The 72,089-nt window shown below is 45.7% G+C and overlaps 2 protein-coding genes across 6 annotated transcripts in view; one reads left to right on the top strand and one right to left on the bottom strand.

Moving 5' to 3' along the window:
- Positions 1–28,712: 28,712 nt before the first annotated feature.
- On the top strand, positions 28,713–47,679 carry NRBF2 (nuclear receptor binding factor 2). The gene is made up of 4 exons (XM_069979062.1): positions 28,713–28,966; positions 44,178–44,262; positions 45,118–45,158; positions 46,646–47,679. The coding sequence occupies exons 1-4, from the start codon at positions 28,937–28,939 to the stop codon at positions 47,387–47,389; spliced, it is 900 nt and encodes a 299-aa protein (XP_069835163.1). The 5' UTR covers positions 28,713–28,936; the 3' UTR covers positions 47,390–47,679.
- Positions 47,680–63,145: 15,466 nt separating this feature from the next.
- The window catches only part of JMJD1C (jumonji domain containing 1C), a 196,010-nt gene continuing 187,066 nt past the window's right edge, over positions 63,146–72,089 (bottom strand). The window contains exons 19-26 of one of the 5 annotated variants that reach the window (XM_069980281.1): positions 71,981–72,089; positions 71,783–71,873; positions 71,166–71,296; positions 69,631–69,753; positions 67,855–67,994; positions 66,553–66,729; positions 65,478–65,609; positions 63,146–64,109 (exon numbers count right to left, since the gene is read on the bottom strand). The exon at positions 71,981–72,089 is cut by the window's right edge and continues 60 nt beyond it. In XM_069980281.1, coding sequence (XP_069836382.1) covers positions 64,020–64,109; positions 65,478–65,609; positions 66,553–66,729; positions 67,855–67,994; positions 69,631–69,753; positions 71,166–71,296; positions 71,783–71,873; positions 71,981–72,089 — 993 coding nt within the window. In that variant the 3' untranslated portion in view covers positions 63,146–64,019. Of the gene's footprint in view, positions 64,110–65,477; positions 65,610–66,552; positions 66,730–67,854; positions 68,040–69,630; positions 69,754–71,165; positions 71,297–71,782; positions 71,874–71,980 lie in introns of all 5 variants that reach the window. The other 4 variants (XM_069980284.1, XM_069980279.1, XM_069980280.1 and 1 more) reach the window with 4 other exon arrangements.

Raw genomic sequence — 72,089 nt, 5'->3', positions numbered from 1 at the left:
GAACACTGTTGGAAGTGCTGTCTCCATTGCGACTGAGAGGAGCAAATGAGCGCGGACAGCACTCGATCGTTCCTCGTTCCCCGCCTGCTGCCGCCATTACAAGCAGCGGCAGCGAACGGGTGAGTACAGAGGGGCTGCCCAGGTGATCACTGGATTATCCAGGCAGCCCATAGCAGATAGCAGCAGTCCGCTACCGCTGCCCCTATTCCATGAAGCGACGGCAGCAGATTGTTACTATATAAATCGTCTGTTTTTCAACAGCGTTCATGTCGGCTGATCGTTGCCTTCTATTACACAAATCGATTATAGGCCTTAATGGCCTTATCAGAATATGGCCGATAATCGCTTTGTGTAATAGGGACTTTACTTCAAGGATGAATTCATCACTGTATGGACCAGTAACTTTAAAATCTAAATCAACAGTAGAATTTGCAATTTATATTCATTTTAGTTATCATGCCGTAAAACAAAGCTGAACTTACCAGAAATCCAGGTCCAGTCACCTGAAGGCAGATTTTTAGTCTTGGGCTATGTTCACACTCTGTAAGAGACCGGCCGTTCCGTGACCCCGGCCGGGTCACGGAACAGCCAGTCTCTGCACAGATCATCCTGGCCGGTACTGCAGGCCGGATGATTTTTATGGAAGTAGTGTTCTGATGCGGGCGCATCAGCGCATGCCCGCATCAGAACACTCCACAGCACACAATGAAGCAAGCGACCGTAGCTGCTGGCTTCATTGTGTAAACTGACAGAGCTTTCTGTGGCCGGAGTTCAGTGAATTGCGGCTGCAGAAAACTGACATGTCAGTTATTTGCGGGTCCGCATGGGATCCCGGCCGGAGTGTATACGATGTCGGTATCCCATAGCAGATAAGGCAGTGTTCACAGGCGCATAAAGTACGGCCATTGTTGCCGATGGCAACAACGGCCGTACTTTTACGTAGTGTGAACATAGCCTTGGGCTAGTTAAAAAAATTAGACTAAGCGCATGAAGTCCTGGCCAATACAGAGAGTCACGGCTCAGTTTGTCTATCGATCACATGACTGCGAGCGCAGATGACCTTGGAAACACGGAACTTCCTGTTTTCTGACTCTTTAAAAAAAAAAGTCAAAATACAGGAAGTGCTGTGTTTTCCATGATAACTGGAAAAAAAATTAATGTATATTGCAAACATGCTTTATCTCACATCTACTGTTGATTTAGATTTAGAAAGTTATACTGACAAAGACACTTTAAGCAGGGGTAGGGAACCTTGGCTCTCCAGCTGTTGCATTATTACAACTCCCATCATTCCTGGAGAAACAAAGTTTTGGCATAATTGTAGTTTTGTCCCAGCTGGGGAGCCAAGGTTCCCTACCCCTACTTTAAACCATCACTTTTACTATCACCCCTTATGACCACTTATGTTACCGCAAATGCTATAACTTCAGTTCTAAATGTGTAAGCTAGAAGCCATAGTGGTTTTATTGATTGTTCTTTGAAAACAAGGCTGAGTTCACATGCAGTTTTTACCACTAATAAACTGCATGCATTTTTGCAACAAAACAAATAATTTCTAACAGGTAATCTTTAAAAAAAAAGTGGTTCACCTGTTAAAACTTTTATTCCGGCAACTTAGTATCTGATCGCTATAGGAGGGGGACTGTACGACTGCTAGGACCCTTCTCAAACTTCCCACGACTCTAGATTAGAGACCAGACTCTTTATGGAGGAACAGAACTCAGCTATATCCAGTGGTTCCATAAAGAATGAATGGAACCCAACCCACTGTTCCAGCCCCTATTTTTTAGATCATGGGGGTGGGGATCCCAGCAGTCGGATCCATGATTAGACCTGTGAATAAGGAATAAGTGTTATAATCGCTGAACTAGCACTTTTAAGACAATTTTGCAAAAACAATTTTTATTTCTAACCTTTAAAATGCAATAGAAATGCTCACAAACCACAGCATGTGAACCCAGAGTTAAGATGCAAGGTTCATTGGTTCATATCGAGTTGCTAGATTCTTTGTCTTTTACAACTGCCATAAAACTTTTTTAATTTAATATTTTAACAACTAAAACTGAAAATACTGACTGTAATGACCACAAATCCCAAAATGTGCTCCGCAATAACCAGAAACAGTGTGACTCCTGTAAGCCATGAGCCACCTACCTCGGTAGACCAAGCCCCATATTGCTTATTTTATTTTATTTATTGCAATTTTTTAAAATGTTTGCTTCCTTTAACCCGGGTAAATATAACATATTTAATCAGTTTGCGTTATATTTAGTTTGATCTCAATGGTATAATATTAAAAACAGGCTGAGAAAACTGCTAAAAACCCACAGTATTAGTTTGAGTTCCTAAGAAATAAATAGGATTTGTCGAATACATATTATTGTTATTTAGCAACATGCTGTAAAAGTATGTGAACCCAGCCTTGATTCTCCCAGGACATTTACAAATTGCAGGTTACAAAGTAGCTGGTGTTTCTTCCTTTTATAATATCTGCCTGTTGTTTAACCTCCTGTCCTCCTTTTACCTTCAGGGTATAAACCCACACACCGTATATGCAGCGTATTTACTGCTGCGATACGCAGCAAACTCGCAGCAAAATCGCAGCAGATTAGATCTAAATAACTGAACACAGCATCAAATCTGTACCAACAAATCTGCTGCGTATTTGTTGCATATCTGCTGCATATACGGTGTGTGGGTTTATACCCTTATTTTGTATATTGTCCTTTTTTGCAAATTAATTTCTTTACTTGTAGGTTACTGCCACCTAGTGATTATTTCACAGAATGAAAACATCTAAACAAAAATTAAGCTGTACTGCAGAGACACCTGGTGGATAATTTGTAAAATACAAGATGTTCCTTAATAGACAGTGAGAACTGTGAGAACTGAAACGTTTAGCTATATTGTATATTAGACAGTAATTCCCCAATATACTTCTACGGTATCTATGTGACATTGAATATTTGATTTTACTGACAGCAAGCAAAAATCCATTGCGAATTTGAAACTTAAATGGGTACTGTGAAGAATATTTTTTTTTAAATCAACTGATATAAGAAAGTTATACAGATTTGTATATTACTTCTAGTTTAAAAAAAAATTAATACTTATCATCTGCTATATGTCCTGCAGGAAGTGAAGTTTTCTTTCCAGTCTGACACAGTGCTCTCTGCTGCCACCTCTGTCCATGTCAGGAACTGTACAGAGCAGCTGCAAATCCCAATAGAAACCTCTCCTGTTCTGGACAGAGAGAGGTGGCGGCAGAGAACACTATGGGGGAGATTTATCAAACTGGTGTAAAGTAGAATTGTCTTCGTTGCCTCTAGCAACCAATCAGATTCCACCTTTCATTGCTCACAGATTCTTTGAAAAATAAAAGGTGGAATCTGATTGGTTGCTAGGGGCAACTAACACAATTCTACTTTATACCAGTTTGATAAATCTCTTCCTGTGTCTTTTTCAGGAGTTCATCTTTAAACTACTGTATATTACAAAGTTACATAACTTTTCAATGTATTTAGTGGATATTGAGATCATTCAATATATTTATCTTAGAGTTAGATTTTCTGGATAAGGATTGCTGTTATTAATCCCCCTTACCCTAGTTATCATTAGATAGCTTGTAAATGATATTTACAAGATTTCTGCTCTGCAGGCTTAATCTTTAATTTTTTTGTTGAACCTGAATTAGAAACCTAACTAGATTTGCATTTCCAGGAAAATACATAGTGCTTGAAAAGAGCGCCCCTTTCACAGTGACTTCCTTTTAAGAAAAACTTTAACCCTGGGAACCGTCCCTTTAAGAGCGACTTGGGTCCTGTCCCTTTAAGAGTGACATGGGTCCTGTCCCTTTAAGAGCGACTTGGGTCCCTTTAAGAGCGACTTGGGTCCGGTCCTTTTAAGAGCGACTTGGGTCCCTTTAAGAGCGACTTGGGTCCCATTCCTTTAGAAGCAACTTGGGTCCCGTCCCTTTAAGAGCCACATGGGTCCCACCACTTTAAGAGTGACTTGGGTCCCTTTAAGAGCAACTTGGCTCCCTTTAAGAGCGACTTGGGTCCCTTAAAGAGCGACTTGGGTCCTTTTAAGAGCTACTTGGGTCCCGTCCCTTTAAGAGTGACATGGGTGCCGTCCCTTTAAGAACAACATGGGTCCTGCCCCTTTAAGAGCGACATGGGTCCTGCCCCTTTAAGAGCGACATGGGTCCTTTTAAGAGCGACTTGGGTCCCTTTAAGAACGACTTGGGCCCCATCCCTTTGAGAGCGACATGGGTCCTGCCACTGTAAGAGCGACATGGGTCCTGCCCCTTTAAGAGCAACTTCGGTCCAGTCCCTTTAAGAGCGACATGGGTCCCGACCCTTTAAGAGTGACTTAGGCCCCTTTAAGAGCAACTTGGGTCCCTTTAAGAGCAACTTGGGTCCCTTTAAGAGCGACTTGGGTCCCTTTTTTTAATTTTTTTTATTAGGTATATGTAAATAAATAGTGTTTTGGGATTATTATTGAATGTGACAGCTTGTATATTATATTACTCTGCATGATGGGACTACATAGGTACTGACAGGTAGGATACAAGAATCAGCATGCACACTTATACTAGGCCATCGGCCATGCATGTGTAGCGATTCCTTATTATCATTATTCTTTGTGATGTACATGTATGGCTTGTTGTCATCCGTGATGTAATGACACTGTAATGGTATATTATATATGTTTGTCAGGCAGGATTATCTATATATTTTATATATATATATATAAAGGAAAGGGAGAAGAGAAGTAGAAGGAAGAAAAAAAACATTTTGAGAATCCTCCCCTAAGGCCCCCCGCTGCCCCCACTGAATTTTTAAATTATTATTTTTTTTTTTTTATTTATATATATATATATATATATATATTATGGCATATATTAGGGGGAGTTGTCATGTCTCTGACACCTGCATGTTGTCGTGTTCTACTGTAGCTGGTTCAACGTGGTGAGGAACACAGTTGGCAATTGTTAATTAGTGATCGATAGATATTGTAATGTGTGACTATTGATATCATTTTACATACTTTAGAACTGTAGCATCATGTATTATTAAGACGGGAGGGAATATGCGCTGAATAGAAGCTTGTTCATACCGTATTATGAATACGATCGTATGGACACCATCTTTTGGTGGTCCAGAAAGACTACATTACATAGCTATTTCAGTATAATTGACGGGTGCCATTTTCTTGGAGCTCAGGGATCTTATCCACCTACAATATATTATTTAGTATGCCATTCTATGCAACTCTGTATATAATGCAATTAAGTGTACTGTTCAGTGTCACAGCCATTGTATAACAGCTCTGTAGCAAGCTCTGTATGATTATTATACACGGCGACCATGTTTCTGTGGCCTATGTCTTGGATACATTCGGAAGCTACTTCTCCATAATGGGTCCAGTCCCTTTAGGAGCGACATGGGTCCCGCCCCTTTAAGAGCGACTTGGTTCCCGCCCCTTTAAGAGCAACTTGGGTCCCTTTTAAGAGCCACATGGGTCCTGTCTCTTTTAAGAGCCACATGGGTCCCGTCCCTTTAAGAGCGACTTAGGTCCCATCCCTTTAACCCTTAGAGGACCAGGCCAATTTCAATTTTTGCGTTTTCATTTTTTCCTCCTTGTGCTTAAAAGGCCATAGCACTTGCATTTTTTCACCTAGAAACCCACATGAGTCCTTATTTTTTGCGCCACATATGCGACTTTTTGATTGCTTTTTTATTACAATTTTTCTGGATTTGATGCGACCAAAAATGCGCAATTTTGCTTTTTGGGATTTTTTTTTGCGAATGCGCCGTTTACCGTGCAAGATCAGGAATGTGATAAATTAATAGTTCGGGCGATTACGCACGCGGCGATGCAAAACATGTTTATTTATTTATTTTTATTTATAACGTGGGAAAAGGGAGGTGATTTGAACTTTTATTAGGGGAGGTATTTTTTTATTAATACAACACTTTTTTTTTTCTTTTACAGTTTTACTAGAAGCCCCCCTGGGGTTAAGGTTATTCCCAGGTAGCCCGGATCCGCGGCTATTAGCGGGCACAGTCCGATCGCCATGCCTGCTAATCAAGTTTTCAGATGCAGCTGTCAAATTTGACAGTTGCATCTAAAAACTTACTGCAGCCTCATCCCTTGTGTCTAGTGGGGAGATCGCTCCCACACTTCTAGTGTAAGCACACTGATCTCTTATTGAGATCTATGCTGTATAGTTATACAGCATAGATCAATGAGATAGGCACTCGATTGCTTCCGGCTTCTGCAGCCGGAAGCAATCGAGTGCCGAGCAGGGATCAGCGCCATTACGGCACAGACCCCGGCCCGAGCTGGACGCGTGGATCGGTCCTCCGGGACAACGTCCCGCTCTGAACACCCGTAGGCGGCCTTGGAAGTACTTGTACGCCCAGGGTCGTCTAGGGGTTAAGAGCGACATTGGTCCTACCCCTTTAGGAGCGACTTCAGTCCGGTCCCTTTAAGAGCAACATGGGTCCCATCCCTTTAAGAGCGACATGGGTCCCTTTAAGAGCGACATAGGTCCCGTCCCCTTAAGAGCGACATGGGTCCCATCCCTTTAAGAGAGACTTGAGTCCCATCCCTTTAAGAGTGACTTGGGTCCCTTTAAGAGCGACTTGGGTCCTCTCAAAGAGTGACATGGGTCCCGTCCCTTTAAGAGCAAATTGGGTCCCATCCCTTTAAGAGAGACTTTGGTCCTGTCCCTTTAAGAGCGACTTGGGTCCCTTTAAGAGCGACTTGGGTCCCGTCCCTTTAAGAGCGACTTGGGTCCCATCCCTTTAAGACTGACTTGGGTCTCTTTAAGAGCGACTTGGGTCCCTTTAACTCCTTAAAGACCACGGGCGTATATTTACGCCCTACGGTCACCTTGGGGAGTTAAGAGCGGGGTTGCCGCGGTCCCAGGTGCGGCATGTAGCCCGGGTCCATGGCTATTAGCAGGCACGGTTCGGTCGCCGTGCCCGCTACTCAAGTTTTCAGATGCAGCTGTCAAATTTGACAGTTGCATCTGAAAACTTACTGCAGCCTCATCCCTGGTGTCTAGTGGGGGGATCGCTCCCCCCACGACATAGTCACGGAGGGGCGATCCTTGCTACCTTACCCGGCCAGGGTCTGCGCCGTAATGGCACTGATCCCAGCTCGGCACCGGATTGCTTTTGGCTGCAGCAGCCGAAAGCAATCCAGTGCCTATCTCATTGATCTATGCAGTATAACTATACTGCATAGATCGCAATGAGAGATCAGTGTGCATATACAGGCTGCCGCAGGGGGGAATAACCCTAACCCCAGGGGGGCTTCTAGTATAAGTGTTTAAAAAATAAAGTGTTATTATTAATAAAAAGCCCCTAATAAAAGTTTGAATCACCCCTGTTTCATATCTCCACGTGCGTAATCGCCCAACATATTAATTTATCACATTCCTGATCTTGCACGGTAAACGGCGTAGGCGCAAAAAAATCCCAAAGTGCAAAATTGGTTGCATCAAATCCAGAAAAATTGTAATAAAAAGGGATCAAAAAGTCACATATGCACAATCAAGGTACCGATAGAAAGTGGAGCAAAAACTGACACCTCACACAGCCCCATAGACCAAAGGATAAAAGCGCTATAAGCCTGGGAATGGAACGATTTTATGGAACATATATTTGTTAACAATGGTTTGAATTACATATTGTTGTATGTCACGGCCGCGGCGGCGTCCCGTGCTCCGGGCCGCCGCCGTGACCTCTCCATGCAGCCGCCGGGGTCCATGTGCAGGGAGCCGACGCTGCTACTAGTTCGGCCCCAGGGGGCGCCTTACCTCGCTTCGCTCCTGTCACCCACTGTGCTGGCCGGCGCGCGCGTCCCCGCCTCCTAGGGCGCGCGCGCGCCGGCAGTCACGGATTTAAAGGGGCAGTCCGCCCCTAATTGGTTGCTGCACATCACACTCTCCTATAAATTCCAGCCCTGCCCCACTACAGGTGTTGGAGCCTCTGCATGCTTCCCATAGCGTTTGGCCCAGCTCCCTGTTGTTCCTGACCTTAGTCCTTGTCCCTTGTTCCTGTCCACAGTCCTTGTCCCTAGTCCTTGCCCGCTGCCTTCCCATTGTTCCTGAGTCCTGTCCGCCAGCTCTCCTGCCTACTGCTCCTGCCACGCCTCGCCTGCCGTCACTAGCAACCAAGCCAGGGGTAGCGACCTGGGGGTCGCCTGCCGCAGCAAGTCCGTCGCACCTTGAGGCTCTGGTGAAAACCAGCGGCCTCTTAGACTCCACTCCCTGGTGAGGTTAGTGCTATCGCTAGTGACGGTCCAGTGGATCCACTACTCCAGGCGTTACAGTAGGCTCCAACCATGGATCCCGGCGAGGTGCCTGATATCCGCGACATAGCCCGAGTGGTCGCCCAAAAGGCTCAACAAATCCAGCAACAGTCGCAGCAGATCCAGATCCGCCTTACAGCAGCATACTATAGCCCAGCGCACACCACCTCCTGCTGCTTCTTCGACACTTCGACTGGCTCTCCCAAGCAAATACGGTGGTGACTCAAGTTGTGCAGAGGATTCCTGACTCAATGCACCATGCATATTGAACTTTTAAGTAGTCAGTTATCCACCGAGCGCTCTAAAGTGGCTTTCATCATCAGCCTATTGGAGGGTAGAGCTCTGGCTTGGGCCACGCCGCTGTGGGACCGAGATGACCCTGCGGCTGCCAATCTCCGAACCTTCCTGGCCGAGTTTCGCTCTGTCTTTGAGGAACCTGCCCGTGCGTCTTCGGCTGAGACTGCTCTACTCAATCTCTCACAAGGGAGTTCCTCCGTTGGCGACTACGCCATCCGGTTCCGCACCCTGGCAGCGGAATTAGACTGGAATGAGGCCACTCTAACAGCCACCTTCAAGAAGGGCCTGTCCAGTCGGGTGAGAGACGTGCTTTCCGCCCGAGACCTACCTACCTCCCTGAACGAACTCATCCTACTGGCCACCAGGGTCGATACTCCTTTTTCTGAGAGAGAGGAGAAGGTCTGGCATGAACGGCGACTAAGCCTGTCCCGTCGCCATCAACAGCTAGCGCCGGGCTTCCAGAATCCTGATGTTTCGGTGTCCCAGCCGACTCCGGAGATTCCTATGCAGGTGGAACGGGCTCAACTGACGCCTGATGAGAGAATTCGTTGTCTGGAGCTGAATCTCTGCCTCTACTTCGGTGGTCCGGATCACTTTCGGCTGAGATGTCCCCAACGTCCTCAAGCGTCCGGGAAACGCCAGCACCTAGGTCCGGTGGGAGAGGCATCCCTAAGTGTGAATGCCACCTCTCCAAGGTTGTCTGTGCCAGTCTCCATCCAGACACCCACGGGACAAAATCACCAGACTACTGCCTTTCTCGATTCTGGGTCAGCAGGCAGTTTTATTGCAGCTACATTGGTCCAAAGATGGCGGCTACCCGTGACCCAACTAGCCAGACTCCTGACTATCTCCTCGGTCACGGGCGAGATTCTTATCGACCATGTGCACTACCAGACCGCACCTCTAGTCCTCCAGGTAGGCACTTCACATCAGGAAAAGATCTCCTTCTACGTCCTGCCCCATTCTTCTTCCACCATCCTCCTGGGACTCCCTTGGCTGCGATTACATGCCCCTAAGCTGGACTGGAGAACCGGGAAGATTCTCAGTTGGGGTCAGGACTGTTCCAACCGGTGTCTGAGGTCACCTCAGCCCAAGTACTCTATGTTGTCACCCGACCCCGCCAAGCCTCTATCTGGCCTACCGGCGGAATACCAAGACTTGCCTGATGCCTTCTCTGCCACGGAGGCGGACTCTCTACCACCTCATCGGGCGTACGATTGTCCCATAGACCTCCTTCCTGGAACTTCTCCTCCACAAGGTCGGGTGTACCCTCTCTCCGTACCCGAGACTGAGGCCATGTCCTCTTACATCCGGGAGAACTTACAGAAGGGTTTCATCCGCAAATCCACATCCCCTCGCCACATAGGGATGGACTTCATCACTGATTTGCCTCCATCTGCAGGCAAGAAAGAGGGGGAGGCCAAAGGGGGGGGGGTACTGTCACGCCGCCGCGACCTCTCCATGCAGCCGCCGGGGTCCATGTGCAGGGATCCGGCGCTGCTACTAGTTCGGCCCCGGGGGGCGCCTTACCTCGCCCCGCTCCTGTCACCCTCTGTGCCGGCCGGCGCGCGTCCCCGCCTCCTAGGGCGCGCGCGCCGGCTGTCTCGGATTTAAAGGGGCAGTCAGCCCCTAATTGGTTGCTGCACATCACACTCTCCTATACTACAGGTAACACTACAGGTGTTGGAGCCTCTGCATGCTTCCCATAGCGTTTGGCCCAGCTCCCTGTTGTTCCTGACCTTAGTCCTTGTCCCTTGTTCCTGTCCGCATTCCTTGTCCCTAGTCCTTGCCCGCTGCCTTCCCATTGTTCCTGAGTCCTGTCCGCCACCTGCGATCACTCCTACAGACCTCTGCCTGCACTATCTCCTGCCTACTGCTCCTGCCACGCCTCGCCTGCCGTCACTAGCAACCAAGGCAGGGGTAGCGACCTGGGGGTCGCCTGCCGCAGCAAGTCCATCCCGCCTTGCGGCGGGCTCTGGTGAAAACCAGCGGCCCCTTAGACTCCGCTCCCTGGTGAGGTTAGTGCTATCGCTAGTGACGGTCCAGTGGATCCACTACTCCAGGCGTTACATTGTAATCGTAACAACTTGAGGAACATGTATAACAAATACCCCCCCAATAAAAAAAATGTGTTGTTTTTTTTTACAATTTCAGCATATATTGAATTTTTTTTTCTGCTTTTGCAGTGTTCTTTATGAAAAAATTCAGACTGTCATTGCAAAGTGCAATTAGTGGCTACCCCGTGCAGCAGGAATGTATATAAACGTTCCTGTAGTCAGTGACAGGACAAGGACCTGTCACTGACTGATCACATGTACCGACAGGCAGGGGTAAGCCCCTTACTGTACCTCGATCCTGTCGGATCTTTAATCTGTTCATAGAGTCTTCTCTCAGGCAGACTCTATGTACAGATTGCCGATAACACTGATGAATGCTATGCTATGGCATATATATATATAATCAGAGCATTGCATATATAAGTCCCCTAAATGTGTAAAAATAAAAATAAAAAAGTTTTGAAAAATATAAAAAAAAAAAAAGCCCCAATAAAGATTTATATTACAGACATGGAGAGAAAGGAGTGCTGCACCTCACACCTATGGCTTACACTAATGCCTCTTGAGTACATTTAAAAACCAATGCCAGGATGTTAGTATATAATTAGATCAAACCATATTGTCTCCTGTACCACGTGCAGGTCCCCTGGTTCACATGAGTCCCTAAACTAACTCAACACTGTGTCAATTAGCGACCGCTAACCCCGCAAAGCGAGCGCAAGCAGGGGAGGGAGGCCATAGAATGGCCCTGCAACCCCATTGTCACAGGACTAAACCCCAAGAGCCCCCCAAACCCAGCAGGCGCCGCCGGCGGAGAAAGGGGCCACCAAGCAACACAAGTGTGAACATGGTCTTACTACTCACCATTGCTTCAGCAGGTAGAATAGGAAAAATAGGAGGTACTTGTCAATTAGCAGGAAGCACCTGTGCACACATGGCAAGTACCTCCTATTCTTCCTATTGTACCTGCAGGAGTTATGGTGAGTAGTAAGACCGTGTTCACACTTGTGTTGCTTGATGGCAGCTTTCTCCGCCAGCGGCACCTGCTGGGTTCGGGGGGCTCTTGGGGTTTGGTCCTGTGACAGTGGGGTTGTAGGGCCATTCTATGGCCTCCCTTCCCTGCTTGCGCTTGCTTCGCTGGGTTTGCGGTCGCTGACTGACACAGTGTTAAGTTAGTGTAGGGACTCATGTAAACCAGGGGAATTGCACGTGGTACATGAGGCAATATGGTTTGATTAACCCCTTAAGGACCGGGCCTGAAATGGCCTTAAGGACCGGAGCAAATTTTATGAATATGACCAGTGTCACTTTATTCATTAATAACTTCGGGATGCTTTAACCTATCCGGCTGATTCTGAGATTGTTTTCTCGTGACATATTGTACTTCACATTTCTTGTAAATTGAAGTCGATACTTAGAACAAATCTTTATGAAAAAAACCAAAATAACATGAAAAATTGTGAAAAAATGCATTTTTCCAACTTTAAAACTTTTCTGCTTATACAGAAAATGGTTATGCCACATAAATTATATATTAAATAGCATTAGCAACATGTCTACTTTATGTTGGCGGCATTTATTAAACTATATTTCATTTTTTTTAGACAATAGAAAGCGTAAAACATAAGCAGCAAATTTCCAAATTTTCAGTAAAATTTCAAATTCAGATATTTTTAGGGACCTGTTCAGGTTTAAAGTGTATTTGAGAGGACTGTATGTTAGAAAGCCCCACAAAGCACCCAATTTCAGAAACTGCACCCCCCAAACTCTGCAAAAGCATATCCAGAAAGTTTTTTAACCCTTTAGGGGAGTCACAGAAATAAAAGCTAAGTGTGTAAGAAATTAGAAAATTTACATTTTCTGTGCAGAGATTTTATTGTAATCCAATATCTTTCATAATTGTAAACCTATTAACAGAGAAATGCACCCCAATAATTATTGCCCCATTTCTGCAGTTTATAGAAATACCCCATATGTGGCCCTATTGCGCTATTTGACGCAACCACAAGCCTCAGATATAAAGGAGCGTCTAGTGAATTTCAACGCCTTCGTTATATTTGGTCATTTCTGACTGTACCACTTCAGGTTGGCAGAGGCTCTGGGGTGCCAAAACATAAGAAACACCCCTAATGGGACACCATTCAGAAAACTACACCCCTCAAGGAATGTAACAAGGGGTGCGGTGAGCATCTGGACCCCACAGGTTCTTCACAGATTTTCAGAACAATGTGGCGTGAAAAAATAAAAATTATTTCTTTATACTGAAATGTTGTTCTAGCCTTCAATTTTTCATTTCCACAAAGGGATAAAAGGAAAAAAATGCACAAAACATGTAGCGCAGTTTCTCCCGAGTACGGAAATACCCCACATGTGGACATAAAGTGCCAAGCGGGCGCAGGACGAGCCTCCAAAGGGAAGGAGCGCCAATTGGCCTTTGGAAGCTGAATTTCACTGGAATGGATTTCAAGGGCCATGTCGCATTTACAAAGCAATCGTGCTGCCAAAACACTGGAAACTCCTCACATGTGACCCCATTCTGGAAACTACACCCCTCAAGGAATCTAACAAGGGGGGCAGTGAGCATATGGATCCCACTGGTGAGGGGCACAAATGTGGAACAATGTGACGTGAAAGTGAAAATTTTCATTTTTTTCACTTTCAAGGCACAAATGTGCCCATCATCAAGGGGTCCCTATCCTCACTGCACCCCTTGTTAGATTCCTTGAGGGGTGCAGTTTCCAGAATGGGGTCACTTGTGGGGGGTTTCCAGTGTTTTGGCAGCACAAGGGCTCTGTAAATGCGACATGGCGTTCATCATCCATTCTGGCCAAATCCAGCCTCAAAAACCAAATGGCGCTCCTTCCCTTCGGAGGCTTGCCCTGCGCCCCCACAATTGACCCCATTATGGAAACTACACCCCTCAAGGAATGTAACAAGGGGTGTAGTGAGCATATGGACCCCACTGGTGACGGGCACAAATGTGGAACAATGTGCTGTGAAAATGAAAAATTTATTTTTTTACACTAAAACGTTGATGTAACTTTGAATTTTTCATATTCACAAGGGGTTAAAAGAAAAAATGAACCCCTAATCATGTAGAGCACTTTCCCCCGATTACAGGAGTACCCCACATGGGGACACAAAGTGCAAAGCCGGAGCACAGAAAGCCTCCAAAGGGAAGGAGCGCAATTTGGATTTTGGAAGCTGGATTTGGCCAGAATGGAGGACGAAGGGCTCTCAGAGCCCCCGTGCTGTCAAAACAGAGGAAACCCCCCACAAGTGACCCCAACGAACTCAGGAATCTGTGGTTCGTACGGGGTGGGGTCACTTGGGGGGGCTTGTGGGGCAGCGCCTTGGGGGCTTGTCATCACTAAATGGTGATGACGATGAGGAAGAAGAGGAAACGAGGGATCTTCCTCTTCTCCCTCACTGGTTGTCTCAGTATCGGGGGCAATCCAGGCGAATGCCTCTTCAGCCGAGAACAACCTGTGGGCCATTTTTTTTTTTTCTGTAGGATGCCTTCACACACACCGGATCCGCACACTGCGGATCCAGCGTCAGTGCATCCCTATGATTGACATCCCGCTGGCCGGAGCATACTACCTCCTCCCCGCTCCAGCTTGCTCCGGGGCTCCCGGCGCAGCCAATCAGTGAGCTGCCCCACCGCAGCTACTGATTGGCTGAGCGCGACGTCCTGCTGAGAACCCCCGAAGCAAACCAGAGCGGGGAGGAGGTGCTGTATGCTCCGGCCATTGGGGGGTTAACTTACATACACGCAGCGGGATGTCATTCCTGCTGCGTGTATGTATTCTCATAGGGATGCACTGGCGCTGGATCTGCAGTGGATTTCGCTGCGAATCCGCAGCGTGAAATCCCCTGCGGATCCGGTGTGTGTGAAGGCGTCCTTAGAGGGGTGTGTAAGTGTTATGCTTTTACACGTGTAAGTGTTAGTGTTTTATGTACTTTTTTTTACATTTTATTCGTGTGTGTTTTTTAGGAGGGGAGGGTGGCAGCGGAGAGGGTAAGAGGAGAGGGTGGCAGGGGAGGGGAGAGGGGCGGCAGGACGGAGGGGAGAGGGGCGGCAGGACGGAGGGGAGAGGGGCGGCAGGACGGAGGGGAGAGCAAAGAGGGTAGGAGGAGAGGGTGGCAGCGAAGAGGGTGGCAGGATGGAGGGGAGAGGAGAGAGGGTAAGAGGAGAGGGTGGCAGGGGAGAGAGGGTAAGAAGGGAGGGTGGCAGGTCGGAGGGGAGAGGGTGGGAGGAAAGAGGGGGTGGCACGACGGAGGGGGGTGGGCTGGCACGACGGAGGGGGAGCTGGCACGACGGACGGGGGGCTGGCAGGACGGAGGGGGGGCAGCAGGACGGAGGGGGGGCTGACAGGACGGAGGGGGGCGGCAGGACGGAAGGGGGGCTGACAGGACGGAGGGGGGGGCACGACATAAGGGGGGCTGGCACGACAGAAGGGGGGCTGGCAGGACAGAGGGGGGCGCTGGCAGGACAGAGGGGGGCGCTGGCAGGACAGAGGGGGGCGCTGGCAGGACAGAGGTGGGCGCTGGCAGGACAGAGGGGGGCGCTGGCAGGACAGAGGGGGGCGCTGGCAGGACAGAGGGGGGCGCTGGCAGGACAGAGGTGGGCGCTGGCAGGACGGAGGGGGGGCGCTGGCAGGACGGAGGGGGGGCGCTGGCAGGACGGGGGGGGGGGGCGCGGGCAGGACAGGGGGGGGCGCTGGCAGGAAAGGGGGGGGGGCGCTGGCAGGACAGGGGGGGCGCTGGCAGGACAGGGGGGGGGCGCTGGCAGGACAGGGGGGGGGCGCTGGCAGGACAGGGGGGGGGGCGCTGGCAGGACAGGGGGGGGGGCGCTGGCAGGACAGGGGGGGGCGCTGGCAGGACAGGGGGGGGGCTGCCAGGACAGGGGGGGTGCTGGCAGGATAGGGGGGGGGTGCTGCCACGACAGGGGGGGGGCCTGCCAGGACAGAGGGGAGGGGGGGCTGCCAAGTCAGAGGGGAGGGGGGGCTGCCGGGACGGAGGGAGCGGGGGGGCTGGCAGGAGGAGGATGCCGGAGGTCGCCGCCGGAGGTATCCCAAGGGGGGAGGGAGCGGAAAGGACGGGGGAAGGAGGAGGAAGCACCCGGTGCGGTCCTGGAGTGTGCCGGGTGCCTCCTCCCCCCGAGTTGCCTCCTCCTCCAGTAACAGGGAGATAGATTATCATCTCCCTGTTACCGGAGGAGGAGGCAGCACGGGGGGAGGAGGCACCCGGCGCCCGGCAAACTCCAGGACCGCATCGGGCGCCGGGCACAGGACTCACCACCCCCATCATCACCTTCTCTGCTGCATATTCTTAGCAAGCAGAGAAGGTGATGATGGGGGTAGTAGTGTGGATCGCCTGTGACTGGCCGGCTGGCGGCAGCCGGCCAATCACGGGCGATCGGGGGCCGGCACCCAAGGGCAGATGATGCCCAGGGACAGCTGTGATTGGTGCTGTCTCGTACAGCACCAATTACAGCTCTGTGCCGGGGTCCGGTCCCGGAAATGCAGCAAATCGCTGTGATTGGCAGATGACAAGTCATCTGCCAATCACAGCGATCGTCGTCACGGGGGGCAGGGAAACTGCCCCCTACGTGACACATGAAGATGGCTGCTGATAGAATCAGCAGCCATCTTTACCGGAGCGCCGCGCGATTTCGCGCGGCGCCCATTTAAAGGGCCGACGTACCGGTACGTCATGGGTCCTTAAGTAACAGTGATCCATGACGTGCCGGTACGTCATGGGTCCTTAAGAGGTTAAATTACATACCAACATCCTCGCGTTGGCTTTTAAATGTAGCCGAGAGGCATTAGTGTCAGCCATGAGTGTGATGTGCAGCAGCTCCTTTCTCTTTTTGTCCGCAAAAAATTTATATTACCTCTTTCCCAGTATACAAATTAAGAAAAAACACAAACATAACAAATAAACATAGTACATATTGTAGCATGTGGGATTATCTGATCTATTAAACTATAACAGTATTGTTCCCATGGTAATATGTCAAGTGAATTTACTATTTTGCATGAACTGTTGTGATAAATTTTGTGTGATATGTACCATTCCTTCATTGTCTCCCTAATGCTGCCTTTACACGTAACGATTATCGTGCGAATTTGCGCAATAACGATCGAATTTGAACGATAATCGTACGTGTAAACGCAGCGAACGATCAAACGACGAACGAGAAATCATTCATTTTGATCTTACAACATGTTCTCAAATTGTCGTTTGTCGTTTGCAAAAAAAACGCAGATCGTTCCGTGTAAACAGTCGTTCGCCGATTTAACCAATGTGTGAGATAGGCTTAAGCGATCGCAAAACGATCGTAAAATGAATTTTCCGTATGATGTATCGTTCCGTCTAAACGCTGATCGTTATGAAAAAAAAAAATGTTACTCCAACATCGTTAATCGTACAATCGGGCCAATTATCGTTTCGTGTAAACGCAGCATAAGATTGATAAATCTTCCCTAATATCCTTGTCTATCTATTTGTAGTATGTGCTGTATTTGGTAATCACTACAGAAGTGAACCCAATGGGAACATACTGGACCACTGCCATGGGTCTGCCTGTTCCAACATTTACCTTGCTCCTGGCACCTCAGCACAGGTGACACTTCATTGTACCGGTCTGTGCTAGTTCTGGTGTATTGAAGGCAAGGCTAATTTACTCTATAGCCAACAAGATTCTGTGACAGGACAACTAGTAGGTGTAATGAAGTGACAGCACAACGCTGGTCTGCACAGAGACAACCACTCTAACAACTGGTAGAAGTCTATAGACTGCCCTCCCCACTTCTCATGTGAATGGTGAGTATGCAGTTTACTATTATAAGGGGAACTAAGAGGGCACCTCCATTGGTAGGGGGCTTCTCTATTGTAATGGGGCATGAAGATGGCACCTATTTTTGTAAGGGGCACAAAGAAGATTGCTGTATTGTGAGAGAGGTACAAAAATTATATACTGTGAGGAGTACAAAAGAGACAGCTATAACGTGAGGGGAAACAAAGGGAGCTTCTAAAATGTGAGGGGACACTAAGGAGGCACCTAAATTGTAGGAGGGCAGTATGGTTGCTGAACATCATTACTGTGTATGAGAGCTGAAATTGGGCACTATTACTGTTTAGGGCACAAAAGGATAATGGGATGCCATTCCTCTGTGGGTTAGTAAAGGAAGAACTATATGGGGAACATTTGCTTTTTTTTCAGTGGGCTCTATACATTATTTTTAGGGGCTCGGTATAAAGATGTGTGGCAAAAGGTGAAGCACCGAAGATGTGTGGGTGAAATCCGAAAAGACCAGATAGGAAAGGAAAGGTGAATCACTCCAATAGGGGAAGACGTCACCTGTGAGTCACTGGATATAAATGTTTATTCTGCCTCTTTCTGATCATTATTGTAATCACTGTAGAGACTGAAGAGTAATGATGGATAGTAGCATTCTTGTGGAACAACTCCCAGCATACCAGTGTTAAGGTCATAGTAGAAGGTTTAGCTTCACACGCAACAAAGTTACCCATGGATTAATCTGACTTTACAATTCATCTCTGTCCTGAGCTTATTTATGTTATAAGATTTGATCTAGTGCTGTATTTAGATTAGTTCTGGTGTTGTATTTATATTATGAGATTAGTTCTGGTGTTGTATATATATTATGAGATTAGTTCTGGTGTTGTATTTATATTATTATATTAGTTCTGGCGTTGTATATATATTATGAGATTAGTTCTGGTGCTCTATTTAAATAATAAGATTAGGTCTGGTACTGTATTTCCGTCATGAGATTAGTTCTGGTGCTGTATTTATATTGTAAGATTAGTTCTGGTGCTGTATTTATATTGTGAGATTAGGTCTGGTGTTGTATTAACTGTATGTTATGAGATTAGTTCTGGTGCTGTCTTTACATTATGAGATTAGTTCTGGTGCTGTACTTACGTTTTGAGATTAGTTCTGTTGCTGTATTTACCCCCTTCAGGACCTGACTAATTTTTTGGGGTAGCTTTTTTTTTCACCTACAGACCCACATGAGCCCTTTTTTTGCGCCACTAATTGTACTTTGCAATGTCAGGCTTAACTTTTGCATAAAGTACGCTGCAAAACCAGAAAAAAAAATTAAATGTGCAGTGAAATTGGGGGAAAAAAGCATTTTAAATTTGGTGAGTATTTGTATTTACGCTGTTTGCCCTAGGGTAGAACTGACTTTTTATGCATGTTCCTCATCCCTCATGCCATTCATGTTCCTCACTTTTTTAATAAATTAATGTTCCTTTAAAAATCGCTCTATTACCATGCTTATAGCGATTTTATCCTTTGGTGTATGGGGCTGTCTGAGGTGTCATTTTTTACGCCATGATCTGTACTTTCTATCGGTACCTTCATGGCGTATATGCGACTTTTTAATCGCTTTTTAGAACAATTTTTCAGGATTTGATGCGACCAAAAATGCGCAATTTAGCACTTTTGCAATAATACGCCCTCATGCGGGAAGGGATTATATTATGAGATTAGTTATGGTGCTGTATTCATATTATGAGATTAGTTATGGTGCTGTATTTATGTTATGAGATTAGGTTTGGTGCTGTATTTATATTATGAGATTAGTTCTGGTACTGTATTCCTGTCATGAGATTAGTTCTGGTGCTGTATTTATGTTATGAGATTAGTTCTGGTGCTGTATTTACTTTATCTTATGAGATCAGTTCTGGTGCTGTATTTATGTATTGAGATTAGTTCCGGTGCTCTATTTATGTTATGAGATTAGTTCTGGTGCTCTATTTATGTTATGAGATTAGTTCTGGTGCTCTATTTACTGCATTATCCTATGTGATCAGTTCTGGTGTTGTATATATGTTACAAGATATGTCCTGGTGCTGTACTTATGTTGTGAGATTAGTTCTGGTGCTGTATTTATGTTAAAGTGACTCTGTACCAACAATCTGACCCCCCCAAACCGCTTGTACCTTCGGATAGCTGCTTTTAATCTAGCAGCTCAATCCTGCAGTCCGTTCGGTAGTGATGCGACTATTGTCCTAAAAAAACAACTTTTAAACTGGCAGCCTCGTGCCCAACGGGCATGGCTTAGATTGTGTATGCATTAGGCTGGCAGACCTTAGTTCTGGTGCTCTATTTATGTTATGAGATTAGTTCTGGTGCTGTATTTATATTATGAGATTAGTTCTGGTGCTGTATTTACTGTATGTTATGAGATTAGTTCTGGTGCTGTATTTATGTTATGAGATTAGTTCTGGTGCTGTATTTATATTATGAGATTAGTTTTGGTGCTGTATTTATATTATGAGATTAGTTCTGGTGCTGTATTTACTGTATGTTATGAGATTAGTTCTGGTGCTGTATTTATGTTATGAGATTAGTTCTGGTGCTGTATTTATGTTATAAGATTAATTCTGGTTCTCTATTTATGTTATGAGATTAGTTCTGGTGCTGTATTTATATTATGAGATTAGTTCTGGTGCTGTATTTATTGTATGTTATGAGATCAGTTCTGGTGCTGTATTTATTGTATGTTATGAGATCAGTTCTGGTGCTGTATTTATATTATGATATTAGTTCTGGTGCTTTATTTACTGTATATTATGAGAAGTTCTGGTGCTGTCTTTACATTATGAGATTAGTTCTGTTGCTGTATTCATGTTATGAGATTAGTTCTGGTGCTGTATTTATGTTATGAGGTTAGTTCTGGTACTGTATTTGTATTATAAGATCAGTTCTGGTGCTGTATTTATTTTATCAGATTAATTTTGCTGTTTATATTATAAGATTAGGTCTCATGTACTAATCCCTTGGCACATTATGATGTAACTGTGCAGTATGTCATGGTAAGCAGTGATTTAGCCCACCATGCCATACAGGTTTGTCATTGCTATTCCATGGGTTCAGAGCCTACAGATTCAGTAATGAGAGCCAGCTGTCACAAACACAGCCACTCTCCCACCACAACTGCCAAGACCAGTGTTGGCACCTATGTTGCCAGTTCAACCTCATAGACGCCATGGTCCTTTCAAACTGCTGCATCTACAGTATAGTGTTGACAGGGGTAAGGGCTCCCCTATTGCCTATCAGCATCCCCTGCAATGTGTTTTTTGTGTTCTGATGGTTGCCATGATGGAGGCCAAATAATGGATCTGCCAGCTATGGAAGCCTATGAGGTTCAGCCACAGGCTGGGTCTTACAGGCTAACTGTCAGTATGTAACTGACAGTGCATAGTGCACTGACAGTGCACAGCCCCGCTGTGTACTACACTAATAATCCGAAGCTTGCAGCATCAAGTCCCCTAAGGGAAGAAAAAAGGAAAAGAAAAAAAAATTAAATGTTTTAGAAAAATAAAATAAAACAAGTGTATATATAAACAAGTGTATATATATATTTTTTTTAAATGCTCCTTTCTCATGTAAGACCTTTATTATTACAAATAAATAAATAAAAATCTCATACATACAGTAGGTAGGGGCTGGGTTTGATGCAACCTGTATTATAAAATTATAATAATTTCTAAACCCCTTGTTGAACACCAAAAAACACACACACCAGAAATACTAATTTTGGTCTCCTTACCTCAAAAATAGAATAAAACGGATAAAAGTCATCAAAATGATACACGGATTGCATTTTGGGAACTATCACAAAAGTACAGCTTGTCCTGCAAAAAACAAGCCCTTATACTGTCAGACAAAAAAAAAGTTCTATCTGTATACTATACTATACTATACTATACTATATGGCAAAAAAAGGTTTAGCTTTTTTTTCTTTTTTTTTTTTATATTATATATATTGCTCATGTGACATGTCACTTCTTTCGGTGGATAGCGGAATACGCCGGCCCATAGAATGGTGTCTATGGAGCCGGCGGAAAGGCGTGCGCCCTTGCGCGCGGACACACGACAAGATTCCGCGAACATTGTCCGCGAGAATTCCGTACTATGAACCTACCCTTAGTAAGTGCTCTCACTGCACTTACTGACAGCAGCTCCCTGTGTTCCTCATAGAGCTAAAAACAGACTCCCCTCCTCCAGGCTGTGCTGTCCTGCTCTGTGGTGATTCTGTCCATAAGATGGCTTACATGGAGGAGCATGTGACCATGTCCCGTCCCCAGTGTCCTCCATAGGCATATGCAGGCTCAGTGGTGGACACAGAAGGCTGGGCATGGTCACATGATCCTCCACACTGACCATCTTATGGACAGAATCTATAATGTATGGACAGCTCTATGAGGTAGTGTTAGTACAGTTACTTGAACTGTACACAGTACAAATGTGCATGAGTACTGGGGGTCCCAATATCTAAGATCAAAGACTTGAGGTGCACCAAAGAAATGGTGGTGAAAATAAAAAAAAATGCTTTATTGCTTCATAGAGGCAACATGTTTCTAGCCAAAAAAGACACACATACAAACATGCAGATCGTAGCCATATTTGAATATTCAAGAGGCTGCACAGTGTACACTGAACAATTTTACTACTTCTTAAAGTGGCCAACCCCTTTACAGGGAACCTAGACAGCATTCAAGAACCAACCCCGGGATACAATGTGGGATAGTTACCCTTTTCCTGGTGGTCCGGCTCTGGATGCCTTCCACGTTGTGTAGAAACTGTCGCCACACTCATTATGCAAATTAGCAGAGATGAGTTTGATGCCAATAGGAGCAGGGTGGGTTCTGGACCGCTGTCGCTGTTGACCTTTTTCTCTTTAACCCCTTAACGACATAGAGCGTAAACTTACGCCCTCGCGCCCTGGTACTTGGCGCATCAGGGCGTAAATTTACGCCCGATGTTTCCCCCGATCGCTGTGTGTTCGCACACAGCGATCGGGGAAGATGGCCTGCCATAAATCATAGCAGGCCATCATAGCTTCTCGGCACGGGGGGTGGTTAACACCCCCCGTGCTTACGATCGCCGCTATAGGCTGATCAATTCAGATCAGCCAATAGCGGCGATCGGAACCTTTCCGGGTCATCGGTGACTCGATGACCCGGAAAAAAATGGCGGTCGGTGCTGTCCGAGGACGGCACCGACCGCCATTACTGTAAAAAGTAATGGTGGTCACCGTGCCACCGGCCCGATCGCCGTGAACGGCCGGCCGTTCACGGCGATCGGGCCGGTGGCACGGCGATCAGAGTCCCACAAAATAATAAATACCTGCCCTGGACCCCTCAGCTAGGTAGCGGAGGGGTCCAGAGCAGGTATTTGTACATTACTCACCTGTCCCGGGGTCCTGATCGGCGTCTTCCGGGTTCGCGGCGTCCTCCGTCATTCCGTTCGGTCTTTGGGTCTTTCCGGCGGTCCCCGTCGTCTTCTTTCGGCTATTTTCGGCTCCAGCCTCGTCATTTTCCGGATTTTGCGCTCTGCTGCCCTCTAGCGGCTGATATGTGTAATACACTTATCAGCAGCTACAGGGATGTTCAGAATGTAGAAAAAGCTTTTTTTTTTTTCCAAATTTTTTTTCTTTCTATTTTCCGCACCCTATCGCCGCTGAGTGTTGATCAGCATCGCACGAAAGTGCACTGCTAATCAGCAACTCCTCCTTTTTGGCGTAGGGTGTTTTTTTTCTATATCCTACTGCCACGGTCTGCTGATAAGTGCGGCATTTATCAGCAACTCCTTTGTTGGCGTAGGTTTTTTTTTTATACTTACTGTAAAAAAAACACGTAAAAAACACTACGATACACCATACTACATTGAATAAAGTTTGAGACTACACCACTACATACCCCATATACCAATCCCCGTATAAAGATGGCCCCCAGGGTGTTTTCGGCGTCAGAGGGATACGTTATTATTGCCTCCGACAACGAAACAGCCAGAGAGGATGAATGGGGGGGATCCTTCTTTCCTCCATTCATCCTCATCATCCTCATCATCCAGTGACGTGTCTGGGGGTAGCGTAGCGTACGCTGCCCCCCAGACACGTCTATTCCGCCAGTACCGTCCCAATAAGAGATCACGGTATGGTGTGAAATTCTCCAAACTCTGTGAGCGTACCTCAGGGTACACTTACAGATTTAGGGTACGTGCACACTGCGGAATGGCGAAGGATAACCCTTTGTGCATTCCGCAGCTGGCACCCGCCGGCGGACTGATGCGGGCGCATGTCTCAACCCGTGTCATAGACTCCATTCTATGCACGGGCGGATTCCGTCGTCCATCCAAAGAATGAATACGTTGGACGGAGAGCGGAATCCGCCCGTGCATAGAATGGAGTCTATGACACGGACTGAGACGTGCGCCTGCATCAGTCAGCCAGCGGGTGCCAACTGCGGAATGCACAAAGGGTTATCTGTCGAGATTCCGCAGTGTGCGCGTACCCTTAGAGTGTATGTAGGAAGGGACACCCGAATCCAGCCCCCAGATGCCCCCTCCCCCCCCATCCTCGGAACAAGTGGGAAGATCGTCCGGGAACTGATCTTCCCACTGCTGGATAAAGGTTACCACCTGTACGGGGATAACTTTTATACCAGCACCCCCTCTTCCGGTCCCTCACTGCCCTGTAGCTTGCGGCACGATCCGAACATATCAGAAGCAGTAATAGAGCCCTAATATTTAGCAGCCATGGAGCGGCCCCAGCGCTTCTGGATATGAAGGACCCCGTATCGCACCAGGACAACATTTTCCAGGTGACGTCCCCCACACTGGAGAAAGGGAGACCCCAGAAGAAGTGCAGAGTGTGGCGTAACAGGGGGATCAGGAAGGACACCATTTTCCAGTGTGACGCCTGTCCTGATCACCCCGGCCTCTGCATACTGGATCGCTCCAAGGCGTACCACACGTCATTGGAGTTCTACATTATCTAAATCCTGTCCCTTATTCCTATTTCAGGGGTCACGTTGATCCAGGGATTATTCTGATCGCTAATATGGAGTCGGGAAGGAATTTTTCCCCTGTGATGAGGCTACTGTCGTCTGCCTCACGAGGGTTTTTTGCCTTCCTCTGGATCAACACAGATTGAGTTTGATGGACACCTGTCATTTCCAACCTTATAAACTAATAATTGGCCTAATACTCCCAAATAAATTAGAATAGTCCCTTTTCCCCAGCTAAGTAGGTATGGCCGCCATTCCCATTAGAGGATGCCATGATGCAATTACAAAGCCTCTGTGCGGCCAGGACAGTAGAAACCCCCCACAAGTGACCCCATTCTGAAAACTACACCCCATAAGGAATCTAACAAGGGGGGCAGCGGGGATATGGCCCCCTGGTGACGGCCACATTTGGGACGTGAAAATGAAAAAAATTGTATTTTTTATTTTCTTGGCACATGTTTTACGTAAGTGACTGTCACCAGTGGGGTCCATATCCTCACTGCACCCCTTGTTAGATTCCTTATGGGGTGTAGTTTCCAGAATGTGGTCACTTGTCGGGGGTTTCTACTGACCTGGCAGCACAGGAGCTTTGTAATTGCGACATGGCCTCCATCCTCCATTCCAGCCTCTAAATGGCGCTCTGTCCCTTTGGTGGCTTGCCCTGTGCCCATATGGCACATTATGCCCACATGTGGGGTATTTTCGTACTCAGGGGAAACTACCCTACACGTTTTGTGTTCATTTTCTTTTTTAACCCCTTGTGGAAATGGAAAAAATCAAGGCTAGACCAACATTTAGTGTAATTTTTGTAAAATTTTTACTCTAAATCATTAATCTTGTCATGATTTTTTCATTTTCACAAGGGGCTAAAAGATAAAAAAAAACAATAAATGTGTAGAGCAATTTCCCCTGAGTACGGAAATAGCCCACATGTGGACATAAAGCGCCATGCGGGTGCAGGTTAAGCCTCCGAAGGGAAGGAGCGCCATTTCGTTTTTGAAGGCTGGATTTGGATGGAATGGATTTCGAGGGGCCATGTTGCATTCAAAAGGCCCCTGTGTTGCCAAGACAGTTAAACCCCCCCACAAGTGACCCCATTATGGAAACTACACCCCTCAAGGAATGTAACAAGGGGTGTAGTGAGCATATGGACCCCACTGGTGATGGGCACAAATGTGGAACAATGTGGCGTGAAAATGAAATATTACATTTTTTACACTATAATGTTGGTTTAGCCTTGAATTTATCATTTTCACAAGGGGTTAAAAGAGAAAAAAACACACAATATGTGTAGAGCAATTTCCCCCGAGTCCGTAAATACCCCACATGTGGACATAAAGCGCCATGTGGGCGCAGGGCAAGCCTCCGAAGGGAAGGAGCGCCATTTGGATTTTGGAGGTTGGATTTGGCTAGAATGGATGATGAACGCCATGTCGCATTTACAGAGCCCTCGTGCTGCCAAAACACTGGAAACCCCCCACAAGTGACCCCATTCTGGAAACTGCACCCCTCAAGGAATCTAACAAGGGGTGCAGTGAGGATATGGACCCCTTGATGACGGGCACATTTGTGCCATGAAAGTGAAAAAAGGAAATTTTTTACTTCTACGTCACATTGTTCCACATTTGTGCCCGTCACCAGTGGGGTCCATATGCTCACTGTGCCCCTTGTTAGATTCCTTGAGGGGTGTAGTTTCCAGAATGGGGTCACTTGTGGGGGGTTTCCAGTGTCTTGGCAGCACGAGGGCTCTGTAAATGCGACATGGCCCTTGAAATCCTTTCCAGTGAAATTCAGCTTCCAAAAGCCAATTGGCGCTCCTTCCCTTTGGAGGCTCGTCCTGCGCCCCCTTGGCACTTTATCGCCACATGTGGGGTATTTCCGTACTCGGGAGAAACTGCGCTACACATTTTGTGTCTTTTTTTTCCTCTTATCCCTTTAAGAAAATGAAAAATTGAAGGCTAGAACAACGTTTTAGTGTAAAAAATAAATTTTTCTTTTTTCACGCCATATTGTTCGGAAAATCTGTGAAGCACCTGTGGGGTCCAAATGCTCACCGCACCCCTTGTTACATTCCTTGAGGGGTGTAGTTTTCTAAATGGTGTCCCTTTAGGGGTGTTTTTTAGGTTTTGGCACCCCAGAGCCTCTGCCAACCTGAAGTGGTACAGTCAGAAATGACCAAGTATAACGGAGGCGTTGAAATTCACTAGGCGCTCCTTTGTATCTGAGGCTTGTGGTTGCGTCAAATAGCGCAATAGGGCCACATATGGGGTATTTCTATAAACTGCAGAAACGGGGCAATAAATATTGGGGTGCATTTCTCTGGTAATAGGTTTATAATTATAAAAATATTGGATTACAATAAAATCTCTGCACAGAAAATTTAAATTTTCAAATTTCTTACACACTTAGCTTTTATTTCTGTGACTCCCCTAAAGGGTTAAAACACTTTCTGGATATGCTTTTGCAGAGTGTGGGGGGTGCAGTTTCTGAAATGGGGTGCTTTGTGGGGCTTTCTAACATACAGGCCCCTCAAATACACTTTAAACCTGAACAGGTCCCTAAAAATATCTGATTTTGAAATTTTACTGAAAATTTGGAAATTTGCTGCTAATGTTTTAAGCTTCCTATCGTCTAAAAAAAATGAAAGATAGTTTAATAAATGCCGCCAACATAAAGTAGACATGTTGCTAATGCTATTTAATATATAATTTATGTGGTATAACCACTTTCTGTATACGTAAAAAAGTTTCAAAGTTGGAAAAATGCAGATTTTCACATTTTTTCACATTACTTGGTTTTTTTTCATAAAGATTCGTTATGAGTATCGACTCCAATTTACCAGAAATGTAAAGTACAATATGTCACGAGAAAACAATTTCAGAATCAGACGGATAGGTAAAAGCATCCCGAAGTTATTAATGAATAAAGTGACACTGGTCATATTCATAAAATTTGTCTCTGTCATTAAGGCCATTTCAGGCTCTGTCCTTAAGGGGTTAATAGATGATATTATGCAAAAAAACAAATATGTAAAACAACTATATGCATTGGGTATTGCTGTAATCGTACTGACCCGTATAATAAAAGTAACATCTTTTATAACATACATGTTTCTTTAGTACATTTTAGGGTCAATGTACATGTTTATTATCTGTGCCCACTGTGCAGTTTATGGTTACAGATAGGGTACTACCGTGCTCAGGAGAAACTATATAACACAGTCTGGGGGGCTTGTTCTTCCCTGTTCTTTGTGAAAATAAGAAAATATAACTTGAAAATGAAACTACATATTTTTGGAGTCATTGTAAATTTTCTTTTTTTGGACTTTATTCCATATTAAAAATTTTATAAATAAAAATAAATACAAAATAAACATATTTGCTATCTCAGTGCGTAGAATCGCTTTAAAGGGAACCTGTCACCCCCCCATGCCAGGGTGACAGGCTCCCGACCCCGCTACAGCCCCCTATACTCACCTGATCCCGCCGGGTCCCGCTTCTGGATCCGGTCGGGTCATGGAGATATCAGCCGCTGCAGCCCAGCGCGCGCTGAGAGATGAGTCCAACGCTCATAGAGAATGACGGAGCGCTGGACTCTCCGTCATTCTCTATGAGCGTTGGACTCATCTGAGGAGCGCGCGCGCCGTGCTGCAGCGGCTGATATCTCCGTGACCCGACCGGATCCAGAAGCGGGACCCGGCAGGATCAGGTGAGTATAGGGGGCTGTAGCGGGGGTCGGGAGCCTGTCACCCCGGCACGGGGGGTGACAGGTTCCCTTTAACTATTAAATTATCACATTCATGATCTTGCACGGTAAACAGCGTAAGCACAAAAAAAAAGTGTTATAGGGATGGTAATCGAGCAACTTTAAACACACTTATTTTCTTTTAAAGGTTTTAATTTTTTAAAAGCCGTCAAATAAAAATTAAAGTTATATATATATATATATATATATATATATATATATATATATATATATATATGATTTTAAACACAATGAAGAAAAAAGAAAAGTGCAAAAACAAAAAAATTAGCTGAGCTTAAAAAATGAGGAGAGTGTATACTGCACAGGCCGATCACAAGACCTGCTGCTTTCTACCGCAGATCCGTAGCCGTGCGCGCCCTCTGGCGGTCACAACGCGATTCACATAGGACGCCACATTGGTCTCCATAGTAACAAGTCCCGCCCCGCGTCCTGCTCCGACCTGCAGGAGCAGCGCCGCCCCTTGCTACGTCGTGGCGGCGAAAAGAGTGACGCGGCGAGGGGCGGGGCCACAGGAGGAAGTTGTTGTTTCTGCTGCAGGAGCTGTTGTGTGTTTTGACATAACCGGGATCAGAGCGCGCAGCCTGATGACCGGACCCCGGGCGCCCCCTCCCGTCTAGTCGCCGCTCTCTCCCCGCACACACGGACAGCCCGTCTCTATGGAAGTGATGGAAAGTCCACTGAACCTGGTGAGTGTCCTCCCTGCATCCTCACATACGGCTGCGCTCCCTGCTCGGGCCCACAAGGGTTAATCAGCAGCTGATTAGTGCTGCGGGGCCGGAGAACCACTAGTCCCAGCAGTGTATGGATAGCTCCAGCATAGTGACCCCAGTGTAGTGCACAGCGCCCCCCGGTGTCTGTCCCCGCCATGTCCTCTGTGTGTATACCTCTATGTATGTATATATGTATGTCCTCCATGCACGCCTCCTGCCGGGCCTGGCCCTGTGGCAGTGATGTGTAATGGAGGCCTGGGGCCTGCACATCTCTGTACACTGGCTGCTGGGCCACAGGTTCATTGCCCCAGTAATCCGGCCAGAGATTAGAATTGTCTCCTGCCGGATTATCAGGATGTTTAGAGCCTTGGCTGCCGGATTATCAGGACGCTCAGAGCCTTGGCTGCCCGATTATCAGGACGCTCAGAGCCTTGGCTGCCGGATTATCAGGACGCTCAGAGCCTTGGCTGCCCGATTATCAGGACGCTCAGAGCCTTGGCTGCCGGATTATCAGGATGCTCAGAGCCTTGGCTGCCGGATTATCAGGACGCTCAGAGCCTTGGCTGCCGGATTATCAGGACGCTCAGAGCCTTGGCTGCCGGATTATCAGGACGCTCAGAGCCTTGGCTGCCGGATTATCAGGACGCTCAGAGCCTTGGCTGCCGGATTATCAGGACGCTCAGAGCCTTGGCTGCCGGATTATCAGGACGCTCAGAGCCTTGGCTGCCGGATTATCAGGATGCACAGAGCCTTGGCTGCCGGATTATCAGGACGCTCAGAGCCTTGGCTGCCGGATTATCAGGATGCTCAGAGCCTTGGCTGCCGGATTATCAGGACGCTTAGAGCCTTGGCTGCCGGATTATCAGGATGCTTAGAGCCTTGGCTGCCGGATTATCAGGATGCACAGAGCCTTGGCTGCCGGATTATCAGGACGCTAAGAGCCTTGGCTGCCGGATTATCAGGACGCTCAGAGCCTTGGCTGCCGGATTATCAGGACGCTTAGAGCCTTGGCTGCCGGATTATCAGGATGCACAGAGCCTTGGCTGCCGGATTATCAGGACGCTCAGAGCCTTGGCTGCCGGATTATCAGGATGCTCAGAGCCTTGGCTGCTGGATTATCAGGACGCTCAGAGCCTTGGCTGCCGGATTATCAGGATGCTCAGAGCCTTGGCTGCCGGATTATCAGGACGCTCAGAGCCTTGGCTGCCAGATTACTGGACCTTCTCTATGGCCTCTAGGAACCAGTGTGCAGACGGGCCCCTGGAGTGCAGGTGTCGGGAGCGGATGTGGCCCCTGACTCTAAGGCTACTATTACACCAAGCCATTTTTTAACGACTAACGATAAACCATCTCAAACGGCCGCTATGGCAAACGACCCGAAATCGTTTGCCCAGTTACATGGAACGATGATCGTTCTTGCGGTCGTTTTGTCGTCGCTATTGCTTACGTTTCAGCTATGACGTCTAATTACACCGAATGATGTGCGAACGGTCAAACGATAAAAATAGGTCAGAATTCTATTAAACGACCAACGATTTCCCGTTGGTCGTTTAATCGTCTGCTATTGGACTAAACGATTATCGTTCAAATCCAAACGTTTTAATGATTTTTTGAAGGATAATCGTTCCGTGTAATGCCGCACTAAGGATTTGCTGCTCCTCCTTATTTCAGGTTTGGGGGGAAGGGAGCGCCGTCACTGTGGCCGCCATATGAAGCAGAGGGGGCCACGTATCTGTAGCAGTGTTATATGCCACCTCGGCATTCAGGGCTCTGTCATGGCTTGTCTGAATATTGGCAGGCATAGAGGTGGCACGTGTATATGTACCCTCCCTGGAGATAGGAAGGCATCACTCCCAATCTTCTGAGGTATCATTGCTGAGCCCCTCCCAGAGAGGACACCCCCATGGCTGCCGCCCCTCAGTGCTGAGGTCCCAGAGAGGACACCCCCATGGCTGCCGCCCCTCAGTGCTGAGGTCCCAGAGGACACCCCCATGGCTGCCGCCCCTCTGTGCTGAGGTCCCAGAGAGGACACCCCCATGGCTGCCGCCTCTCACTGCTGAGGTCCCAGAGGACACCCCCATGGCTGCCACCCCTCTGTGCTGAGGTCCCAGAGGATACCCCCATGGCTGTCGCCCCTCACTGCTGAGGTCCCAGAGAGGACACCCCCATGGCTGCCCCCTCTCACTGCTGAGGTCCCAGAGGACACCCCCATGGCTGCCACCCCTCTGTGCTGAGGTCCCAGAGGACACCCCTATGGCTGCCGCCCCTCAGTGCTGAGGTCCCAGAGAGGACACCAGCATGGCTGCCGCCCCTCACTGCTGAGGTCCCAGAGAGGACACCCCCATGGCTGCCGCCCCTCAGTGCTGAGGTCCCAGAGAGGACACCCCCATGGCTGCCGCCCCTCACTGCTGAGGTGGGACATTCTGTATATATAGCATAGGATTGTGTATAGTGCTGCACTCCAGGAGAGGGATGGGGGGGATCCAGCAGGGGGACAATGAGCTTTCTTTGAAGTATCTTGACCACTATATATTGTGGTAAAAAGCATCCATTGTTAGTGGACCAACATATGTGATTAGACCCCCCTCCCCCAGCATGTGTTACATACACAATGGAGGCTCTTTAAGCTGAGCAGGGCCTATGGGTGATGGAGCGCTGTACTTTTCTAGCACCAGTATTGCTGCGTTCATGACTGGTTAGGGTCACCGCAGCTAGATCCCACCAGTTGATCATTGATGACCTATACTGGCAATGGCTGGATAACCCTGGAAGGGGGGTATTACATGGGATGATTTTTCGGCGATTAACTATAAACGATTTCAAACGACCGCTATAGCAAACAATCTTAAATCGTTCACCCTATTACACAGGATGATGATCGTTCTTGCGCTCGTCCTTTCCTGGCTAATAGAACATTGAACGACCGAACAACGTTTTATTACACTTAAAGAAGTTCCAACGATTTGTGAACAATCAACAATGAAAATAGGTCCAGATTCTATCAAACGATCGATGATTTCTCGTTGGTCGTTTAATCGTTGCCTGCTATTACACAAAACGATTATCGTTTACATCCGAACGCTCTAACGATTTTTCGAATGATAATCGTCCCATGTAATACGGCCTTAGGCTCTTTTCAGGTCACACTTTGGTATCCAGCAGGGGACTCTCTGGCATATGCCTCCACCATACAGCTTTGTAGCATTCTCCTTACATAGGCTCCTGCGTCAGGAACATATGGCTCTTGGTTTGGTGGGTTTATTAAGGGACCCTGCTGTGTGGAATAATACAGAGGCCTGTGCTATTCCATCCAGCAGAAAAATGCAGACCCTGAAGGCGTCCACCCGAATGGAGGCCATAATGACCCTCCGGTGGCTGTGGCCTATGGGTATGCTGGTTGTATGCATCTGGAGATGTCCTGACGTACAGCAAATGGACCGCACTAGGGAAGTGTGAAGGAGACTTACTAGAGAAGAGTGCATCTCCAGCATGCTCGGGGCTGATCATTCAGTGGCTGAAGAAGTTGGATGCAGCCCTAGGGAGCCCAGGAAAACATGGTTAAGTAAAACTGGTGGAAGTATTTCCTACAACAGACGTAATAACATTCTGTTAGGTCATGTTCACACAACATATCTTCTGCATAAATCACAGCTGCTGTTCCAATTTGCAACAACGGCCGTGATTTATGTAGAAGATATAGTATACGCGCCGGCCAGGATTCTTACCAGCCGTGCGAAAAACTGGCATGTCAGTTGACACAATGGAGTGTGCGGCTCAGGCCCCGTGCTCCATTGTGTGCATCGGTGAATTCATCAGAAATGAAGATTATCAGAGGGATGATCTTCTCTGACTACGGACGTTCTGTGACCCGGCCGGGTCACAGAATGGCCGGTGTCTTACGCAATGTGAATATGGCCTTAACCCAAATTTTATGCCCCATGGTGTATCACATGGCATTGCCTGTGCTTGGTTCCCGCAGGTCAGTTGATATGTCTGAGGCTGAACATTGATGGTTGCCATGGGTAACAAGGTCATGAGGCCTACCACATCCATTTAGGCCTCTCGGTTGTTGAGCTGGTCTTACTGGTTTTGCCCTGTTTTCCTCAGCAGCATATAAAGTAAATGAATAGCTGTATACCAGTGTCCAGCTCCTCTGTTATTATGAGCTGTGTATATAACACGGCAGGATATCCCTCACGTGCCCACAGGAAGGCTTCTCTCCCACCCTGGACTCCTCAGATGGCGTCTGACATCAGCAGAACTGAATCATAGCATTAATGCGATCCGACATGCCCACGAGATGTCATTTCTTTCATGGATGAGAGTGATGTTGGCATAAGTACTACCCACAGCTGTCTACCATTACAGACGAGACAAAGAGACATTGTTATCTCACTTTCTGGCTGCTGCAAATTTTGCCTGTGACTGTATCCTAGGACATCTACTAGGACTATGAATGCCATTGTAGCCCTTCTATTCCTTCAGAATATATGTGTTCAGATTTCATATGTACCGGAACCTTTTAGAGCCATGGTTACCCCAAAATTTCCTTTATTTTGAGGGATTCAGTAGACCATATTTTGAAATGTTGTATCACATGTTATACATTAAAATGGGCGACCACATCAAAGTGGGGACCGCATATATGGGTATATGGTGGGATAGTGTGTGTATTGTAGCTATAGGGTTCTGTAAACCATGCTCATGACTGCTTTTGGACTGTTTTAAACCGATATAGGAGGGACACAATACAGTAGTGTAGGTTACACCATTCACAATAGGTGATGTCATACCTTCCCTGACCACAATGACCTCTGTACAGAGCATGCCCTCAACACTCTTCTATAGAAAGCAATCTGTTCCTCCTCTAATCGTTGTTAAAGGAAGCTCAGGCAAAATGGCTGCCACTATTATCAGGTATAGAAAATGCAACAAAAAAATTTGAAATTAAAACCTGAAAAAAATATATGTTCAGTTATTTCGGGAAACTCTAAATATGATGCATCTCTTCTTACAGAGATCAGTTGTAAACCTGACATCCTGATCCGCTGATCCTGAGCTGTGGGTGACATGGATAGCAGCGCTGCCTAAGACTGTGTGGAATTAAGAATAGATTGAGAATACTCCATCATGCGGATAGATTTAATTGCAGGGCTGTGAACAATAGTGGTTGGTGATGAATGGTGCTTGTAGGTCAGGATTTTGGCTGTGCTTGCTCTGCAGGTTTTGTTGTTTGTGTGGAGAGCGGGAGGAGCACTGTACTGAGGAGCTCTATGCTGAGGAGGGCTATACTGAGGAGCACTGCACTATACTGAGGAGCGCTATACTATACTGAGGAGGGCTATACTGAGGAGCACTGCACTATACTGAGGAGCGCTATACTATACTGAGGAGGGCTATACTGAGGAGCACTGCACTATACTGAGGAGCGCTGCACTATACTGAGGAGCACTGCACTATACTGAGGAGCGCTATACTATACTGAGGAGGGCTATACTGAGGAGCACTGCACTATACTGAGGAGGGCTATACTATACTGAGGAGCGCTATACTATACTGAGGAGGGCTATACTGAGGAGCACTGCACTATACTGAGGAAGGCTATACTGAGGAGCACTATACTATACTGAGGAGGGCTATACTGAGGAGCACTGCACTATACTGAGGAGGGCTATACTATACTGAGGAGCACTGCACTATACTGAGGAGCGCTATACTATACTGAGGAGGGCTATACTGAGGAGCACTGCACTATACTGAGGAGGGCTATACTGAGGAGGACTATACTGAGGAGCGCTATACTATACTGAGGAGGGCTATACTGAGGAGCACTGCACTATACTGAGGAGGGCTATACTATACTGAGGAGCACTGCACTATACTGAGGAGCGCTATACTATACTGAGGAGCACTGCACTATACTGAGGAGCGCTATACTATACTGAGGAGCACTGCACTATACTGAGGAGCGCTATACTACACTGAGGAGGGCTATACTGAGGAGCACTGCACTATACTGAGGAGCACTGCACTATACTATACTGAGGAGGGCTATACTGAGGAGCACTGCACTATACTGAGGAGCTCTATACTATACTGAGGAGGGCTATACTGAGGAGCACTGCACTATACTGAGGAGCACTGCACTATACTGAGGAGGGCTATACTATACTGAGGAGGGCTATACTATACTGAGGAGGGCTATACTATACTGAGGAGGGCTATACTATACTGAGGAGGGCTATACTATACTGAGGAGGGCTATACTATACTGAGGAGGGCTATACTATACTGAGGAGGGCTATACTGAGGAGCACTGCACTATACTGAGGAGCACTGCACTATACTGAGGAGGGCTATACTATACTGAGGAGCGCTATACTATACTGAGGAGGGCTATACTGAGGAGCACTGCACTATACTGAGGAGGGCTATACTATACTGAGGAGGGCTATACTATACTGAGGAGCACTGCACTATACTGAGGAGCGCTATACTATACTGAGGAGGGCTATACTGAGGAGCACTGCACTATACTATACTGAGGAGGGCTATACTGAGGAGCACTGCACTATACTGAGGAGCTCTATACTATACTGAGGAGCTCTATACTATACTGAGGAGGGCTATACTGAGGAGCACTGCACTATACTGAGGAGCGCTATACTGAGGAGGCCTATACTGAGGAGCGCTGCACTATACTGAGGAGCTCTATACTATACTGAGGAGCGCTATACTATACTGAGGAGGGCTATACTGAGGAGCACTGCACTATGCTGAGGAGCACTGCACTATACTGAGGAGCGCTATACTGAGGAGCGCTGCACTATACTGAGGAGCTCTACGCTGAGGAGGGCTATACTGAGGAGCACTGCACTAGACTGAGGAGGGCTATACTGAATGGACTGCACTGTACTGAGGAGCGCTGCACTATACTGAGGAGCGCTGCTCTATACTGAGGAGGGCTATACTGAGGAGCACTGCACTAGACTGAGGAGCTCTACGCTGAGGAGGGCTATACTGAGGAGCACTGCACTAGACTGAGGAGGGCTATACTGAGAAGGGCTATACTGAATGGACTGCACTGTACTGAGGAGGGCTATACTGAGGAGCACTGCACTAGACTGAGGAGCGCCATACTGAATGGACTGCACTGTACTGAGGTGGGCTGTACTGAGGAGCGTTATACTGAGGAGCACTGCACTATACTGAGGAGCTCTATGCTGAGGAGGGCTATACTGAGGAGCGTTATACTGAGGAGCACTGCACTATACTGAGGAGGGCTATACTGAGGAGCGCTGCACTATACTGAGGAGCGCTGCACTGTACTGAGGAGCGCTGCACTATACTGAGGAGCGCTATACTGAGGAGCACTGCACTATACTGAGGAGCGCTGCACTATACTGAGGAGCGCTGCACTATACTGAGGAGCGCTGCACTATACTGAGGAGCGCTGCACTATACTGAGGAGCGCTGCACTATACTGAGGAGCGCTGCACTATACTGAGGAGCGCTGCACTATACTGAGGAGCGCTGCACTATACTGAGGAGCGCTGCACTATACTGAGGAGCGCTGCACTATACTGAGGAGCGCTGCACTATACTGAGGAGGGCTGCACTATACTGAGGAGCACTGTACTATACTGAGGAGCGCTGCACTATACTGAGGAGGGCTATACTGAGGAGCGCTGCACTATACTGAGGAGCGCTGCACTATACTGAGGAGCGCTGCACTATACTGAGGAGCGCTGCACTATACTGAGGAGGGCTATACTGAGGAGCGCTGCACTATACTGAGGAGCGCTGCACTATACTGAGGAGCGCTGCACTATGCTGAGGAGCACTGCACTATACTGAGGAGGGCTATACTGAGGAGCACTGCACTATACTGAGGAGCTCTATGCTGAGGAGGGCTATACTGAGGAGCGCTGCACTATACTGAGGAGCGCTGCACTATACTGAGGAGCGCTGCACTATACTGAGGAGCGCTGCACTATACTGAGGAGGACTATACTGAGGAGCACTGCACTATATTGAGGAGCGCTGCACTATACTGAGGAGGACTATACTGAGGAGCACTGCACTATATTGAGGAGCGCTGCGCTATACTGAGGAGCACTGCACTATACTAAAGAGGGCTATACTGAGGAGCGCTGCACTATACTGAGGAGCGCTATACTGAGGAGCGCTGTACTATACTGAGGAGCACTACTGAGGAGGGCTATACTGAGGAGCACTGCACTATACTGAGGAGCACTGCACTATACTGAGGAGCTCTATGCTGAGGAGGGCTTTACTGAGGAGCACTACACTAGACTGAGGAGGCCTATACTGAGGAGGGCTTTACTGAGGAGCACTGCATTATACTGAGGAGCACTGCACTATACTGAGGAGGGCTATACTAAGGAGCACTGCACTAGACTGAAGAGCGCTATACTGAATGGACTGCACTGTACTGAGGTGGGCTGTACTGAGGAGCGCTGCTCTATACTGAGGAGCACTGCACTATACTGAGGAGCACTGCACTATACTGAGGAGCACTGCACTATGAGGAGGGCTATAGTGAGGAGGGCTTTACTGAGGAGCACTGCACTATACTGGGGAGCTCTATACTGAGGAGCACTGCACTATACTGAGGAGCTCTATACTGAGGAGCACTGCACTATACTGAGGAGCTCTATACTGAGGAGCACTGCACTATACTGAGGAGCACTGCACTATACTGAGGAGCTCTATACTGAGGAGCACTGCACTATACTGAGGAGCTCTATACTGAGGAGCACTGCACTATACTGAGGAGCACTGCACTAGACTGAGGAGCGCTATACTGAATGGACTGCACTGTACTGAGGAGGGCTATACTGAGGAGCACTGCACTAGACTGAGGAGCGCCATACTGAATGGACTGCACTGTACTGAGGTGGGCTGTACTGAGGAGCGTTATACTGAGGAGCACTGCACTATACTGAGGAGCTCTATGCTGAGGAGGGCTATACTGAGGAGCGTTATACTGAGGAGCACTGCACTATACTGAGGAGGGCTATACTGAGGAGCGCTGCACTATACTGAGGAGCGCTGCACTGTACTGAGGAGCGCTGCACTATACTGAGGAGCGCTATACTGAGGAGCACTGCACTATACTGAGGAGCGCTGCACTATACTGAGGAGCGCTGCACTATACTGAGGAGCGCTGCACTATACTGAGGAGCGCTGCACTATACTGAGGAGCGCTGCACTATACTGAGGAGCGCTGCACTATACTGAGGAGCGCTGCACTATACTGAGGAGCGCTGCACTATACTGAGGAGCGCTGCACTATACTGAGGAGGGCTGCACTATACTGAGGAGCACTGTACTATACTGAGGAGCGCTGCACTATACTGAGGAGGGCTATACTGAGGAGCGCTGCACTATACTGAGGAGCGCTGCACTATACTGAGGAGCGCTGCACTATACTGAGGAGCGCTGCACTATACTGAGGAGGGCTATACTGAGGAGCACTGCACTATGCTGAGGAGCTCTATGCTGAGGAGGGCTATACTGAGGAGCGCTGCACTATACTGAGGAGCGCTGCACTATACTGAGGAGCGCTGCACTATACTGAGGAGGACTATACTGAGGAGCACTGCACTATATTGAGGAGCGCTGCACTATACTGAGGAGGACTATACTGAGGAGCACTGCACTATATTGAGGAGCGCTGCGCTATACTGAGGAGCACTGCACTATACTAAAGAGGGCTATACTGAGGAGCGCTGCACTATACTGAGGAGCGCTATACTGAGGAGCGCTGTACTATACTGAGGAGCACTACTGAGGAGGGCTATACTGAGGAGCACTGCACTATACTGAGGAGCACTGCACTATACTGAGGAGCTCTATGCTGAGGAGGGCTTTACTGAGGAGCACTACACTAGACTGAGGAGGCCTATACTGAGGAGGGCTTTACTGAGGAGCACTGCATTATACTGAGGAGCACTGCACTATACTGAGGAGGGCTATACTAAGGAGCACTGCACTAGACTGAAGAGCGCTATACTGAATGGACTGCACTGTACTGAGGTGGGCTGTACTGAGGAGCGCTGCTCTATACTGAGGAGCACTGCACTATACTGAGGAGCACTGCACTATACTGAGGAGCACTTGCACTATGAGGAGGGCTATAGTGAGGAGGGCTTTACTGAGGAGCACTGCACTATACTGGGGAGCTCTATACTGAGGAGCACTGCACTATACTGAGGAGCTCTATACTGAGGAGCACTGCACTATACTGAGGAGCTCTATACTGAGGAGCACTGCACTATACTGAGGAGCACTGCACTATACTGAGGAGCTCTATACTGAGGAGCACTGCACTATACTGAGGAGCTCTATACTGAGGAGCACTGCACTATACTGAGGAGCACTGCACTAGACTGAGGAGCGCTATACTGAATGGACTGCACTGTACTGAGGAGCGCTGCTCTATACTGAGGAGCGCTGCACTATACTGAGGAGCGCTGCACTATACTGAGGAGGGCTATACTGAGGAGCACTGCACTATACTGAGGAGCGCTGCTCTATACTGAGGAGCGCTGCTCTATACTGAGGAGCGCTGCTCTATACTGAGGAGCGCTGCACTATACTGAGGAGCGCTGCACTATACTGAGGAGCGCTGCACTATACTGAGGAGCGCTGCACTATACTGAGGAGCGCTATACTGAGGAGCGCTGCACTATACTGAGGAGCGCTGCACTATACTGAGGAGCGCTGCACTATACTGAGGAGGGCTATACTGAGGAGGGCTATACTGAGGAGCGCTGCTCTATACTGAGGAGCGCTGCTCTATACTGAGGAGCGCTGCACTATACTGAGGAGCGCTGCACTATACTGAGGAGCGCTGCACTATACTGAGGAGCGCTATACTGAGGAGCGCTGCACTATACTGAGGAGCGCTGCACTATACTGAGGAGGACTATACTGAGGAGCACTGCACTATATTGAGGAGCGCTGCGCTATACTGAGGAGGGCTATACTGAGGAGCACTGCACTATACTAAAGAGGGCTATACTGAGGAGCGCTGCACTATACTGAGGAGCGCTATACTGAGGAGCGCTGTACTATACTGAGGAGCACTGCACTATACTGAGGAGCTCTATGCTGAGGAGGGCTTTACTGAGGAGGGCTATACTGAGGAGGGCTTTACTGAGGAGCACTGCACTATACTGAGGAGCACTGCACTATACTGAGGAGCACTGCATTATACTGAGGAGCACTGCACTATACTGAGGAGGGCTATACTAAGGAGCACTGCACTAGACTGAAGAGCGCTATACTGAATGGACTGCACTGCACTGTACTGAGGTGGGCTGTACTGAGGAGCGCTGCTCTATACTGAGGAGCACTGCACTATGAGGAGGGCTATAGTGAGGAGGGCTTTACTGAGGAGCACTGCACTATACTGAGGAGCTCTATACTGAGGAGCACTGCACTATACTGAGGAGCACTGCACTAGACTGAGGAGCGCTATACTGAATGGACTGCACTGTACTGAGGAGGGCTTTACTGAGGAGCGCTGCTCTATACTGAGGAGCGCTGCACTATACTGAGGAGGGCTGCACTATACTGAGGAGCGCTGCACTATACTGAGGAGCGCTGCACTATACTGAGGAGCGCTGCACTATACTGAGGAGGGCTATACTGAGGAGCACTGCACTATACTGAGGAGCACTGCACTATACTGAGGAGCACTGCACTATACTGAGGAGCACTGCACTATACTGAGGAGCACTGCACTATACTGAGGAGCGCTATACTGAGGAGGCCTATACTGAGGAGCGCTGCACTATACTGAGGAGGCCTATACTGAGGAGCACTGCACTATACTGAGGAGGGCTATACTGAGGAGCACTGCACTATACTGAGGGCTATACTGAGGAGCACTGCACTATACTGAGGAGGGCTATACTGAGGAGCACTGCACTATACTGAGGAGGGCTATACTGAGGAGCGCTGCACTATACTGAGGAGCGCTGCACTATACTGAGGAGGGCTATACTGAGGAGCACTGCACTATACTGAGGAGCGCTGCACTATACTGAGGAGCGCTGCACTATACTGAGGAGGGCTATACTGAGGAGCACTGCACTATACTGAGGAGCGCTGCACTATACTGAGGAGCGCTGCACTATACTGAGGAGGGCTATACTGAGGAGCGCTGCACTATACTGAGGAGCGCTATACTGAGGAGCGCTGCACTATACTGAGGAGCGCTATACTGAGGAGCGCTGCACTATACTGAGGAGGGCTATACTGAGGAGGGCTATACTGAGGAGCACTGCACTATACTGAGGAGCGCTGCACTATACTGAGGAGCGCTGCACTATACTGAGGAGGGCTATACTGAGGAGGGCTATACTGAGGAGGGCTATACTGAGGAGCGCTGCACTATACTGAGGAGCGCTGCACTATACTGAGGAGCGCTGCACTATACTGAGGAGCGCTGCACTATACTGAGGAGGGCTATACTGAGGAGGGCTATACTGAGGAGGGCTATACTGAGGAGGGCTATACTGAGGAGGGCTATACTGAGGAGGGCTATACTGAGGAGGGCTATACTGAGGAGGGCTATACTGAGGAGCGCTGCACTATACTGAGGAGCGCTATACTGAGGAGGCCTATACTGAGGAGCGCTATACTGAGGAGCGCTATACTGAGGAGGCCTATACTGAGGAGCGCTATACTGAGGAGCACTGCACTATACTGAGGAGCGCTATACTGAGGAGGCCTATACTGAGGAGGGCTATACTGAGGAGCGCTGCACTATACTGAGGAGCGCTATACTGAGGAGGCCTATACTGAGGAGCGCTATACTGAGGAGGCCTATACTGAGGAGCGCTATACTGAGGAGCACTGCACTATACTGAGGAGCACTATACTGAGGAGCGCTATACTGAGGAGGCCTATACTGAGGAGCGCTATACTGAGGAGCACTAGTGGACCACTATGCAGCAGTATTAGGCCTAGCTGGGATATGTTTCTGTATAGTTGGTAATAGTGCAGGACACTGCTATTATAGAAGACGCCAGGTAGTACTGTGCTGGTAACAGGTTCTGTAGGAATCCGTGTGTGCTCATATGTTTTCTGGGCGGGTCGGTATAGACGTGTTATACGTGTGCTGTGTGTAGGTGTCGGACATTCCTCCACTGTTTCTCACTTGTTTTCTCGCTGTCACGCTCCGTAAGGTTAATCATTTCTGCATTCTCCAGACTGGTGTAATACATTGCCCTTGTATCATGTCATCCAGAAGTCTATCTGCTCACGTCAGCCTGCTGGCAGGGTGCCCTCACTATAATGCCATGATATAATTGTCTGTAATGCCCTGGAATTATTATCCACATGTATATAGTAATGTCCAGAATGATACCAGAATTTTGAGCTCGATACGCAATACCAATTCAATACTTAAAGGGAACCTGTCACACCCCGTGCCGGGGTGACAGGTTTCCGACCCCCCGTTAGAGACCCCTATACTTACCTCATCGCGCCGGGTCCCGCTTCTGAAGATGGTCGGGTCCCGGAGATCTCAGCCGCCGCAGCCCGGCGCGCGCGCTGAGAGATGAGTCCAACGCTCATAGAGAATGACAGGAGAGTCCAGCGCTCCGTCATTCTCTATGAGCGTTGGACTCATCTCTCAGCGCGCGCGCCGGGCTGCGGCGGCTGAGATCTCCGGGACCCAACCATCTTCAGAAGCGGGACCCGGCGCGATGAGGTAAGTATAGGGGTCTCTAACGGGGGGTCGGGAACCTGTCACCCCGGCACGGGGGGTGACAGGTTCCCTTTAATAACTTATAACCTCCCCCTACCCCCCAAATACAAATATAATGCCCCCCCAGACTGTTTTTATGCTGTTAACTGTGTAATAAATCTGATGTTATCTATATTTGTATTATTCCGATTTTATTTTACGACTTAAATTACTTTTTTTTTTTTTGATCACTTTTTTTTAATTTACATTTATTTCTGGGATGTCATGTGACCAAAAATCAGCAAATTGGCCTTTAGCTTTTTTTCTCCCCACTTACGCTGTTTACCGTGCAAGATCGGGAATGTGATCATGTAATAGTTCGGGTAATTATGCATATGATGATGTTAAATATGTGTTTTTTTTATTGTTTAAAAAAAAAATGGAAAAAACTTTTTTTATTAGAACTTTTATTATGAGAACTCTTTAAATGTTTAAAAACTTTTATTTTTTACACTTTTTATTTTCTTTAGAGGCACCATATTTTAATTAATAGTATTTTATCAATGATAGTATTGCTACAGCATTGCATAGATCAGCATTGCTGATCCAGACTCTCTATTAGCAGAGAGACACCTGCAGTGACAGAGGGTTAGTATAGACCTCCAGCTGTGAAGTGACCCATCGAGGAGGTGACGCTAGGGGGCAGCACTTAGAAAACATGGCAGACACTCGCCTTGCTGCCCACCCTGTTCTCTGCAGTAGATTCTATGTTAAGATGTGCTGTGGTGCAGCTTAGCATAAAGTGTCAAAAACCAGTGGATCCTGGTACCGAACTGTTTTTTGCCCCGAGTATCGATAGTACTGCACCAGTTGTAGATGGCAGTGCTGCCCAGTGCCACTTTTGTTATAAAGAAACCTAAAAGCTCATTCATCCCATATGTTAATAGGAAAACTTTTTAGAGTAGCTGCCCCTTTAAGAGAACTTTACAATTACAAACTGTATGGAGTATTTATTGTGGGCTGAGGTGTAGTAAGAAGAATGAACAGTGCTGACCATATAGAGGTGTGTGCATGTTCCACAAATCTAGTCGGAACAATGGGGGGGGGGGGGTTCCTGTATTCTTTTATTGATCAGATTACCCCCCAAACACAGATTGCAAAAAGAACAGGGATGTGTGCATGGGGCCATAGAAATCAATCAGTCCTATTATGCAGACTAGTGTGCAAGGGGCCTATGGTTGCCTATGGCTTCCCGACCCTGAGAGGGACTCTGTGCTGTCTTCATATGACTGTTAGGACTGAGGATACTTCCATCATCATAATAGTCCATATATGTTCCAGTGAGAGTCTTTACCTGCTGTTCTTCTGGGTGAACGGTTATTGATTTTCAGTGATAAAGAAGACATAGACTTTATCATGAAGCATAATACTTATTGTCCTATGAATTCTTCATGTTCACAGGCACATCAACAGAGCAGAAAGGCGGACCGGTTTCTGGCTACAGGAAAATATGAAGAAGCTATTGCCTGTCACAGGAAAGCTGCTGGTACGTACTACATCTGTACCTGTCTATCCTGTATGGTAGAGGGGTATTTCCTCATATAATAAGATCCTGGGCTCTCCGACCCCCTCCAACTATGGAAACTGACTACAGCCAACGGGGACTCGATATTAAAGGGAGTTTCATATACAATGTAGCACTATGAGGGATGCTGTGTAAGCTTAGCAGTAGACTCATCAAATAGATGACATCTGCCCCGGTCACATGATCTTCTCTCATTAAATAAATAGATCTCGTCTGCACATTATTGCGTTATAACCTTCTTGAGTTGGCATAAGTCCTGGAAATATCCCTGAGGTAAACAATGGCAAGGTTATGTTACTTCTCACACATCTGCAGCACAGTACAGGTAAACCTGCAGAGGAATACAGTGCAAACCTGATATAGACGTCTCCTGATGACCCCCGTCTGTACAGATCTCGGAGCAGCTCATCAGTGGCATTTATGTTCTGCTCATTGGATACATCAGATGAGACTCCTGTCTATAGAGAATGTATGGGCTGCTGTCTTTACTGTCAGTGGGGCAGCGCAGAACCCCAAAATAAAGCCTTATATTACTAATAGACTTAAAGGAGACCTGTCACCCCATCTGCCGAGGTGAAGGCCGCCCGCCCAGGACCAAGACTTCGTGGAAGGGGTAAGTATAAGGGGCTCCAGCAGGGGGGTCGGGCGGCCTTCACCCTGGCAGCCGGGGTGACAGGTCTCCTTAAAGTGAGGGTCCTGATGGTTATTGGAGTATGAGTGCGGAATGGAGAGCATTGCTGGGCTCTGTGGATTGGCCAATGTGTCTCTGCACATGTACACTGCCTGCTCATGTCCATATTGTCTTTTTTATTACAGCCTACCTCTTGGAAGCCAAAAGATTGACACAGTCTGAGCAGGTAAGATGACGCAGAGAGAGCCTTACAGCTGATGACTACATGGGAGAAAACTAAAGGCCATTTTGCATGAACTGAGAAGGTCCCTATAACAAGTACTGATCTTATTGATCGGCACTCGTTTATAAAACCTTAAAGGGGTATTCTGCTCAGAATAAAATTTTAATATGTTGCTGCCCTGGCACAGAACATAACAACCAGCCTATTCTTACCTCTCTGCACTCCCCTGGTGTCCTCCTACGCCATCTTCGATATCCAGTCTTAGTCAGTGATTGGCTGAGCAAGCTGTCACTGCAAGACCAGTCCATCTTGGAAGTGGAGGCAATATTGCTTAGCTGGGGACCGAAGATCACATAGAAGGACACCGGGGAAAAGCAACGAGGTAAGAATAGGCTCTTTATGTTCTGCACCTGGGCGGCAACATTTTAAAAGTTTATTCTGAGCGGAATACCCCTTTAACCCTTTAAAGGGTACCTATCACTTGGCGAGCGTGGCAGGATCCTCAGAAAAAATCCTGCAGGTGGGTGGTCCTCTTCTGACATGGGCCGTGGTACAGAACTCCCACAAGTGCCATATATTGCATTGAAACACAGTCTACGGCACTTCTGGGAGTTCCAATACCACGGCCCTTCGTCAGAAGAGGACCACCCACCTGCAGGATTTTTTCTGAGGATCCTACCACGCTCGCCGACTGATAGGTAGGTTGTGTATCCACATATGTTGCCAAGACTATTGCCAGCATCGCACGGCATGCAAGATTTAATCAGCCTATAAATGAACATTTTGTCATTCAGCTGATTGGTGGCCATGTCATATAGGCCAGTTATTGGGAACGATTATCAGCTCATATAATAGGGCCTTAAATCACCTATACCAGGGATGGCTTCAGCTCACCAAGCATAATGGGAGTTGTAGTTTTGCAACAGCTGGAGGGCTGCAGTTGGACACTATGACCTGTACATACTTAGAGGGGTCCAACCTCTGGAAAACCCACCAATTGTTAGAAGAAAAGGGTTGCAGCACTGCATAGTGGTGGTTACTGCAGCTCTCATTAAACTGAATGGTAGTTGAGCTGCAGCAACGCGAAGTGTACAATGTAAATAGCTGAGGCTATGCTTTACTGCCTGAACATCCGATTGGCTACAGTGCAGGATGTCGGCATCCTGACAGCCAGCTATTGATGGCCTACAAATATGCCTTAATGAATTTTTCCTGGAAACCCCCTTTAATTATCTTATATAATGAAGATATGCACTTTTCGAATATACGTTCAGCTTGTAATCATTTTTATCATCTATGTTTTCCATGGATGAATGGAAGCCTTCATATATATGTTCATATGCTGAACACTTATATTAGTTACATGACCACATGTAACGTAAAGAACAACTGCTAGCTCAGCCGAAAGCTAAGGTTATAGTGATTTTCTTCTCAGAAGGTTGGAGGAAGTGATTGATTTGTCCCTCATCTATCTGTCCTTTCTGCTCTAGGCTCAGCTGTCACTGGAGCTGCAGCGGGAGAGTCATATAAAGCAGCAGCTACTAATTCAGGAAAGATTGAAAAGAGCCAAACGAGAAGAAAAACTCCGAGCGCAACAAAAAGCAATAGCTACAGAAAAAGAGGTGACTGCGCATCTCCAGACGTCATACAGGTCATCTGCGGATGATACTGACAGCCAAAATGCACTCGTTTCTGCCGGACAGAAATCCAGTTGTAACCCAGGGAAGACTTTGCAGGAAATCCGCAGTGTCCTTGACCGAGAACCAGACTCTCTACTATATCTGCTGCAGAAGAGGAAGGAACCACTGGAACCTTACAAGGCAAATCGTGTCCCTAAAGATGACAAGACGAAACTGGAGGAACAGGCCACCAAGATTAAAGAGCTTAACCTGCTGGTGGACACGCTCCTCGCCGAAAACGAGAAACTAAGAAAAGAGAACCGCAAGCTTCGGGCAGAGGTGGCCAGACTGCAGCACAATCCAGAGAAAGAGTTGGACACGGACACTGATTTTGTGGAAAAGTCTGAGCTGTGGAGTCTGCAGCAGCCGACACCAAGTTCTCCCAACCCTTCGTCTGCCTGGCAGAATTTTGTAGCAAATACCGGGAAGGTTAAGGACATTCCTATACCTAATCTTCCTCCTCTAGACATTCCCTTACCGGATCTTCCCCCTCTCGAGCTCCCAGATGATATACAATCGCAAATCACAGAGTTTAAAGGACTTATGGACAGCTAGGGGAACGACTCACAATCCAGAGGACAATCACAAGGGAAGACCATCTTGGCAGCAATATTGGAAGGGCCTCGGCGCCTTTGCCAGAGTTTACCATAGACGGTCCAGTGCATTGGCAGACATGACACTGTGAAATAGTCAACCTGAGGTCCTACGACAAATAAAGAAATCCTACAAGAGAGAGACGTGAGCTCTTCAAACAATACTACTCTTCTTATTTTTTATTTCAAACCAAATGACTGAAGTAACTTTTAAAGAAACTTATTCGAAAGTTATATATAAGTTATATAGGTGTCCGTTATATATATATATATATATATATATATATATATATATATATATATATATATATATATTATATAAATTCCATGATGACAATACGGAACGTCTATCCTCCGTGATAGCAGAACCTCTGTATTCTTAGCATACGCTTTCTGTCATGCATTCAGAATGTATCCATTTTGTGATGCACAGATTTTAACTCAGAAATCCTGTGTGTTCCCCAGACACACAACTACTACTTGTGCCACATTGCACTCCTAGATCTTAACCTCAAACCAACAAGGAGATGGACATTTTTTTTTTTTTTTTTTTCTGGAACCAAATTACATGTTATTTCTAAATAATCAGTTTACAAAATGGAGAAAAAAATCAGGGTGCATCGTATCTTTGCTGTATATTAAAGTATGTGTTATGCATTGTTTTAAAATATTACTGAAAAGATATCAGTATCTCGATATAACAGTGCATGGATGCAAGATATGCTGAATGGCAGTATTTGATTGACCATAATAAAGAGTGTTTATATCTGGAGTGTGGCAGATTCTCTGTTATGTGGAACAACCGTCAAGGACTTGGCGGCTTCTTAATCAGTGACAACTAGATTACAGTAAGAAGGTGCCAGGCAGGAGGGTCAGTGCCCCAGAATGTCACTCACTTGGGGGGATGGATTACAAGACTTCTTGCTGTTAAGAATCTTGAATAAGTAGAATTATTTTCCTGTAAGAAATGGACATACAGGGCAGTAGGGGTTAGCTGTAACCATGTTCTACACATACACTCTACAACAACCTGGTCAGCCTCTGGTATTTTCTAGAGAGTACAGATGCAGCACTACATGGATTATTGTGCCATCACATGGAACACAAGGGTTGTACATATCAGAAAACTCATATTCTATTGGGAGATTTTGATTTGAAGGGGTTGACAAATTTTTATATTAAAATGATCCAGTGTACAATATCAGACAATAGCTCTCTTTGTGCCTGATGGTGCCCCTCGTCCAGGCTGTGCCATCCTGCCCTGTATGTTTAGCAGCAATCCTGTCCATAAGATGGCTGAGCACAGAGGAGCATGTGACTATGGTTCTCTCCGTGTCTTCCACTGAGCCTGTATATGCCTATATATATATATATATTGAGGAATTAGCATGGTTAACGATGGGGTTCTTCAGATTGATGGTCTGAGTATATCACATTAATGTCTGATTGTTGGGGTGCAGACACACAGCACACCCACTGATCAGCTGTACTGGGGAGCCGCTGCTCCAACATCATTCACGAGAACAGTGATTAAAGCCCTGCACTGCCGACTGTGTATTGGTGGCGTGGATTACTACAGCTCAGTACTCCATCTGAAGCAGTATGAGACCCAAACCCAGAGAACCCCTTTAATCCCCCCTGTGGTAGTGCTTCAGGAAAATGGAACGCCCAGTTTGGCTAGCCATTGGGCCATGAGCACCAGCAATTCACTGGTTACATTAATATTATTATCTATCACAAAAACTAGTGCAGCCTATGCTATAGCATGGCTGACCAAAGACCCCAATTTATATGCATATTTTATCTTTGATTAAAGAAACAGTATGATGATCTGCCATATGGGCTGTACATTAATATCAGCAGAGATAGAGACTATGGGAAATCTTTTCTCTGAAGCCTCCAGAGCAAAAGCCAATATTTGTTTGCTCATTGCTGACTTATTCCATCATGAATACAGTGTTCCATAATGACTATATAGAAGACGCGACTAGCTGCCATCCTGATGACAATGTTTTGTGTATGGGGGTAGTCCAAATGAATTGGGGAGAACCAGAATTGGGCATATGGAAATAAGCATGCCTGGTTCTTAAGGTGCCTGGCAGCAGCTTATCTCCCCTATCATTTGCTTCACATCACTTTAGGTCATTGTCTTAGACGATTTTATTGGTGACCATTCCAAATAATAATGCTGGCGGCAACCTGTGTCTTAAAGAAGAACTCCGGATAAGAAAAACTTGTTTTATATTAAAAGTACATTAAAAGTTATATAGATGTGTCTATACAATGCATTACTGTATCGGTACGGTTCTGCCACACTGGTAGCTGATAGAAATCCAGGAAGTGAAAAAAATGGCCTCTGTGGCAATTCACATTGTCTCCTGCTCCTTCTGCTATCCCACCTTAGGAGGCAAGTCTTCCATGCCTCTGTCTCACATTGTGTGTGTTTGCTGATGATGCAGACAGGGGGCAGGGTGTGATCTCACATCTCTGCCCGAACAGAAGCAGCTGCTACACTAATTTTACTGATTGTAATGGGTGGGGGCTGTGATGATCACATGAGGGAAAGCATTGCATTCTGGGAAATGCCAAACCAGGAAGAACAGAAACACAAAACAGAGCAACCCCCCCCCCCCCTAACAAATGGATTTTTGGTAGTTTCAAAACTGGGATAGACAGGTAAGTAATGCGTTATGCTTCTGCAGAAGTTTCATTTTTTTTAAACTCTACCTGGAGATTCCCTTTAAGAGCAGCAGAACAACCTATACAATTGCACTACCATGCTACTCATGGATATAGACATGTACCAAGCAGCACAACTTGATATGGGAAGTGGTGTTTATGGAAATTGATCTGTAAGTTCTTCTTGGTCATAAGCTGTCATATATAACAGCCTTTTAGCAATTGTGAACAAATCTTTCCATTTGCCTGTTGTTTCCTGAATAAAGGTCATGAGAATTCTTACTGTACTTACCTTATGTAGCTATACGTGATCTGCCCACATTCTTATCAGGTCAATTCTATGGAAATATCCTATACACATCATAAACGTCAGTGGCTAGCAGTCCTTGGACAAATACACAGGGTTTGTAATTGTTGATAACTCAGTTGGTAAAGGTGTGCAGGGCTAATGTTAGTCATCTTTTCTTACTCTGGTTCTGATCTACATTACTTTTAAGGGATGATGATTGAAATCTACTGTAAGAATGGTAACAGCAGCACAGAGTATTACAGAAGGTGAGCTTAACATTGGTGGAAGGGTTTTAATAACCACATATAATTTTTGTGAAAATATCACCTTCCATGGTATGCATTTGCAGAGTGATGACAGGTAACAGAGCTTCCTCTAATAATGTACATACTGTGAGCATGGCATCCCAGATGTGTATTATACCTGGGGTATAAAATGTCTGACCCCAGATGTGTATTATAGCATCTCTGATCCCAGATGTGTATTATAGCCGGGTTCTTGCTGTTTTAACACACGGATACAGTGACAGAGCTCTACTCAATAGGACGAGCAGAGTTCAGGCTAAACTGCAAAGAAGATAAAGGCCCTTGTGATTTGTGGATTTTCTATTAAGTTTAAAAAAAAAAAAAAGTGGGTTCCAATATTTTTTAAGTGGTGGCATTACCTGCCATCCATTCAAATGTATGAGTAACCATGTAAATACATGGCCACAGTGGGGTCGGAAAATAGAAAAAATTCTTAGATGTGTAAACTTAGGCTAGACAGTGCAAAGAAGCTCCAAGTTTATAAGAGGTTCATGCTGTTTTAGGCTATGTTCACACTACGTATATTTCAGTCAGTATATTTCAGTCAGTATTGCAACCAAAACCAGGAGTGGATTAAAAACACAGAAAGGATCTGTTCACACAATGTTGAAATTGAGTGGATGGCCGCCATTTAATGGCAAATATTTGCTGTTATTTTAGAACAACGGCTGTTATATTGAAATAATGGCAGTAGTTTACTGTTATATGGCGGCCATCCACTCAATTTCACCATTGTGTGAACAGATCCTTTCTGTGTTTTTAATCCACTCCTGGTTTTGGTTGCAATACTGACTGAAATATACTGACTGAAATATACGTAGTGTGAACGCAGCCTTGAAGTGCATTTTTTTTAGACTGTCTAGTCTAGGTTTACACCCTATATTTGTTGAGTTACGTGATACCAAAAATGTGCAACAAAATGTTAGCGCTATGTTGTGCATGGGGTTGCATTTAAGCACACTCTTTCCGGTAATCCACATCTCACTTGTGACAAAGGTGCGAGAGTCTAGAGCACAATTTGGTGTAAATTGTATCAGATTTTTGGTGCAAACACTTAAATCGCTGTGGTACATTGTGCTGGCTCTGCCGGAATGGTATACTGTTCTGCACTGTGGTATTTGGTGCTTCCTTAGAGGCATGTTGTGCTGCTCTGTGGTATTTGGCACTGCCGGAGTGGTATACTATACTGCACTGTGGTATTTGGCTCTGCCAGAGTGGTATACTGTACTGTACTCTCGTGTTTGGCACTGCCGGAGTGGTATACTGTACTGTACTCTCGTGTTTGGCACTGCCGGAGTGGTATACTGTACTGCACTGTGGTATTTGGCTCTGCCAGAGTGGTATACTGTACTGTACTCTCGTGTTTGGCACTGCCGGAGTGGTATACTGTACTGTACTCTCGTGTTTGGCTCTGCCGGAGTGGTATACTGTACTGTACTCTCGTGTTTGGCACTGCCGGAGTGGTATACTGTACTGTACTCTCGTGTTTGGCACTGCCGGAGTGGTATACTGTACTGCACTGTTGGTATTTAGCAATACTGAAGTGGTTTACTGTACTACACTGTGAAATTAGGCGCTTCCCAAGTGGCATGTTGTGCCGCACTGTGGTTTTTAGTGCTGCTGGAGAAGCGTTCACTGTGATGTTTGTTGTTGCTAGAGGGTATTATATGGGCTGCATTGGTAGTATATTTTTTTACCGGTAAGGCCCTTGCATCACCATAAATTAGTAAGGCCTGAGTAGAGAAAATTTGAGAAGCCGTGGTCTAGAGTTTGCCCTGATGTGTGCTGTCAGGCGTCCATGCTGTCTATTAGTCTGCTCATCTACTAGCTGGTCATTTTACCTCTCTCCTATAAATGCTTAGTAGCGGAGTGACTGCTCTTTGGTTTCCCTTTTCTAATTGTAGAGCTATTTTCCATCACATGATATTATAGTGACTCTTTTTGGTCTGGTGCTGGAGAATGAGCATGTAATGTGCCAGGCCTGTCATAGATTTAGCCTCACTGACAAGGCATTGCTAAGAGGTCGCTTGTCAGCTGGTCTGTTTGGCAAGTGACATTTGTGGTGAAGACATCTCTCTGTCACAGGTTTTTCAGATGGGCAGAAGTGCAAACATAGACAATACTGGGGGATGAAGTACACGTTTATAGTGAAGTCACTTACTGTATGTGATCTGTGCTCATTCACTCACCTTGGCAGCAATGCATGTGAAATACAGAATATAATAGGTAAAATATGTGTTGGAAAAGTGCAAGTTACTTGATGACTGTAACCAGCTAGTACATTGCAATTCTTTTATTATACCTAATGCACCAAAAAAGCAGTGGGTGTATAATACCTGATCACATGGATCCACCTAACTAACAATAGTACATTCCGATTGCAATCTTTGAAAGCCGCAGATTCAATCTGCTCCTTTCTGCCTCTAGTGGTCAACTGAGCAACTATAACCACTTTTGCACCATGAAGGCAGGGAAGGCAGTTGCTATGGGGCCCCGCCTGGCCCGTCTCCCCTGTCTTCAAGCACCCTGTCAGAGATGCAGAAGGAAGCGTCTGCAATCCCCTCTTAAACACCTCCGCACCTCCCCCTGACACAGGGTGCACAGGGCCTGAGGAGAAGACACATAGCAGGAGGATGGTAACTATCACTGTATAATGGGGGTCACTCAGCTTTCCTGGTATCCTGTATAATGGGGTCAGTCAGCTTCCCTGACATCCTGTATAATGGGTTCACCAGCTTTCCTGGTATCCTGTATAATGGGTTCACCAGCTTTCCTGGTATCCTGTATAATGGGGTCACCAGCTTTCCTGGTATCCTGTATAATGGGATCTCTCAGCTTCCCTGCATCCTGTATAATGGAGTCACTCAGCTTTCCTGGCATCCTGTATAATGGGGGTCACTCAGCTTCCCTGGCATCCTGTATAATGGGGTCACTCAGCTTTCCTGGCATCCTGTATAATGGGATCTCTCAGCTTCCCTGGCATCCTGTATAATGGGATCTCTCAGCTTCCCTGGCATCCTGTATAATGGGGTCACTCAGCTTCCCTGGCATCCTGTATAATGGGGGTCACTCAGCTTCCCTGGCATCCTGTATAATGGGGTCACTCAGCCTCCCTAGCATCTTGTATAATTGAGGTCACCCCCTGAACTCAGAGCACCCCCCCAGAGCTGCCCCCCCCCATCACACACACACACACACACACACACTGTCTTAAAGCAGCCCACAGCCGTCTCAGAGCTGCCCTAACCAGCAGGGACTCCGAGCAGCCTGCTACCACTCACCCCCCCCACCCCAGGGCACAGCGTCTCAGAGCTGCCGAAGGCGGGGGGACAGCTCCATATCGCTGGTACAGGTAATATGTTGGGGGGCCCCATAGACTTTTTTTTGCTATGGGGCCCCCATGAATCCTAGTTACGCCCCTGACTGGCTGGTATAATGCAGATGGAAGTTGTGGCTGGACTGTGGCGGATCAGATGACCTGAGCTATCAGTTGTAGTTCAAGCCATTGGTAATCTGGTTGGGCTGCGACTTGCAGCGGTGATATGGATGCAAAAAAATTGGTTATAATTATAAAACCAACCTAAATAATACAGAGCCGTTTAGATCAACTTAAAGTGATATTGTCAACCCCCCCCCCCCCCCCCCCCCCACACACACACACTGCTCTTTCTGCTCTAAAATAGCTTCATTTTATGGTTGGACAGTGGTCCCACAACTGTTGGACCCTATCCCGGGCAGAGATATGGGCCTAACTTCCATGAAGCCCCGCCTAAGTGACACTGTCCACCGATGAAATGAAGCCAGAGTAAGGTGGATGAAAGTATTAATTTAAAGTTGTTTCTAAAGGTTCGTTTACACAGACAGATTTATCTGACAGTTTTTGAAGCCAAAGCCAGGAATGGATTTGAAAAAACGGAAAAATCCCAGTCTTTCCTTTATGACCTGTTCTGTTTATAGTCTGTTCCTGGCTTTGGCTTCAAAAATCTGTCAGATAAATCTGTTTGTGTAAATTTACCATACCTTGTAATCCTTTATCAACTACTGATAAATGTTGTAAATTAGTAAATCTACTTTGTCTTTTCATCAATACCACCTCCCCATACGTAGCCAGTTTGGGCAATTTTAATGAATACATTTCTTACAGATCCCACTTACTGTTAATGGTACTGCACTGACTATTCTACAGTGACACATGGCATGGTTTAAATGGTTTTCTGCTGACATCTAGTGGTGACATGCTGCATTAGCACCTTCTTGATTTTTTCCCCCTTCTAATCTATCACATAAAAGAAAAAAATATGTCTGCCTATGTATGGGAAAGCATTTATCTCTTTTCAGTCTGGTCTTTTGATGTCTAAAAACGATTCCCTTTATTTCAAAGCCACTGAGATGCTTTTAAGTAATTTTACCGAATCTAATATTTTACCAGATAAGTGCAATAATGTTTATCAGTGCACGGTATATTTCCCTCCTTTTATTTGAAGTTATTGTTGTATTAAAACTTTGTTGTCTCCCCCCCCCCCCCCCCATTGGCATCAGTAATGGTAAAAACGTGGTGAGGGCAGCAGTCATATGGAAAGGATATGACTGATGTATATTGTGCCCAGACCTTCCCTTCATAAAGTGTAAGCAGAGTTAGGGTCCATTTACACAGAAAGATTATCTGACAGATTATCTGCCAAAGATTTGAAGCCAAAGCCAGAAACGGACTATAAACGGGGAACAGGTCATAAAGGAAAGCCTGAGATTTCTCCTCTGTTCAAATCCTTTCCTGGCTTTGGCTTTAAATTTTTGGCAGATAATCTGTCACATAATCTTTGTGTAAATGGACCCATAGGCTAGCAATACATATAAGATAGCTGTCAGTCAAACATTCCTCTGAAAGCTATTTTACCAATCCTACCTATTTGGGGGGGAAGATATTTCTTTCCAGACTCCTCTGGTAATTGCTTATTTTCCTGAGAACAAAGAGATTAAGCAGTTTAAATTTCTGCAGCACTGTTCCTATATTACCCCGCTGAGGCCCTGAGTTCCCTATGCACATATGAGAAGTGGCGGTTGAACTTGGTAAACCCTAACGCTCAGCATTTGACTCCCGGGGTCAGGAGAAGTCTGATGCTGCCCTAGGGCTTCCAGGATTTTTTAGGATGGTATCCAACTTCTCCAGCCACCAAGAGTCAAATGCAGAATGTTAGGGTTCATTACATCACTACACATGAACCTTCAGCACGCCTGAACATGGGGAGGGTTAAGCTGCAGCTAGACAGCTCCGGCTCCGGTCTATACCTCACAGAACAATAGGGTCGGGCTGTGAAGATCCAACACACTCTCTTATCTCGCTGACATTCTGTCAGTGGAAAATCAGGAGGCTGCCATATACCTTAGTCAGCCAAACTTGCCAATTGCAAAGGGGAGCTATCAGCAGGTTAGACAAATCTAACCTAATCGTAGCCCCTATTACACAGGAGGCGCAGAGGAGGAAGGTATGTCTCTTAACCTTCATCCTCGGCGCAGTTAGTCATGTGCTCCTCAGTCTGGTGAGACCGTTAGAAGCACTGCCTGCCCCATAGCACTGATCCACCCCCAGCCAGTCCGTATTTTTCTAATGATAATGAATGGAGTGGGCTGGCCAGGGGAAGGCAGTGCTCCTAACGGTCTCACCGGAACGTGGAGCATACGTGTAACTGCACCAGAACGGCGCAGAGGAGAAAGGTAAGAAACACATTCCTCCTTGAGGTCTCCTGTGCAGTTGGGGGCTCTCAGCAGGTTAAATCCGTCTAACCTGCTGATAGTTTTCCTTTAAGCCAACTGTACCCTTATTGTGTTATATGAAAAGAAGCTGTTAATGGACAGAGATGATGGACAGGAAATTACATCACTTAATGGGAGCATGCACATACTTAAAGGCCCTATTCCACGGAACGATTATCGTTCATAAACTCGGTTTACAAAAAGTAGGTGTGTCGTATGGTCATAATCACCCCGGCGAACGTTTTAAACGTCCATGTAACGACCGCAAAATAATCGTTACACTACATATATCGTCCACGTTTGTTATGTGTTATTGTTTGCTAAAAAAAAAATGGTGATCGTTAACGAGCGAGCGTTGGAGCGAGTTTATGAACGATAATCGTTCCGTGGAATAGGACCTTAACAATGCCATGGGCTTTAAATTTTGCTATCCCCAGACTTTGTATTGAATTGATAGCAGGACATGACCACAGGAATTTACCTATTCAGTGGACCATATTCTCCACTCCATACGGTTATCAAATGGCTCCAATAACTCAAGTGCCTTATAGTTTTATAACTGCAGACACTGACCAGTTTGTATAATAAGGCATTGATGAATTACTTACAAGTAGAGATAAGCAAATTTACAGTAAAAAAAAAGCAAATTGCTTTGTTAGCTCAGTAGTTGGCTTATCCTGGGTGCCAGGGAAACTGGGATCTAGCTTTTCCTAGCACCCGGAGTGGAGCAGCACGGACTTCAAAGGCAGCAGGTCGATAAGCCGACTGCAGAGCGAGCTAACACATGGATTTGCTCCGTTTTTACTGTAAATTTGCTTATCTCTACTTACTAGGTTAATGGTTGTACATTCATTTTAAGATTGGTTACACTTTATAGTATAGGCTATACTACTACTTTTCATCATAGTTTATGATAATACAGCAAGTCCTGTTTACAGGGAGGAGTTGTCCCTTGAAATGCAGCTAGTATATGGACTGTGTTTCACAGACTGAACAGAGAGGTGTGTACCTGGCCTAAAGCTACCGTTACATGAGTTACATATGTGCAGTAGAACAACTCCCTCCTCAGAACATTTGTGGTGTAGTTAGGACAGGCACCAGTGGGTACGTGCAGTACTTGCCCACAGCTTCCTCTGAGCCGTGGTCTGCATGGGATGGGGACAGGCCTTGAAGCTCGAGAGTGCAATAGGTCACGTCTTTTTTCATAAGGTTATTCATCTCCCATTAAAGGGGTATTCCATCCGAGAGCTAAAAATAATTCCAAACCTAGCAGGTCTTAGGGTATGTGCAAATTCTGCAGTGTGAACAAGAGAGCAGAAAACCCATTGAACACAATGGGAATTTCCTCTGTACACATTTAACGGGAGGAATTTCAAGCTGAAATTCCTCTTCAATTCCTCGCCTTTTCCTCAGTGTGCACATACCCCTACTTACCAAGCAAGTCCCCCTGGGTATTTTTTTTTTTTTTAAATCAAATAGTTTTTATTAAAGGTTTTGTATTTTTTTTGAAAGACACATAACCACAGGGAGGCCAATACAGTAGCCCAAACCCTGCGCAAAACAGTACAGAACAGAAAGTAAAAACAACAAATTGGCAACAACCAACATAGTCCGAAAAGGCAACCCTTCAGAAGAGGAGGGGTACGCAGCAGTAAAGACAGTAAACTATTAGATAGGCTCTATAACCTCCATTATAAGCAGAAACTCCTGGATATATGTCTAGGTGGCCGTTGAGGGATAGAGCCTGCCTCTAGTAAGTGACGGCGGCGCCATACCTGGGGTATCTAGCCAAGGGGCCCAGATCTTCTAAAATTTTTTCATCGCCTCCCGCTTTTCGTAGGCATATTTATCATTGGCAATGAGCCAGTTAACTTTAGCTACAAAGACAGTACTCGTCGGAGGGTCCTGGTCAAGCCAGGATTGAGCTATCAGCTTTCTAGCCATATACAAGATCCTAGCAACAGCTACTTTACCAGGATTGGGTAAGGCTATGTCCTCTACGTAGCCTAAAATGCAAACTAAGGGAGACTGTTCAAGGTGATCAGAATAGACTTTGCGGATAATTGAAGCAACCTCTTGCCAATACCTCGTTAATTTTGGGCACCGCCAGAACATGTGCAGGATCCCTCCCTCGTCTCTCCTGCACAGAGGACACAAGGCATCGGGACGACGTCCCACTCTAAATAAGAACTCCGGAGTTCTGTAGACACGGTGTAACAGGTACAAATGGGACAGTCTGTGCTGCTCCCCCACGGACAACTGGGGCGTCATCTCCAAACTTTCCTTCCATAACTCATCCTCCAGGGGACCCAAGTCAGCCTCCCACTTCTCCTTTATGGTCAACGGATGTTTTTCTAAAAATTTGTCGTGCAAGTGGATATATAGCAAGGAAATGAGACCAGATGTGGAAGTAGATGCACCCACTATATGGATAGGCGGAATAATTACCCGCTCCCGGGACAAAATGTCCCCCTCACTATCACACGCATGGCGTAACTGGAGGTATTTGTAAAAATGTGTCCTAGGGATGGGGAATTCTTCACACAGCCGCTGGAAACTTTTTAGCTGCCCATTATTGTATAACTGCTCCACTCGTCTAAGACCAAGTGCCCGCCATGGTGTAAACCCTTCCAAGAAGAATAACTCACTCAACCAAGGGGTATCCCATATAGAGGTGTATGCAGAGCATCCGGACAACCCATACATGTCTCTAACCTTCCACCAGACTCTATGATAAAGCTGAAGTGTAGGGAGGCCTGCTGCAGCCGTTGAGAAGCGTCCCCCTGGGTATTTTGATCCGTCTCCTGTCTTTCTAGCTATTCTAACTTTTGAGCCGTTCCTGAGTTACAAGTTTTTATAAAAGCCGGTCTATATCTAAGATGGCAATGTCTGGTAAATTAAATTTCCCAGCATGGATTGCACCTGACTCAAGGTCCTCTGAGAGGTAATGTATATACCGACAGCGGAGCGGGAGCCCAGTGGCAGCAGAAGGGGTTAAAGGGGCGGCTGCATTACATACTCGCAGCGGAATAAAGTATGTAGTCCCAGGGACCTGCCAGGACCTTGACTCATGGCGGATCTCGCAGCGCGATTTCAGCTGCAAGTCTGTACGTGTGAACAAACCCTAACATTGTAAACAAATTTATACACAGTGGTACCTCTGTTCTTAAACTTAATTGGTTCTGGAAGGCAGTTTGAGAACTGACTAGAGATGAGCGAACCCGATCGTTCGGCATTTGATTAGCGGTGGCTGCTGAAGTTGGATAAAGCTCTAAGGCTACGTGGAAAACATAGATATAGTCATTGGCTGTATCCATGTTTCCCAGACAACCTTAGAGCTTTATCCAAGTTCAGCAGCCCCAGCTAATCAAATGCCGAAAGTTCAGGTTCGGATGGACTCGAACCCGATTCGCTCATCTCTAGTGCTAAACATTTCGCTGGTTATTCTGTTACAAAGTCAACCCTTTTAGAAATTGCTTGCCACAACTAGGAAATGTGCTTTCTCTGATATTTCTACTGACTATGGTAGTAGGTTTGTAGAACAGGATTGTGGAGAATGTACATGTCTGTAGTAAGATGTGGGTTAGAACCTTTACTCGGTGGAGTGGTATAGTACATAGGAACAATGATTATAGAGCTGGCTGCAAAATGAAAGCAATGCAGTTCTGTACAAGTCTCCTTGAAAGGTCACAAAGTAACACTTTGATCCATCCAAACGCAGGCTTCTGCTTTCATCCCGCTTCAAAGTCAAGCAAAAGCGGACGTAGCCCCCACAATTTTCTTGATACTTTCAACTAACCACTGTCATTTACTGCGGCAGTAAGATGGTGATGCTGTCAGATTTTTCCTTTGCACATGTAGAATGTTGCCGGAGGTTTCATAAAACACGGAAGGCTGCTCAAGATGATCACAAGAAAAATCAGGAAATGTATAATTTCACCACCAACAAGGCTCAGTCTGTGTTGATCAGTACATCTATTTTAAAGCAGGTCTCCGCCTAATCTGATTGGGGCTGCACAGAGGCTCATCTTATCCTGCATGAGGTCGCACAGCATGATTGCAAGTACATTAGATTACATCATTGATTAAAAATAAAAATTACAAACCCTACATTGAATTTTTGTAATTATGTGAAATTACATATACATGTGATTTCAATGGACCCCATAACATTAGACATAACATTGCAGATTTATTGCCATGGTGCTCTAACCTAAACTTATGTTCCCACAGAAAAATATGCCACAAAGCACAAATCTAAGCCATTACCCTTTGATTTCTTCTACATACTTCTTGGATGCTGTAGCTGTAGCCTGATTTATGGACTTATTTTCTACGTGAATTAAGGTCTACAACCCCTGGTGCCAACATAAACCAAAACAAAAAAATGTTTATGCTGAGGAGGAAGGTATGTGTCTTACTTTCCTCCTTGGCACTGTTTTGGTCTAAAATTAGTTGTGTGGTCCACAGTCCAGTGATGCCGTAAGGAGCACTGTCCGCCCCCATAGCGCCGATCTGCCCATGGCCGGCCCACCCCTTTCTAGGGATAATGAATGAAGTGGACTGGGTGGACAGTGCTCCTAATGGTCTCACCGGACTGTGGAGCACATGACTAACTGAACTGGAACGGCACAGAGGAAGAAGGTGAGACACATACTTTCCTCCTCTGCATCTCCGTTGCAATAGACACATATCAGGTGGTTAGATTTGTCTAACCTGCTGATAGTTCCCCTTTAATGAGTTCACCCCTTAGCCTAGGGATGCTCCCTTTCTATAATATGGGGAACAGTTTTCATATCCCAGCTGCATATTGCCACTACTGGAGGTCACAAACACATGAATAGGAACCACAGTTTTTTAGTCATGTATAAAAGGATGTAAGTGTTGACCAGCACTCTACTAAACAGAGGAACACAGTATTTGCATAGTGCAACATGTTTGTAATGTTTAATAGCATACATCAAGTAGATTTTTTTACTGGATGCCTTTGTATGAAATAGCACAGTGGAGTGCATTATTCCATAGTATAACAAATATGCTAAACTGACATAGGCCAAAAATACTTTCTATCGGAGGACAAACACTAAAGAGTGTAAAGTTGCCTTAAGTACAGAAGAAATATTTAGTGTGTACTTTAAGATCAGGTTGCTGTGTAGATCTGCAGGAAATTTACAGGAAGAAACCACAGCAGAACTTTGGGCGAGAGTTCTGAACCTTACAATCAATCTTTGTTGCCCATACCAACCAATCAGAGCTCAGCCTTGAAATACTCATAAGCTCTGGTAAAACGAAAGCTGAGCTGTGATTGGCAGCAAGAGACACTGCTCCTGAAAGACCGACTGATAAATCTCCTCCTTTAAATTATTGTATTCACACATACAAATCTTGCTGCAGTTTGATACATATTTGCTTCTGCACTAAACTGCAACAACATCTGCACACATGAAAATAGCTTTACAATGCTGTTTAAATGGGCACTGCCATAAAAAGAAAAAAAAAAAAGTCTAAGTGTTCAGACCATAAAACGTCAAAACTAGAGGAGTGAACTTACAGTAAGTTCTGCCAAACCTGAATCTTCTTCAGAGTGCCTTCACAAGTACCGGATTTCACGCTACGAGTTTGCAGCAAAATCCACTGCAGATCCTAGTATTGTGAAGGTCTATGGATTTACATATCTGCAGCGGAATTTTCATTCCACTGCAGATATGTAACCAGCCCCTTTAACCCCCCCGGCCCGGAGCATACATTACCTGCTCAGCGCTGCAGGTGTGTATGAGGCTCCCGGCGGTCCCCATCTGCCAATCTGTGCACGGTAGCACTGATTGGCTGATGGGGAGCGGGGGAATCTCACACACAGCCGTGACACCGAGTAGGTAATGTATGCTCTGGGCCGGGGGGTATGCGGGTGGCAGGATGCGGAGGGTTAAAGGGGCTGGGTTACATACTGGCAGCGGAATGAAAATTCTGCTGCGGGTATGTGACCCATTCACCTCACACTACGAGGATCCGCAGCGGATTTCGCTGCAAACTCGCAGCGTGAAATTCACTGCGGATCTGGTATGTGTGAAGGCACCCTTATGGTGCTTAAAGGATTTAAACATGGTTTCAGCTTGGAAAAGATCTTTTGAGCTGACCATAAATTCACAGTTAATCGTTCCCAAATCTTTTAGTGTACTTTAGCCTATGAACATTTGTAATTACGAATAAACACTGTGAGAGTATATGAACAATTGTAATTGCAATTTAAATGGTAACTAACAACTATCGCTCCGTGTATTATGGAGAACAATTTCAGGTCGTTCTCAAGAGATCTTGTTTGCAAAGCTTCATCATTTATTGGTGGAAACGAAAAATCGCTTAGACCTCACACATAAAACTTTTGACTCATTTGTCTGGTGACAGGTACGCTTTAAACAATTACACTAAGTTTTAATTAGACTGAAGAACTGAACTTGTATGGACCACAAACCTTATGCTGGAAATACACAGTGATGTAAGTATATGGACATGATAGGACTCAGAAGGGGAAGGAGAGGTAGAGTTACATCTGTCCAAGCATGTAGTACATTTTACTTGCAGTTTTTTCTCATACATTACGCTTGTGACTTCATGCTGCAGCCTCCTGACTCTTTCCCCAGTTATATACATTACACCGCACTGAACAGAAGCGTTGCACAATACACACGTGCTACAAGTCAACATTTGAGAAATTCTTTTTAATGGAAAATGTAAAACCCCTTTGAACTTCAATGTACAAAGCATGTGGAACACCTGCACTTTTAACAAATTAAAGCAAGCCAATGTTTTAAAAAAATACATCATTGAATGTATATATGTATATATTTACATAGCATATTAAGTTTTAATATTTAGCTTCAAAATGTCACATAAATTTTACCAAAATGAGACAACTTGTTTCAAATAAATTACATCTTCTTTAAATGTCTAATTATACATTGAGTAATCTTCAATAAATCATTGAAGCGTCTTCTTTTTAATAATACCGTGTTATATTTTATAATATACAAAGTTTACAGTTATTTGGCAGTAATCTTTCAGATTATGTTATGAATGCTTCCAAATGCAGGCAATAGCTGGTGATTTCTGTTTTACCCTCACAGTTATTGTGTCAATGTAGTGAAAAATATCCAAATTATTTTTAGCAAACTATACAAGTCACATTTACATTTGATCAACAATATAGCATAGAACTTTTTGTTTTCTTTTCTTTTTTTCAAAAAAATAAATACATTTAAATCTGACATTTTTTTCACAAACTTTTAATGTACACTATGTTACACTGTAGCACGGTCTGATGGCTCCAATCGTGCTACCGCCTGCAGGGCTGGAGAGGCCTGTAATGACCATCCTGCCCCGCGGTGTATGGGGGGGGGGGGGAGGCAGATCACAGTCACTGTGATCGGGTTATACTGGTGTGGTGTCAGTAACAAGGAAATACTTGGAGAAGAGTTTCTTGGCACTGATGATATAACAGTGGGCCACGCAGTGTCCTTTTCTTTTATATTTCCTAGGACAAGAATCTCTTCAGCTCAGATTGAAACAAAAAACTAAGATTCCTCCATGTCTTCCATCTCCTCTTCATGAATTCTCAAAGACCTTACCATTTCTTTGACAGAATGGTACAAGATGTTCTTCACCTGGGGCACCAAATCAGTACAGAAAGTAAGTACAGACAGCATCTTAGACTGTTATCTACATTTAAATGTGATAGCTTTATCAAGATGATCAAGGATAAAATATATTCTTAAAGAGAATGTACCATTAAGTACATTCGCTTTAAGTATTGCCCATGTACAAAACAGCGCTGGCGCAGGGAAGGTGGTGTCGCAGTCCTTTTTTTGAACCGCGCCCTGGCCCGAATCAAAGGAGCCGCATCATAGAGTGGCGGGGGTTTCCTACCACTAGGGGCAGGCCGGCCTGCCTCCAATGCTTCACCCCCGGCCCAGTAACCATGAATAGAACAGCGCTGTACATAAAAACCGGGCCGCGGCACTAGCTTCCCTGCACTGCCGCCATTCCATACATGGGCAATACTTAAAGCAAATGTAAAATTAAATACAAACAAAAACCTATCCAATCAATGTCCTCTTATATTACAACATAAAATAAAATTGGAAACTTAAAGAATTTGTCTGTGTCACCCAGGATTATCAGCCACCTCCCCATAAACTTCTAAGCAGACTGATCTGTGGCTGTAAAAAAACACTTGTTGCACTTGGCGCCCTTCATCATTTATGCTTTAGGAAAAATACAGCCCCACCTGGCTGCAAGACAAAAATATTGAAGCCTCTGTTTACATCTACCATAGTGGTTTCTGTTATTAACCCATAGCTGCACCAGGACGTTACTGAACATCCTCGTGCCGCTATGGGAGTTCAGAGGGGGGTCGCGCTGCGTTATCTGCTTATGTTTAAAAAAAAGTCCCCCCCCCCACAGGAATTTTTATTTTAATCGATAGCCATCAACATCTGATTGGTGAGGAACCAACTTCCAGCTCCCCACTGATCAGCTGATTGAAATGGCTGTGGGACTTGGCAGTGCTGCAGCAAAACTACAATTCCCATCATGCTTGGACGCAACAGCTCCCCACACTGAAGTTAAGAAGACCTGGAGGACAGCACCTTGCAGGATGTATATGTTTGTGCATTGTTCAGCACAATAAGTTGCTAGTAGGGCACACATGCAGTAACTATTATTGCAGTGATCTGGCATAGTCTTTGACAGGGTCATTGGCTGCATTTCATAGTTATGCTGCACAGAGAACATGCTGTTTTTAATAACCTTTACAAGCACTTTCCTCTTTTATACTACTTTACGTGACCTCCTTTTCAACAGAGCCAAATCTGGACAGTGTCACCATGACTCACACTTGGGTATATGTTAAAATCTTGACCTCATTTTTCCTAGGCATCCATATTTCTTGGAGAATAATCATTAGAAAATGACAATGTTCTCTTGCCAAAGTAAGTGAGGACTGCAGAACACTGTGTCTGTACGCTTCTTACCTGCAATTTATCATCAAAATTGATTTCTTCTTTAGAAAGCCTCAGCTCTTGAGTTAAATGAAATGAGTGAACAAGATGTTCTGGGGACACAAAGTCTTGAGTCACTTGGATGCAGCTGTGAAAGTTTTGCACCTGTCACGAATAAAAGTGTGAAACAAAAGTGTAAGTGCCACCATCTATGGATGACATAAGTACATACAATAATTTGCTATCCACATCATAAATAAAGGACTAGATTACTACATAAAGCACTATAATACATATGTTCATGTGCATAAAGCTGGCACATGAACACACATCCCTATGGCTCCATAATATAACAATATGCCCACATAAGCAATCCTTTTTGGATTTGTCTCTGCTATAGTGCATCCCCTGGAACATGCCACCTCTCCATATCCTCACATGAAATCTGATGCTAATAGAGCTACAGAAGGGCCCGTTAGACTACAATAGATGCCATATTATTGTTCTGGGGGCCCGATAATACCTGTAAACGAGCAGCGATCTGCTAGATCGGTGCTCGTTTACTGGGCCTATTACACGGCCCGATAATCGTTAAACAAGGGCTGCAGGGACATTGTTACCCATGTCCTTGCAGCCCTTGTTTAAACTACATACATTACCTATCCACGCTCAAGGGCTGCTTCTGCGGTCCGCTTCTCCACAGGTCCCGCGCGCTCTAGCTTCAGAGCGGCCTGTCAGCTGACAGGCCGCTCATCCAATCACAGGCTGGGACCGCCGTGGCCTGTGATTGGCCGGGCAGCCTGTCAGCTGACAGGCCGCTCTGAAGCTAGAGCGATCGAGACCCTGGGAGAAGACCGCAGGAGCAGCCCTGGAACGTGGAAAGGTAATGTATATAGTCAGTCGCCGGCCGCGCACAGCTATTACACATAGCGGTGCGCGGTCGGCACCCGACGAAAATAGGTCAGAACCAATATCATCGTTGTCATCGGCTGATCGTTGTATTTATTACATGGAGCGATGATCATTCGGCCGATAATCATTCCGTGTAATAGTACCCTAATTCATTGCAGGATGTTGTGTATATCAAAAGGTTATATTGATACTTCACCTGATAAATGGCTCCTGCGGGCAGTATGACTGCATCACCAAGGAACTGGACCAGCGTGTGGCTCTTCACACCATAATCCTCTAGGAGACTCTGGCGGAGTTTCTTATTCAGGTACCAGTTCTGGTCTCGTATTGGGTCATGATCTGGAAGGATTTCAAGGCATTGCTCTTTTGCAGCCTACAAAAGATAGAAAGGGAAAGACAGATTTTATTGTTGTGGCCAGTTCAATGCCATGCAGAAGTTTTTACACTTCTTCCCGACTGTAACACTTGGGAACACAGTGCCAAACTCTTACATAACTCAGTCCCTTTCTAATGTCTTCTGTAAAGACCACATTTTACTTCAGCATAGTTTAGCCTTGTGTAAATATGTGCTAAAATGGAAATTCTCAGAAATTATACAGGATTTGGTCATAGGGAAAAAATCTGAAAGTTGCTCAATTCTCCCAAGGAAGGCAGAAGTAATGGCAGAAACTGTACTACAGTACTGGCAATCACACAGCAAATCTCCTGGCAAGTGCTTTGCAGTTTTAGAAGAAGAATATTTAGCTCCTCAATGTTTGCTGGATTTTTTAAAGTAACTCAATGGATTAAGTTGATCACTCTATCAGAATATGGTGTAAGGTTTGTTCATCAGCATGGAATTTCCCCCAGGATCCGGCTCAGATTACATCAAAGATGCCAGATAAAACAATATACATTAAAATAACACTATCTTTATGGTATACATATCAAAAGAAAATGGACTGAATGTAGACATTAGTGACTGCATTTGGTCGAATTCTAAGTGAACATTATTAACTTGCTTAGAATTAAACCAAATGCAGTCATTACGTTTAGCCCCTGAACTCAATGAATCTGGCACCTTTGCTGTATACACCGGCATAACATAAAAATAATGTAATGTAATTACTCAAGTTTGGGTGCAGGTTTTGCAACTTCGTTCCATTGAAGAGAATGGAACCATACCTGAACTGGAGACAAGAGCACTGTTGTCTCTGAAAGAAAGCGACCATGTTTTTGTAGCGCTGGATAACCCCTTTAAGTTTATGGGACCCTCTTAAATGACCAGACCAGAAAGAGAGAAATGCCCAGCCACACTCCTCTTCTCCTGCTCATTCACTGTTCAGACCATATCTGATCAAACCCTTTTTGGCGTGTCTTTACGGCATGCCCAACATTTTTTTTAAATCACATGAACACTTTAAAATTAATCAACTGTGAACGGTATTGGCATATGTTGATTTATGTTATGGGTAAGCAACACATTTGTAAAACCACTCAAAATGGGCAGCACCTTTACCTTATGTAGAAATGATCTGATCTTGTCCGCATCTTTAGTCTCATAAATGTGCCAAAGAGAACCGGGAACCTCAGTGGTGTCCTTCAGTCTTTTCTTCAAACATTCATCCATGTCCTCTTCCTCAAACTTCTTTACTACACCTGAAGCAGGAAAACTGGTAACAATCACTGGTGTATTTGTCACAACTAGTACAAAGAGAAAAAAAAAATACTTTAAAATGACATGGGGAGGAAAAAAAACACAAAAAAACACAACCTACAAAACAGTTGCTATGTGCAACACCTCCAGTTTTCCCTTTTACTTGTTTTAATGCAGACCTGTCTGCAGATTTTTGATGCCTAAATTAAAGGCAGAGTACAATAGGGCTTCCTTCCCTGAATCAGAAGATGTAACTCATATTACAATCAGTCGCTCTGGAGCTCAGATATGATGTATGCAAAGTAGGCAATAAAGCCCACAGGGTGTTCCCCTGCACTCTTCAGACCCTTCTCTCCTAACACCTCTATGGCTGCAAAAACACCCACTCTATATAGACTGAAAGGTTGGACATTGCTGGGCTTTTGCAGACAAGATTTTCTGCGTAAAACTTCTAAAGCTTATAGCTCAGCGCAGGAGCTACGGAGTGAAATAAGAGTCATGGCTCCTGATTTAGGGTAAGAAGCCCTGCTGGGCACTGCCCTTAGTTTGGTGACCTGTCAGCTGTTGCTGACAAGTCTGCTTTAAGAAATCTCATCAACCCCACTATACACTGCATTATTTTTGGCAGCAGATTTTCCTATCTGTAATACTTCCTCGTTTGTATAATAACCATTGGGCAATATATCCTTAAGTCTTAGGTGTTTTCTGGTTTTATGTGAATAACCTTGAATTCACTGTTAATACAAAGTTATAAAATTTTCTATACCAATCCAGCCTTTCAGGATATTTGTAGTAAATGAGTACTCTTTGCTTACACTAAGGGGACATTGTTCCATAATTATGGACGATGTGCTACAGAACGAACTTTGGAGATCCCAGCAACATCCTTTATTATGAAGCCAGGAGCCCTGACACGGTTTAAGTCTTTGCCCAAATGTACTGGCACGCTGTGTCCGTATAGTATAGGCAGCAAGCAAAGTCCTGCGCTAAGATGAGAAATTGATAAAACTGTATCCAGCCTAGACTATGCTCTGTGAGCTAAACACCATGGACTCCAGAGTAATAGCTGACATTTGTCTAGTTGCTGCTGCTGTACTTTGCTCTTAGAGCATTGTACATTTCTGCTACTTAGTTGAGAACAGGGATATCTATGTACTGACTGTAAACAAGATGTACTCATTCAATGACCGCAAACACACACCAGGTAGGTAATATGGAACTTTTCATTTATAAAGCAATATACTTTTATATTCACATAATCACTTCTGTTCACACACTCAAGTACAATTGTGGTTTTTACCATGACTTATGCAGAACAGCAAAAATGTAATGTGTAAGCACACTGATTTACTGATTGCTTCTACCTCTTATACCATGGGTCTCCAAAATGTTACTCTCCAGCTGTTGCAAAACAACAGTTCCTATCATGCCCGGACAGCTAAAAGCTATTGATTCGGCGGTCCAGGCATGATGGGAAATGTAGTATTGCAACAGCTTGAGTGCCACAGTTTGGAGACCCATGCCTTATACACTATTCTCACTGTTGCTACATGTTCTGTATTGTATGACACATGCAGCTCTTCTCCCAGTCCATTTGGATTAGAGAAGTAATTGACCCAATCTGTGATGGTCACATACCTGATTTGCTAGCAGCCACACTGCCTTTGACAGCACCAACATAGACTAGAATGTTCACCATATCGGACACTTCTATATGAAGGTTTGTTGTACCAGTGTCATGATCCTTGGTGGCAATCACTCCTGTATTTCCAAGAAAAGAGGAGAGGGAGGGGGGTGGGAGGGAATGAATCTGTCAATAACTGGATTCTATTGTCAGAAATTCAAACCATATGCAGATATTATACAGTTTACACATCACAATAATTCCCAGTAGCCATGCCTGTGGTCCCTACCCTGTGGCACTCTCGACCTGTCAGCAGGAAGTATAAATAAACTTGTGGTCATCAGGATTCTAGAGGTGTAATTTTAAAAATGTATATAATAGCTATCAGTCAAAAGGGGTTAAGACTGATACAAGCAGAGCAGGGGTCAGTTATTAAGAATACAAGGGCTGGATTTACCTTGACTCTTGCAATGCTGAGGAACACCCCCTGGACACTCGAGCCCAATGTACACATTAACTAAAAAGCCTCACTGCTAGATCTCACTGCTTGGAGGACCAAATTTATCTATGGATTTATTAACACCCAGATCTGCTTTAAACGACCAGGGATCCCTTTACATATATATCCCTTTAAATATTATCTGCCAAAGATTTAAAGCCAAAGCCAGGAATGGATTTGAAAAGCAGAGAAATGTCAGGCTTTACTTTATGGCCTGTTCACTGTTCAGTGTCTGTTTCTGGCTTTGGCTTTAAATATTTGGCAGATAATCTGTCAGATTATCTTTCTGTGTAAATGGACACTAAGCAGTGCTCTTTAACACTAAGGGCCCAAATACACCAAAATGATTATTGCCCGTACCTGGCCGATTACTGGCCATTCCAGCCGATATTCGTTTGGTGTGATAGGTCAACGATCAGCAAAGATGTCCTACTAAATGAACAGGATAGTGTCAGTCAGCTGGCCGTTGCACCAAGCAACAGGAGCGGCGGCAGCAGACCACTGCTATTCTGAAATCAGTCACTCCTCTTGAAATGAGCACACCCCTTGATGTGCGTGTGCGTGTATGTATAATAGCACAGACCGTGAGTGAGGAAAGAGCAAGAAGCGAGAGCTGACCTCACAGTTGGGCTCTCGCATTCTCCTCTACATCGCTACATGTAATACGGCCCTAACACGCTCATGATAATACAATCACACTTTATTAGTATAGTTAGGCATAAAACTTATGTTATAGTACTAACCACAGATTTAGTCTATAAATTTAAAGCCCCCTTAATACAGCTCTAAAGAGCTCTTTTTTTCCTAAACAGATCTGCAGGTCTAATTGTGTAGCCCCCCCCCCCCCAATCTTCCAGAGAGAAGGGGCTGCAGCACTTACTAGCGCACCTCAGCTCCTTTAATGAAGTACACAACCCATCAATAGGCTGAATGCAGGTAGCAATCCTACTTCAATATCGAGCCTTAATCCTCTGGAATAAACACCCAGAATCTGGATATTAACTAGAAGAAGCCATTTTCAGCAGATTTAGAATTAAACCGTGAACTCACCATATGCGCTACACAACCTCGGGCCCAAGTCTGGACGTACAAAGAATGTTGGCATATGGGAAGCGAGGTTGAATTTCCCATCTGGATTGCAATATTCTGGGACTGGGAGCATTCTAAAGAAATCTTCATGTCTGGGGGAGTTAACATACAGGTGTTATTGTCAGGCATCAGTAACATCATGTTTTGTCAGGCTGACAATATAATTAAAACAATCTACAACACAAATACTTTCTAAAACCAATATTAATGTGCCTACAAAATGCTATTCACACATATCCAGATGCTGATAGCCTAAGTCGTCGACATTCTGATCACTACACTGTTCCTAGCTCTACTGAACACTACAGGAGCTCATTTTATTGAGCCTGTAAACTTGTCATTCTGGGCTTTAGGATGGGTGATAGTGGGAACCTTAAATGTAACTCTAGGATTGTAACTAGTTTACCAAGCATAAATGCAAAGACACAACGTTTTGAAGGATTACTTATGAAAAGGAATGGCACAAGTTGCAACAATATAAATATATATATTAGTATTTATTTATATTTGCCGCACATAGATACAAGTGCGCTGATGTCAGTTCTCCAACTAATACCAAGACAAGAGCGTTGTATTACCTGGCAGGCATCATGTTCTTGAAGTCTTCTCCAGAAGGCTGATCTTTTAGTTTTAAAAGAATAGTCTCACCATTTTTAAGTTTCTGTCGTTCTGTTCAAGCAGAAATAAAAAGAGAATTATATTATCAAGATTTACAACCTACAGAAAACAAGTAAAACTATGTCCTTTTACTTTTCTGTATGACTAGGGAAACTTACTTGATACATCCTCAAATCCATCCCAAAACTCTGTAACATTGCCGCTTGACACTATTCCCTCCTTGCAGTTCAGAAGGTCCCCTTGATGGTCCCCAAAATCATTGCTGAT

Source organism: Dendropsophus ebraccatus, chromosome 8 (assembly GCF_027789765.1).
Source record: "Dendropsophus ebraccatus isolate aDenEbr1 chromosome 8, aDenEbr1.pat, whole genome shotgun sequence".
Lineage (NCBI taxonomy): Eukaryota > Metazoa > Chordata > Amphibia > Anura > Hylidae > Dendropsophus > Dendropsophus ebraccatus.
This window is presented reverse-complemented; position numbering and strand designations above follow the sequence as displayed.

Coding starts and splice junctions, on each gene's coding strand:
- NRBF2 (XM_069979062.1), top strand. CDS start 28,937: ATGGAAGTGATGGAAAGTCCACTGAACCTG. Junction 44,263..45,117: donor CTGTCACAGGAAAGCTGCTG/GTACGTACTACA, acceptor TTTTTATTACAG/CCTACCTCTTGGAAGCCAAA. Junction 45,159..46,645: donor GATTGACACAGTCTGAGCAG/GTAAGATGACGC, acceptor TTTCTGCTCTAG/GCTCAGCTGTCACTGGAGCT.